Below are 72089 nucleotides of genomic sequence, written 5' to 3'. Positions count from 1 at the left end.
TTACCAGAAACTATCCTCAAAGCTTGTCTTAGTCAAGATAAGATTAACGATATGTATTATAAAGTTAATGGCTCAGACCTCTATTTTGGAACAATTAAAATATTTTCTGGAAACAAATTTTAATATAACTTCCAAGGAAATACAAAAAAATTAAAAATGAAAAAGTAAAATAAAATGTACAAGATTGGCACAGAAGAAGAAAGCAATGTAACTAATGAAGCAAAATGCTATGCTGCCAGATTTGAGGGTGGAGGAAGGGGCCACAAACCAAGGTACAGAAGGAATAAAAAGAATACAGCTCTAGAAGCCAGAAACGGTCCTGAGTATGCCGGTGAGGAGTGTGTGTCTGTTGCTGACTTGTCACTCGGGGCCCCAGGCTCGGATGTTCTGTCCACTTGGCTGACCCCACATTCCTCTAGTTTCATGACCCATTTTACGAGAGCCATTTGGACGTTTCTGCGTCAATGGCAGAGAGACCACACTGCTGTTTGAAATGGAATTAATGAGTAAGTGGTAGTGGGGTTTCTGAAAAGATCTAGGCTTGGGTAAATTAAGATTTAATAATTGCTGAAGAAGAATGAATTACTCGTGCATGGTACAGTCTCTCCTCAGAAGCAGACACTGTATTATTTTTTGGGAATCTGGAGGGACTATCAGGATTCACACAGAGCCTTGAAGAACTATTTCTTTTACTAAATGATCCACTATTGTATGCAGAGTCATCAACAAAAATGATATTGGAATACTGTTAGAAATGTCTGATACATTGAAACCTTTTACGGTGGACTCAGAATGAAGGCAAACTGGCACATATTGCACCTGTAGCACTTCCACAGTTTGGCTTTTATATCAAAGGATGCTCAGCTTAAATAATAAAATGTAAGTTGTAATTTGGAAAAAAATGTGCAAGATTTATGCATTAAAGGAAAGCATGTTGAAGGAGAAAGTACAGAGTTTTAAAATCCATAAATTCAACCAATAATATATGTACCTGATTTCTGCAAATCTCTCCCGAATGTGTCATAAGGACAGCAGTATTGATTTATTTGAAACATGCACAACTGGATGACTTGGGGATTTTTATGTTTTGTTTTGCATGTGAAAAATCAAAGCAGTTTATATTTTTAAAATATTTGAAAACCTACACTATTTGCTTTCACATAAGGACATCAAATTCCAAAGAGTTACAGAGGAATATAAGGGAATCAAGGTCCAAGTAGAAAATATAAAACCATGAGGCCATGTGCTTTCTTTCCTGACCCCAATTTTCACATAATATAATAAGAATAAAAATCGAAATGAGATTTGATGTTCCACATTCCTTCAGCTTTTGATGATGTCTTCCATTGCTTCAATAACCAATCATATAGTCTCAGAAATAAATTCCCTAATGAAAATAACTCCTACCTCACCAGCCTCCCCCTTATACACTATCCAAGCATCTTTCTTTTTCTCTTTACAGCACTAATCATAAACTCTACTCATTTTATTTTTGATTTTTTAAAAATATTTTCTTTACTAAAATGTAGCTCCAGGATGTCAGAACCCATGTGTCTCTTCTTTACTCCTATACGTCTAATACCTGACACAGAAAGCAAACACTTTTGGAAAAGGAAGGAAGGATGGAAGAAAATGAAGAAGAGGGGGAGGAAGAAAGGAAGGAAGGAAGGAAAGAAAAGGAAAAAGAGGGGGGAACAAAGAGAGAGGGGAGAAGAAAAGGGAAAGAAAAGAGAGAAGGAAAAAGGGAAATAGTTCAAGCCCTATCCATGTACTGGAAGACTTACTCTCCCTTTACCAGTCCCTATTACCCCCTGCTTGATCATTTTTTAACACGTCTTTCTTCGTCCTGTCATCCTATCTCAACCGTCATTCCAGCTACATTGTGGAAACCATCCTTTCATTCAGGTACTATAGATCCCAGACTATTGTTGCAGCAGAATTTGCTAAAGGTTTGTTGTGGCAGAGGGTAGTTCCTTTCTAAGGCAAAAAACCCTTGAATACAAAATTCCACTGTTCCTACAAATCATGGGCATTTCCAAACCAGAAAATTTCTCCCGTGGTGACTGTGATTTTCTTCTATCTATCCCATCTCCTTACATCTCTTTTCTCTCCATGTTCTCCCCAAAATGCCACCTCATTCCCAATCTAGTTTTCATGCAGAGTAATTTAGATCTCCTTCCTCCCAGTCTTGCTATGATATTCATTTTTCTTTCTGCTGCAAAGGCACTGTTTATTACTCATGATTTATTTATACCTTACTTCATTCCAGAAAGGATTTAAGTTGTACTACAGAAACGCGTGCAATTAAAAAAAAAAAAAAAGGAAAGAAAATGTAAGTACAATATGAACAAAGGATTATAATTAATCCAGTTCTGTTCAACTGGGGTCAAAAATGGGGACAGGGCAAGTGAGTTAAAATAAAATGTTAGGGCCAGGAAAGCTGTATGTTAGAATGTGAGACCTAGACCTGAGCTCAGGAAGGAATAAAATACCAAGAAACAGTAATTAGAGTAAGTTTTTAGACTCTTGAATAACCTGGACATTTGTCTGAGCTCCCAGGCAGCCAAAATTAAAAAGAAAACATGGCCAGCTTTATAATCCTTATTATCCACAGTAAGTAAAGATGACAACTCTTCCCGGGAAACAAAGCTTGCCTTAGCACTCAATTCTAAAATAAGATTTTACGTGCACAGATATTGAGTAAAAAATAAACTGAAGGCAGGGAAATTAGCTGAGAGGCAAGATTCCAGGTCTGAATTGATAAACTGATGAACAAGGGTGACTGGAGAACTAACGGAAAGGAGAAAACACTGGTTGGTATTAGAATGGGAGAAGCAGCAGTAAGTGGGTGTCTGGAGGATAGAGGTCCTTGGAGAAGAGGGAGGTTGCATGGTAAGAAGACAGTGTTTTCCTTCGGCCTCTTTTGGATCAGTCCTGATCCCCACCTTCCTCATGCTTCAGTTTTATGGCTACATTGCCTTGTATTTACATCCGGGAGATGGTGTGAATGGAGCCTCTTCACTGAGCCAGGATCACACGTACTGGAGCCAGGGGCAGATGGAGCTCTGGGCTACAATGTTAATATGCCACTCACTGAAATAGCTATTTCCCTTAACGGTCGCTATCCAAAGAATAGCCCAGTGAAGGTGACATTGGCTATTACCCTATTCTGAGAGTGGGAGGCCCACGCAAATGATGCCTGAATTGTTCCTCAAGAACAATTTGGGTGTGAAAGGAAGCTGCAAAATAGACTCTGTCACCCATGAATAAAAGATCCTATCATATATGCAGAAGTTATTCTTCAAGATTCTCTAGTTAAGTAAGCAGGCTTACAACCACGAGTAGATATATATGAGGATTATTTTTCAAACCAGTAAAACAAAAGTAACAGGCTTTACCACTGATTGTGTTTATTAAATTGCTCAGCATGACATCGTTAATAGTCTCAAAAAACAATTTGAGTGGGCAAAGTGACCCAGAATAGAACCTATTATGATGCCTAAACTGTTTTAAATATCCACTGAGTGTTTTTTATGAGTTACCCTTCAAGGAAGGAGATTTTAAAGGCACAGGAGGTAGCATTTCTCCTACAACCATCACAGGCTAAACACAGGCGAATCTTTAAGACAGTCATGGTTTTCCAGGGAAGATAGGGCAGGAAGACTTGCCACAGTCTTGTCTTTGGTCTATATTTTAGACTGGAAAATAATGTGTGTGTGTTCACGCATATACATTATACTGCGTATATAACATTTATATATAAGTGTGTCTATACTATGCTATATACACACGTGTGTATATGTACATATATGTATGTCTTGTGTGAGCATGTATGTGTGTGTTTCTGCACCCAAACCACCTTCACCTGATTCTGCAATGATTATTGACCCAGTTAAAGGAAGAAAATGATGGCAGCCTATAAAATTAAAACATGTTGTTCAGGAATTTTCCTAGTGAATTAGACTCAAACCTAAGTCTAAGTGCCAGAAGCAGGAGCTGTAAGTCACCAGCTTTAAGGAGCCACATGTCAGGAAGTAGGACATTTATAGAAAAGGGGAAGTAGGAGAGGAGATAATGGAAAAAAGATGAGAACGCATAAGAAATGTCAAGAAGCTCACAGAGTAAACACTGTGTTGAAATTCAATGCTTTGTGTGAACTTACCCTGAAAAACACAGCTTTTCTTTAGAGGAGAATCACAGATTGAATCCCGCGGCACTGGGGAAGGCTAGAAATGATCCAAATTTTAGAATGAAGAAAAGAACAAAGAGCCAGAAAGGCTGACCATTTTATACTCATCTGGCCATGTTTGCTATGAATTTAGCATATACTATCTACTATGATACATATGCTAAACTTCAACTCTGAAATCTCAAATATCTAATAATATATTTTTGTAAATTATTCCTGCAAAATCTGGCCCCACCTAAACTAATTTTGTGGCAGAACCTGACCTGAAAAAATGTAAGTTAATTGTAGTATTTTAAAAATTTCTTAATATTAAAAAATTACTGAATTATTGACATGCCAGTGCTAGGTAATGTGGAATATATGCTTTATCATACTTTTAAAATCTAGAAAAAGTTCTTAATTTTGAAACATTTGACCATAAGGATTTTAGACCAGAGATTGTGGTATATGTGATATTTATTTTTATGTGCCAATCATTGTGCTAACCCCTCTTTGAGTCTTTATTCATTTAATTCTCATTACAGATCTTTGAGGTAGATATGATGAACCCTGCCAAGAGATAAGGGTATATAGGCTTATTGGGGATTATTTACTTGCTCAAGTTTACACAGTTCATATGTATCGAGAATAGCTTTCTGATTTTAAATGCCTTTCTAAATCCAGTAACTCTTACCAGAAAAGTATCCATAGAAGCAAAAATGCAGGAGAAAATACCAAGACTGAAGTGAAAAAGTAGTCTGTTCCTGAATAAGTTTTGCAAAGAGAGCAGCTTCTTTGCTTTTTAACCCAGAGTTCTCAACAAGTTCTCAATACTTAATTACACCAAATCAGTGATGAATGGAGTTCACATGTCCCTCCTTTGCCATAATTCGACAAATATTAACATTATCAGATCTCTGGCTAAATCTCCTCTTCACATCAAAGGTAGTCAATAAATATATACTGAATGCAACTTTGGCTTGGCTATATATTTTCAAGTATAGCATTAAGCTTCAAAACTTTATTTACAGTCATCAATTGCAGAACTCACAAAATGTTTGAAAAATGTCACTGCACATTGTTACTTTGAGATGTGCTGCTCCAAGGACTGAAAAAGGGCTTGCTTGGGTAGCACCCCCAAAGTAGTATCTTACTAAGAGTCTTGGGAAGTAGGGAATGACTCACTCTATATACAAAACTGCAACATACACTTGTACACATGCATACACACATATACAGAAAGAAGTGGAAAAATCCTGTTTCTATTTTAAAATATAAAATAAATAAAATGGGACTGACTTTTCAAAAACAAATGAAATGCTTAACAAGTTGATATTTAGCAGAACACAAAGCTTTTGGCAGTCATCAATTGTGCTAAATACATGGCATTAAGTTAATTGCAAGTTACGTGGCATTTCCACAGGATATATCTTCAAATGGTAGAGTCTATGTTCAAATGGTTTGGTTGGCCGTATAAATCCATTAAACACAGAATATTTAGCCCTCTCTGCCTAGAAAAGCATCCACATTTAGCAATCTGAAATCAAATGGCTGTGGTGATCGCTCTGCCACATAGAGTGAGATGTGGCAATTTAGAAAGACAATGGTTATGCAAATCTATTCAATGGAGTTTCAAAGTTAGTAGCATTGAAAAAAATAAATAAAAACATAAGCTCTACAGCTGTTTAGACAGATGAGAAAACAAGGGAACCTGTATTTTGCCAGCGGGTTAGAGCCTCCTTTTTGTCTTGTTTATTTTGCCTTGCAGTTTTGTCATTATTTTTTCAGTAAATAATATAGATCATACATTAAGGGACAACTCTAATAAGTTTTATGTTTTTGGGATTTGTTACTCTGCCAAGGAAAATTTGTGCAGGACTTAAAAAGTCTGTTTAAGTTGCTTTTAGTTTCAGAATTCTCTGAGCAGGAGCTTTCTCTGCTGCTTGAAGGCATTCCCACATGCCGTGAAGTGCACATTTCTTTTGCTTTCTCATTGGAAATGTGAGTTGAAAGTTGTAGGTCACCAAAAGTTTATATAAAATGGTGGTGCTTCCACAGATACCTTTCAAGGAGATATTTCCCCCCGAGATCTGCAGTGGTAATCCTGTTTTTCCATGTCCCCAAATTGTATAATGCATTAATGTCAAGCCAACACCAATGAAAATAAATAAAAGAATCACAATTTTTAAAAATCATAATCATATTTTTGAACTCAAGTAATTTCATTTTCATTCATTTTTATTCCTTGTTTATGTATCTCCTGTAATTAAAATATCTAGAAATATGTCTATGTTTCCCAATCAGCTATTAGATTTCTTTATTAATGCCACTTACTTTATATTTTCAAAATATTTGCACTTGCTTTTGAATTTATTTCATTTCTTTTTTTCCCCACCATTATCTTTGTTCTTCAGTTTTAGCTGAATATTTGATTCTTTTATTTGATCATTTATTTTATCTAAGAAAACAAAATAATTTGAAGACATGGCTTTTTAATTTATTCTCTAAATAGTACATTATTGAATTCTTATTTATTCCTTAGCCCAAATGCTCTTCCAAAGAATTATTTTTAACAGTTAAATGAAAACATGCCAACCTATTGGATATAAATATCAACTAACAGTTTTAGTGTATTTTAATCAAATAATATATTAAATACATTATATCTGATTTTTTATTTGTATTGATGTTTGCTCTGTAACTGTCAGTCAGAAGAGACACATAAAGAGATGTCAACCCACTCCAAGACAGGTGACAGGGTCATCAGAGAAAGCAGGATTTACACAGGCTCTGATGGAAAGGCAATTTAATCACATGGAGAAGAGACAGCACAAAATCAGCTTTGCTAGTGGGCAACCACTCCCCATAGCTAGGGGGTTCTCAATCTGTGGTTGGCCAAAGCAGGGAGAAGTTTTACTCCACAGCCCCCCTCCTATGTTTGCGTGCTGCTATAGTGGATGAGCCCCACTGCCTCCCCACCAGGAACAGATATACCATGGGGATGTGAGCTGGATGTCATAAAACATGCCCACCAGAGTCATACTGCCTCCAGTGAATATTTACATATGCTTGGGACAATACAGGAAGGAATGTGCAAGCAGTCCCCTTAACTCCTAGGGTTTGCATTTCATCCTTCCAGGCTGACCCACCTGGTCTGAAGCACAGGATGAATTTGTGGGTCCCTGGGAAAGGCGGCAGGCTGCACTAGGATTGCCCCCTGCCACAGTAACCTAAAGTACTGTCACATATTTCAGTGTTCAATATATGAGCGCTTTCTGACAATCACTGTGCTAAGCAATTATGTACATTACTGAGTTCTCAGAAAAATCTAATCGTGGGGTACCACTATTATCCCTCACCAGTTTAGAAATCAGAAGTTAAAGTATAGAACAATTAAATATTTTGCCCTGGGCTACACATTTATAAGGGTCTGATTAAATACAGGATGCCCAGCTACATCTGAATTTCAAATAAACAACAAATAAATGTTTAGTATTAGTATGTACCAAATATTTCAAGGGACATACTTTTTTTAACATTTTTTATTGCGAAATATAACGTTATGTTATATTTCGCAATAAAAAGCGATAACTTTCAAAGTACAGTTTGACAAGTAGTTATAGAACAAATTTCAAAGAATGATACAGGTTACAGTTCCACAATTTCAGTTATTTCCTTATTGTGAAAAATATATACAGAAAAGTGATAATTTTCAAAGTACAGTTTAACAAGTAGTTATAGAGCAAATTTCAAATAATGTTATGAGTTATAGTTCCACTGTTTCATTATTTCCTTCTGGCTGCTCTAATACCCTAGAGGCTATATATACACACACACACACACACACACATATATATATATATATATATTTTTTTTTTTTTTCAGTATTCATAAACCTTTGTTAAATTCTATCTTGTCTGTTGCTACCCTTCCCTCTCATTTAATTGCTGTCTCAATCTTCAGGGATATCTGGGCAGTGACCACACTAACTTGTTCATATTGAAACGGGGTGTCGACATTATGGGGAAGGGGAATGCATTTGGTTGATGCCCTTGAAGAGGCTCTTGCCCCTGGGTTTGGAGACTTATCTGGCATAGGAACACTCTGGAGGATTTAAGTTTCTGAGACATAAACTTAAAGTGCGTGAAACTTTTATAAAGTCTCTGATAGGGACCTGGGTATTCTTTAGGATTTTCAGAACTACTGTTGATTTGGGTTTGGCATACTGTGGCCATTTGGAATATTTAGCTGAAGCCTGCATAAGAGTAACTTCCAGGATAGCCTCTCGACTCTATTTGAAATCTCTTAGCCACTGAACTTTATTTCATTCCTTTCTTTTCACCCTTTTGGTCATGAAGGCACCCTCAATTCCTCAATGCCCATACCAGGCTCATTCCTGGTAGTCATGTCCCATGTCACCAGGGAGACTCATTCCCCTGGGAGTCATGTCCCACATAGGGGTAGGGTAATGAATTTATTTGCAGTTTGGGCTTAGAGAGAAAGAGGCCACATCTGAGAAACAAAAGAGGTTCTCTGGAAGTGACTCACAGGCATAATTATAGGTAGGCTTAGCATCCCCTTTACAGCCCTAAGTTTCACAAGAGCAAGCCTCAAGATCGAGGGCCTGACGTTAAATAGAGGTTCCTAATTTCACATAACATATATTCTGCCCAAGATAAACAAATCAGTGTCTCCCACCATGTTCACTTAGATGTGCCATCATCATCATTCTCAATTAAAAATAATCATCATAACCCAAAACACCCCAAAGCTTTTATCACTCTCCAATAATTTATCCCTCATGTAAGTGTGGTACTAGCAAGGTATTCCTATTAAATATAGTGCACAGTATGCAATAGGTAGTTTTTCCATATACCACTCTGTTATTAACTCTCTGTACCAGTGCCATACCTTAGAAGTAGATTCTGCAAGCACTTATTTTATATTTGTAGTGCTAATCTGTGGGATACATGCCTTTAAACAACCCCTTTCAAGCATGTTTGCCTTCAAAATGGCACTGATACTCATAATCCCATTAACAAACCATCATCACCCCTGTCCATTCCCATACCCTTAAATTCAACCTTGTTAGCAGGTCTGTACATATTAGATAATTCTTCCCCATTCTCTAGCTTCTGTCTATCTCTAGGTCCCCTATATTCTACATTTTAAGACACTGATTTTACCTTATCAGGAAGTTCATATTAGTGATAACATACAATATCTCTCCTTTTGTGTCTGACTTATTTCACTTAGCATTATGTCCTCAAGGTTCATCCATGTTGTCACATGTTTCAGAACCTCATTCCCTCTTACTGCTGCATAGTATTCCATTGTATGTATATACCGTATTTTGTTTATCCACTTGTCTGTTGAAGGCTGCTGGGATTGTTTCCATCTTTTGGCAATTATGAATAATGCCACTATGAACATTGGTGTGCAAATGTCTATTTGTGTCACTGCTTTCTAGTCTTCTGGGTATATGCCAAGTAGTGGAATTAGCAGATCATAGGGTAATTCGATATTTAGTTTTCTGAGGAAACACCAAACTGTCTTCCACAGCAGCTATGCCATTATACATTCCCACCAGCAGTGAATAAGAGTTCCAATTTCTCCACATCTTCTCCAGCATTTGTAGTTTCCTGTTTATTTAATGGCAGCCATTCCTATTGGTGTGAGATGATCTTTCATTGTAGTTTTGATTTGCATTTCCCTACTAGCCAGTGAAGATGAACATTTTTCATATGTTTTTTAGCCATTTGTATTTCCTCTTCAGAAAAATGTCTTTTCATATTTCCTGCCCATTTTATATTTGGGCTGTTTGTACTATTGTCATTGAGTTGTAGGGTTTCTTTACATATGCTGGATATCAGTCTCTTATCAAAAATATTGTTTCTAAATATTTTCTCCCTGCTTCTTCACCTTTTTGACAAAGTCCTGTGAGGCACAGAAGCTTTTGATTTTGAGGAATTCCCATTTATCTATTTTTTCTTTTGTTGCTTGAGCTTTAGAGGTAAGGTCTAAGAAGCTACTTCCTACTACCAGGTCTTGAAGACATTTCCCTATTATTATCTTTTAAGAGTTTTATGGTACTGGCTCTTACATTTAGGTCTCAGATCCATTTTGAGTTAATTATTGTATGGGATGTAACGTAGGGGTCCTCTTTCATTCTTTTGGATATGAATATCCAGTTCTCCCAGCCCCATTTGTTGAAGAAACTATTCTATTCAAGTTCAGTGGATTTGGGGGACTTGTCAAAAATCAGTTGACCATAGATCATGGGGTCTATTTCCGAACTCTTGATTCAATTTCATTGATCCATATGTCCATCTTTGTGCTAGTACCATGCTGTTTCGACTACTGTGGCTTTATAGTAGTCTTTAAAGTCAAGTAGTATAAGACTTCCCACTTAGTTCTTCTTTTAGAGAATGTTTTTGTCAATTCAAGGCCCCTTTCCTCAAGGGACATACTTATATTTTAAAAAATAATGATTTTTGTTTATTTGAAATTCAAATGTAACTGGGCATCCATATTTTCATTTGCTAAAAGGCAACCTTCCTAAGGACAGGAATTTAACCATAGATCAATCTCAGCCTAAAGCCAGTCATTTCTACCCCTTCTTTTCAGAAGACATCTGGTATCCACCTATCAATTCAAACTTCAAATATATGTATATTCTTATTAATACTATTTTCTTTGCTTATTCTAACACAGAGTGAAACAGTGAGGAAATACATAGTTTTAATACAAATTATTCCATCTTCTAGCTGAAAAGGGAAGTGAGAACTCAGCAGTGTAATGATGATGGTTGAACAGAAAAGATGGAGAATGAAAACAAAAGGACTTTAGCAGTTACTTTAGTGTTTCACAAAGAAATGTCATTCAAACTATTTTTTTCTACTTTAGTGGCAAATATTATTTATTAAGAACTGTTTTAATTCTAGCCTTTACTCTCTCACCATTCAAAACTGAACACATACATGCAGAACACTGGAGTATACAAACAGAAGAAAGCCACGACTCCAATTTGAAGCATGCCTAGTCTACCTAGGGAACAAAACAAGAGAAAAGAGAAAAGTCCTTAATGTAGCACCACTGCTTTCCTGGCACGTCTCAGGACTCCCAACAAACCTAAAATTCTGAAGTCATAGTCTCCATTTTAAAAATGAGATTATTGAAGCTGGGGAAGTGGGTTGAATAATTTGCCCCAAATTTCAAAATTATTTAGTGTTAGAATTCAAACCTATGGTTATTTAACTCCAGTGGTTATGCTTATTTCTATTATTCATTCATTCAGTGAATGTTTATTGAATGACTATTATGTTCCGGGCTCAACTCTAAGCCCTGAAAATACCAGGCTGAGCAAGAAAGACAACATCACTGCTTCAGGGGCTGTGTTAATCTCTTATCACGGAAGTAACAAAATACCATAAACTGAGCCACTTAAAACCACACAGATTTATCAACTTATAGTTCGGGAGGTCAGAAGTCCGAAACTAGTCTAACATGGATAAAATCAAGGTACTGCCAGGGTTTAGATCCTTCCAGAGGATCTCAGGGAGAATCCATTGTTTGCCTTTTCCAGCTCCTAGAGGCTTTCCCTACTCTTTGATTTGAGCCCCTCTTCCACAATCACAGCCATCAATGGCAAGTATGATTTTTCTCACATCGTGTCACTCTTCTGCCTTCCTCTCATACTTATAAGGACCCTTGTGATTACATTGGGCCACCTGATAATCCAGTATAATGCCCCCATCTCAAGGTCGACTGATTAGCAGCCTCCATTCCACTTGCAATCTTAGCTCTTTGCTATGTAACATAATATATCCACAGGTACCTGGGATTAGGACATGGTTATCTTTGAGGGGCTATTAATCTGCCTACTACAGAGGCTTTCATCATGAAGTGTGGCAATAGAGACATAATTCTCATTACAATCTAAAATTATATTTTAGATAATATTCTCCATTAAGATAACAAAATGAGATAAATTTAAAATATAGACAAATAAAAATAAAGAAGGTGAATTGAAGGTGAGAAGGCATGGAGGAGAGTGCAATTGCAAAGCAGAGAAGGAAGGTATCGAGAATTTATAGACAAGAAGATGTTAACTAAGCAGCTGCCTAGGGAGAGTCACTTCCAGAAGAGGAATCAGAAAGTGCCAAAGCCATAAACCAAAGAGAGTTTGGAATATTCTTAAAACAGAAAGAAGATAACAGGAAGATAATGAGCCAAGGGGAAATAAGAGAATGGAAATAATATCCAAACTCCTTAACATCACCTATTTCTCTACCTCTCCCTGTGTGGGAAAGTATGCCCATCGGATATGTGTAAGCAGTGTTTTAAACCAGTTTTATATTGTTGAAGTTCATTTGGGCTGTTATAAGGAGAATGGCTTATAGGGGATAAGAGAGGAATCAGTAGAACCAACTGTTCCAGTTTGCTAATGCTGCTGTTATGTAAAACTACCAGAAATGCATTGGCTTTTATAAACAGGGTTTATTTAGTTACAAATTTACAGTGTTAAGGCCATAAAAGTGTCCAAACTAAGGCATCAACAAGAGGATATCTTTACTGAAGTAATGCAAACCAGGATGTCAGTCATTTAGAAGTCATTAAGAGATGTTGGGGTTGAGGAGAACTCGTGAGCTCAAACTCTTAAAACATTCAATATCAGTTTACTTGGGTTGCCAAAAATACATATTTGAAGGCTGGATACAGCCTGTGATCTCCCTGGTTTCCAACCTCTGGTCCTGACATAAAAGTAAGCAATTTTAGTATCATGTGAAAAGTTCTATGGAGGAGGGGAGCTGTAGAGTTCCCTTAATTCACTTTTGAATGGCATTCTGGAAGAAGTGACATCTAGAGCTAAAGAATGAGCAGGTAGTGCCCAGGTAAATGGAGAAGAGCATCTCGGGCAGGAGGAATGATGCTCTAAGGCCTGGAGGTTAGGAGGGCTCTCGGGACCATGGAAAAATGGAGGCAATGGTCTCTGGGGATAATGAGAAATGAGGCTGCAGATGTCAGCCTATTGGCAAGTTGTGTCCAGGCCCACAGGCAACTTGTTTGAACAGTGTAATCTCAAATCTAATATATTTAAACAATAAACAAAAAACATAGAAAACCAAGAAACAGCCTCATAATGCAGAGTTCAGACTTGCAACACCCTGCTGTCTCAAGAGATTTTCTTCTGCTGGCTAAGCCTCTTATGTTTGGCACCAAACAATATTGTCAAATGTAAACTTGACCCCAGCAGGAGAAATTAAGATACTCTAGTCCCGGTTATTTACTACAACTAAGCTGAAATCCAGATATCCACTGACCTGACAACACATGCAGGGAATGCCCTTAGGCTTTTCTATAAAACTCTTGCTATTTGGGTTAAGCCCATTTACAAAGCTGACAGGTATCAGAAAGACAAGAGGAAAAAAAAAGGTGGGATATTCTTCTGATTAGATTTCTTCTTTTTGCTTTCTGTTTATCTAAATCCTAATTTACATCCAAAAGATCAGAAGCTCTTGGAGGGCAGAAATAATTACCCATTCTTTGTCTACCTTCAATATATTGAACATGTACTTCTTACATGTGTTTAACCAATATTTAGTAAGCCAAATTGAACATTGTGTTAAAATAAACAATTTATCACACATAAATTAAAGTGTTAAAAGGGTTTATTGAAAGAGTAAAACTGTTTCTGAGCAGGGAGATCTCAAACCAAAAATGGAGTGAGAATCTCAATAGCCATCTGGTCTCAGCTGCTTATAAAGGCATTTAGGGAATTTCCAAGTGGTGGTTGTGGGGACGGAGGAGAGGATACAATGACTGGCTGACACTGAAGTTCCTTATTATATAAAAGGGTCTTTCAAAGAGGGGAATAGATATACATTGATTAGTATGGTATGCTTGTCCATTCTGATAAGCTATCTCTGCTGGACCCAAACTGGCTATCACAAGGTGTTGCTTAACTGCAGTTTTGTAGGGTGTGTTCCATTTTCTCTGAAAGCCCCTGTGGTCAATTGTTTTCATCTCCTGCAAAATCCTTTCTGGGAAAGGGGTTTTTCAGGCAATACCCAATGCAGATGTCCATTTTATTTTGCTTAACAATTGCATTAGTTATCTACTGCTGCATAACAAATTTGCCCCCAACACAGCACCTTCAAACAACAAACATTTATTATCTCACAATTTCTATATCTCGGGAATCTGGGAGGGGCTTAGCTGGTGGGTGTGGCTCAGGGTCTCTCATGAAGCTGCAATCAAATTGGGGCTTGGGCTGTAACCTCAAGGCTCAGCTGGGGGAGGAGCCACATCCACGCTCACTGTGAGGTCCTCTCCCCGGGGCTGTCTCACAATCTGGAAGCCGGCTTCCCTGGAGCAAGCAATGTAAGAGAGAATGAGAAAGAACGCCAAACATGGAAGCCTCAGTGTTTTACAACCTAATCTTAGCAGTGACTTCCCATCACCTCTGCCATATTCTATTCATTGGAAGTTAATCCATAACTCCAGCCCACATCCAGAGGGAAGAGATTACACAAAGGCATGAATACCAGGAATTGGGGTTCATTGTGGGCTAATTTAGAGGCTGCCTACCACAGTCATCATCACCGGAGGCTGGGAAATATAGCACATTGCTACTCTGAATACAATCAGAATATTCTTATGAAGGAAAATGCCGATAATGGATATGGAAAAGTAAATGAATGTAGATTCATCAAGTTTACTCTATGGGATGCAATTTCACCACAGCACCCTTAAAATCATCAGTATATTCAACCCCCAAATGTCTAGGGTGCTAATGGATTTTTTTAGTGGAAATCAATGAAATAACTGACCTTTTTCAGTTATGAAAAAAATAACTGTTTTTTTTCAGAGAATGAAAGCAAGTCAGACAAGAGAACATAGAAGTACAGAGGAAGAGGAGGGAATGAGGCAGCATATCCCAGAAACTCAAAGAAATTTGGGAAGATACAGGGAATCATACAAGCTGTGGAAGTAGAGTTGAAGTCTGTTATAACTGGACCTGGGGAGCATAGATATTGCAAGTGATTTCTCAGTTGTATACTTATATGTGAAATTATATTTCAATGTTCATTTCTCCTTCTAGACATAAAGGAGGTTCTCTGGTGAAATGGGCTATGTTTTATTAACCAATGCATTTCCAGTTCTTAGAACAGCACTTCGTAGAGAACAGCTGCTTGATTTTACTGAAAGAAAGAATGAAAGACTGTTTATACAGCCTGTCTCTGCACTGTAGAGCTCTATCATTTTATGACTACTTTCTCTTCTGAAGGAATTAGCTGCAGGCTATTGCATTAGATACCGCATATTTTATCACCTACCTTGCCACAACACACATTGCTTCCTGACAAATGGCACAGAAGACTACAAGGGACTTGGCGTAAAAGCTTTGCTCAAAAGGATGATTTGCAGCCCAATCATCCTTTCACAATAAGCGTTCTACAGAGAAGTAATTAGTTGGACACAACAAAGAGTAGAAGCAGAAGAGACCGTAACAAAGCTGCTTTAATGATAAAACACTAGGGTAAGCCCTGCTAAAGAAGATCACTAGATCCTCAATTTTGTGTGTCATAAGACTCTAACTTGGGGAAAGAGATTCTGATTCTCTGAGAATTGACTCTGGCTACCATGGCTGTTTCCTTTGTTTCCTTCCTTCTTTTGTTTCCCCCTTGTATGCCTATAGATATTAAATTTCCATTATGTATGCTAAAGTATATGTCTCCTGCCCTTGGCATTTTGTATATAAAGGAATATTATTAAAGCTACATGTGCTTTAAGAGCAAAGATCATACGATAGCCTTTTGAGAGAACTTTTACTCACCCTCTTGTCTCCCAGAAGACTGTTCATATGGCAATTTTTTTGTACCCCACTCTAGATAGCAAACTCCAAGAGGGAAGGACAAGGCAAGGAAGTATATTTGTCTAATTCACTAATGTATCCCACATAGCATAGTTCCTAGAATATAGTAGGCTCTTAATAAATATTCATTAAATGACTGTTTAATGAATTGGCTTCATTTTCAAAACCTCATTATAAACAGGATATGAATTTTCATCCTCTCTTGCCCTGATTTAATAGGCTCAAATTCTTTTAATAAATCATGCATTGCATAAAACCCTGTCACTGAAGACAAAGACACATCATATTCTGTTTGATTTTTTTTTTCTTTCTAGTCATTGATGCTTCTGTGTTTCAACAAGTGTACTGTCCAAAATGGACTTTTTCCTTAAAATTTCAATGAAACAAAGACTAAGATTTTTGGAGAGGAAAAGGAAAGCTGAAATAAGCAAAGGAATTCTTGATATCTTTACTTTATATAGGAAGAGGAGAGGGCTAATGTGACTTGCTTAACCTCTCTATATAACTTCTCTCCTTAAGTAAATGTGTCAAACACCTCTAATGTCCTTTCACATCCTCTCTGCCTACCTTCTAATCCTGCTGTTGTTGCAGTAAACCAGCTTCCCACAGATGTAATCTGAAGGCAAATTCTCCTGAGCAGCATCACTTAATTCTCCATTTCTTCCTTGGGTCTTTTCTAAAAGGCTTGCCAAGGATTCAGACAACTCCCAGCCTCAATGGGAGTTGACATTCCATGGGGGAACGTTTTGAAAGTAGAGGAGAGTGTATAAATGCTCCCTCTTCCATCCTTTAGGAGAACAATTGAGGCACATGTGGTGTGAGGTCCCTGCACGAATAAGTCCAGTGACCAACTCAAGAATTCAAGAACTCATGCGTTGCTTTCCCTCCATATCTATTTCACCCTCCGCCACATGCCCCTTCACTTTCCAAAATAAATCAACTGCACTTAATACATTGTCTCAGCCTCCACTTTCCTTGGCGATAGGGACAGGCTAATATAATATAATCAGAGCATTCTTTCAGATGTGTCCTGTTGACACTGGAAAGCTATATTTGATATATAAAACACTTTGATTTCCAAAATGCTCACTACACAACCAGCTTGTTTTGGTCTCATTTTCAAATATCTGCAAAGAAATGGATTCTCTAGCTCTTCAATAGACCAGAAGATTTCTCAAATTAGCATGAATTCCTAAATGTCAGACATATTGAATGGAAGGTCACAAAGCTAGGAAAGTACTGGAATACAATACTGGAAATCAGAATTTTCTGATTGCTAAAGCCCAAGTTCTTACCCTTTTGGCCCCCTGTATTGCTTCTGATGTGTTCTTCAGGAAACTTTTCTTTGGCTTGTTTTGATTATACCTTAAGGTTTAGTCCCTCATCTTACAGGTCACAAACATACAATTAATATGCCAATGAATATATTCATTCATTTATCAAAATTTAAATTTTGATCATTTAAAATTAATCAAACATATAAAACTGACCCTAAAGTATAAAATGGAAAACAAAAATATTCCTCCATGCTCTAAAGTTGTCAAGAATTCATGACATCCTATATTAATTCACACTTACACTCACAATGATGATAAACAATGGTGCTTAATTAGCATAGAAACACTTCAGTTCTATCCTGTATTTTTAGTTGTTTGATATTGGTTATAGCCCTGGAAGCAGGATTTTGCTTATCAGTCCACAAATTGACCTGGTTCAATCACCTCCCAAAAGTTTCCATGATGTTAACAAAAGCCAATCAAAGCCTGTGAGCAGGATACAATAACCAGTGTTGTGACACCAAATTAATGTGAACTTAACTCCAAAGTAAAGAAACTTAAGACTTCAGAGGCTTGTTGACAAACGTGGTTAGGTATTTTGAAATATTGAAAAACAATGAATATTAATTATAAATTTATGAATGCTAAAAGACGGAGTGGGGGGACTCATGTTTGGAATAGTTGACTGTAGAGGCATTCTTCTTAACAGAGAATGTGCTGAAAGAAAAGGATCATTCTGACATTATAATTACATACAAATGTGGATCCATCATCTCTATTTCTGCCCATCCCACTTTTCAAGGCTCATGGTTGTAGAACATCAAATAGGCTACATCGATGTACATAATATATTAATATTGAGATTTTGGAGTATGTCTGTGGGTTTGAATATTGATTTCCATTCTTATTAGCTGTGTGGCCATGACGAAGATATCTCAGATTCCTCATCTGTAAAATGGGGGTGATAACAGTGTATATTTAGCTTATGGTATTATTGTAAGAATTAAATAAGGTAAGTGAAAACAGTGCTTGATATTAAGAAATCAAATATAAATTTTTACTGTTTCTTATTAATGGATTTGAAGTTAATCTCAGTGGCTTTGAAATTAAGTTGGATTTAATCAGTTTTAAAAGGAATTCAATTTCAGAATTGGTGTATTTCAAAAACTCCTGTTTTTTTCTTGCAGAAGAGATGTGATCAATGGCTGCATGTTTTTCAGATTCTGAAGAATTTGAGAATCTGACATCTATAAATAAAATCCCTCAAGTTAAGGTTGCATATATGACTTCTAACTGGATTTCCCTATTTACTGTGTTCCAGCAGATGAAACACATAATATCAGAAAAAATATTCCAATAACATTGAGGAGATGCAGTTAAATGGAGCAGATTGAATACAATTTTTCTTGGCATTGCGTAGATTTCAAGATGAAAAATTAGAAATGCAGTACGCTTACCCCAAGCAGGAAGACACACAGGGAGCTTATATGGTGTGAGCCAACTTATTCCGGAACATCAAATCTGAAACTCCTGACAAAATGGCATCGGGCATTAAGTTATATTCTGGAGAGGGGTTGACACTGAATATACCTTGACAGTCCATCTGGTAAATGTGAATGTCATTTATCGGTCTATTTCCCAATGAGTGGCATGCTAACATCTCAATAAAATAAAAATGCAGGCTAGATGTCAATCATCTTGTGCCTTCTCAGTTTCCAAGGGACTTATCTCATCTGTAATAGCATGGAAAAAAACTGCTCTCCTTCTTAATAGATGAAAATATTAGAGTATCAAGTAGCGCAATGTAGTATATATATATAGGTTCCCAGGGGATGTGGTGGAGGTGGAATAGGAAGTTATGCTTAAAATATACAAAGTTTCTACTGGGAATTATGGGAACATATTGGTAATTGATGGTGGTAATGATAGCACAACATTGTGAATATATATTTGAATGTGGTTGAGAGAGGAAATTTTAGGGTATATATGTTACTAGAACAAATTAAAAAAAAAAACCCATAGAATTGTACAACAGAATCAGTGAACCCCAATGTAAACTATGGACTATAGTTAATAGTATAATCATAATATTGTTTTCTGAATTGTAACAAAGATAACCACATTGTAAATAGAGAAATCTGTGTGTGTGAAGGCAGGAATATGGGAACTCTGTATTTTCTGCTTGATTTTTCTATAAATATACAACTTCTCTAATAAATTAATTAATTAAAAAATCAAAAAAATTAAAAATATAAACTGGGGTCTCAGGTAGTTGAGTGTCCCTTTCAATGGAGTTCTTCAAACTCATGTAAATGATGGTTTGCCAGGTAAATTGAGGAGGGTTCTTATGCACGTACCTAGAGGTCTTTCTCAACCATCAACTTATGATTCTACAAACTCAGCCAAGGAAGATAAACTCCCTGTGCCTAGACCAGTCATCCCAGGACACCAAGGAAAGGAGAAATAGCCACAGGACACAGTCAAAACTCCTTGCTGGCCACCTCTGGACATACCTCTTGATGCAATACTAACCTATCTTCTCTCCAATAGAGGTCACTGAAGGTGAACTGCAGCCCTCCCTCACCTCCTCATCAGTAACTGCCTGTTCACAGACTAGGACATGCCCAATTTGTAATCTCCTAATTCCAGTTCTGTCCTAAGATATAACACATCATTTAGCCACATCTAGTGAACATGTAAAAAAAATAGGGATTTATAACTTACTATATGACAGGCACTGAAATGGTACTTTTATCTTGCCATATGTATGCCAGGAACAATTTGTATTAAGCCATCCAACTGTCCTTTTCCTTTGCTATGTTGGCCATGTCCCCCGACTTTGTCAAACAGATTAAGATTTCCTACAACTTTTTAGGGCAAGGGTAAAAATATTTCCTTTGCCCAGATCATTGTACTACTCTTCATTTTTCCAGCACACAAGACCAGCACTTAAATCACAGACACGTCTGGTCTGTGATCTAATTCTGAAGTTAGATGGCAGGGGTTGGGGGATAATTTGTTTGTGGGATGTATCAAAAAATTCTCCTCCCACCAGCTTGACCCCTGCCACCCCCACTCCTATTCAAAATGTTTTTGACATGGTTTCTTTCCCAGCAGAACTTTTCTATAAATATAGAACATCTGGCAATCATATTTTGTTAAATATGAAGACACTGAATAGATATTGTAAGAAAATAGAGTTAAAATATTATAAAGCACCTAACTGCACCTTGCTTTTTAGACACAATTGTATGTTTGTGTGTAAGGCGTGGGCAGGGGGAAGGAGGTAGTGTCTGGGTGGTAGTCATTTCTGCTACTTGAATATTTCTCCCAAGGCCAATAAGAAATAGGAAATTTGTTCCAAGCGTTTGGTTCTTTGTAGTTAGGCATGAGGATTTGCTAATCAGATTGGTTAAATATAATTGATTGAAAAACCAATGGGAGGGATCACTGTGTCATAAAAAGGCAGATAATAAGGCCTTGTTTGTTCCTTCCCTTCTTGAACTGTTGCACTGAAAATACTTTTTAAGCTTCCGGAAACGACTTGGTAAACTAACCTGGCTATTCCTGTCTTAACAAGCCCAGCCATCACCCTCAAATTTCCAGTTCCTCCACAGTGATGAGATTAATGAATCAGACATTATGATAATGAATCCTGCAAACTGAAGGAGTAGGGGGTTGAAAGTCCTGTTACCCTTCTAGTTGCAAGTCAGATTCTCTAATTCAGTTTCATCCTAGAAGGCCTGCACCTGAAGAAGAGCTGAGGCAGGGGGTGGAGGAGTCAGTAAGAGGTGCTGGCCCAACCATTAAGAAGGAATAGCTTCTGTACTGTTTGAATCAGGGATTTGGAGCATGAACCCTACCATTTCATCTCTTCTGGATTTTCTACTTAGAGCGCTCTACACCTGAAAACAGAAGCCAAATCCCTATTAATATTGGCTGTTATATTCCCATCATATGCAAGTGCTTTATTTTCCCTTCCCTAACTGTACCCAAAGTCAACCACTTTAAGTCCATTGTGTATCCTATTGAGGCTAAATATTCTTTTTTGGCCCTCTTCATTAATTCCACCTTTTTGTATCAAGCATATACTTTTTTTAAAAACCTATACTTCTTATACCTAGTATTTGTACTGTTTTTTTGTGTGTCCCTATCCAAAGCCTAAAGGAAAGAAATATTTGCATGCATGTGTATATAAAAATATATACTGTTCTAGTGATGGCAATTGATAAACAAAGCTGAAAATTACCTGTGCCTGGCAGTCAGCACCACCATAAGTTAACATAAAATGTTTATTCATCAGCAAATAAATTGGGTGTGCAAAAGGCAATAGTAAAATATGAAAGTATGAAAAATGAGCACTTGTTTTGCTTTGAAGTCAAATGGCAGAAAAATCAATGACCTATAATGCAAAAATTCCATCCCTACTCTCTGTGGACCTCAGTATTGTTACAGTGGATTCATGAACCATAAGCACATATATATATTTCCTCAATCAACAAATGCTAATATTACAATGTTTAGTCTTAAATGGTTTAATAAATGGTTTATATTTTCCAGTATTGGGCAATATATGTCACAGTGTTTCTCAAAGTGTGCCTGGACCAGTAGCACCAGGGAACTTGTTAGAAATACAAATTCTCATGCCCCAATACAGATCTACTGTATCAGAAACTCAGAGACTATGGGTGGGGCCCAGCAGTCTGGGTTTTAACAAGGCCACCAGATGATTCTAATGGACACTAACGTTTAAGAACCATGGATGTATTGAATATTTTAATGAAGCATTTGTTTTCCATCAAGGCTAATTTTGGAAATTTATTCTAATGGCACAATTATGGATTATAGAAATGTCTGAAGATTTACACAATAGGATGTTCATTGCAGAAGTGTTAATAATGTCATTAAATTAGAAAACAATGAATGTTCTATATAAAGAATCATGACATGGGGAATATTAATGATTTGTTATTTTTAAAAAGGAGATTTTAAATAGCAGTCTAAGTTTATCCTAGTTTTTTCAAAACCATGAACATGAGTGCCTGCAAAGGTCAAGGCTGGTAATCAAAATAAACTATATTGAGAGCTTAACTATTCATGGGATTATGAATGTCCATAATTTTCTTCTTTATAAGAATTTTCATTGAGTTCTACAAATTACTTTTATATACATATATATAAGTGCATGTGGTATGTGTGTGGTGTGTATACACACATATATATATATTTATGTATATGTACACAGGCATAAACACACACACAGATATGTGTGCATATGTGTTTTCAGTTGCAAAGGTTTGGGAAAACCCTGTTTTGATAATTTTCCATGGTTTGACCGTCTGAATACGCACCTTCTATAGCCATTTTCCTAACTTTACAACAGTGAAAAATATTTTCAGTTAATATGAACATAAAATTAAAGTGCACTACTTATTTGTGTACTACAAGTACCTTTATTTTATATTTGACCCCAAATTTACGAAAGAATTTTAGTAACATACTTACAATCAAGTAAATATAGAACATAGGAATTCTGTCAGTATTGCTCCTGTGAAACATAAAGTAATGCTTTATAAATAACATGCGTACCCAAGGGAGCAGATGCCATACAGAGTAATTACCTGAGATGGTGATCTATTTTGTTTTTTTTTTTTGTCTTGTAAACCTACATTTTCATGAAAATAATGCTAATTTGATTTGACTGAAATTCCTGCAGTCCCTTCCTGCCAAGTTTTTTTGCTTTCCTTTAATTTATGCACTCTACGAGAAAAAAAAGATTTGTCAGTATATGGTAATCGGGTTTTGAGGTTTTATATTTACGAAAATACTTTAATCATCATCATATTTTTGGATACTTTCAACTATCAATCTGCTTTTAATACAATGGAAGAATTCTTTGCAATGTGGAATGCCCTTTTGAATGCCAGTTCTATTTTACGAAAAAGTACAGCTCAAGATTTTGGGTTTTCCTAATGTTGAACGCATTATAAGACAGGAAAAAGTGGCCCACGCATGTGAATTCAAATGAATGGCTGTCTTTGAGGTTCTCCATAGTAGCAAGTTTTGTTTCTACATGCTGTATATACGGATAAGTGTTCTTTTGCAACAAATAAAAGGAAGTCTCTGTTGCCATAATGTTAAGTAAAACTGGCTTCCCAGGGGGTAAAAATGCTTACTGCTTCCAAAACAAAGAAAATAATTAAAATTCAGGTTAATTATTTGAAATTTTTCACCTCTGTACAAGATCATCAGGCATTCACATTTGCCAAGCCATTTTTCTTTACTATTATGAGAACAGAGCCCAGTGTTCTTTAGATATCCAAAATTGCTTGACAGATTTCATACACAATCATTGGAAAACCAATCATTAGTTCTTGGCATTTTGGTTTAAAATCCATAATTAAAAGACAGAAGAAAAATATGGCTTGTTATAATCATTTCGTTGATCACTAACATTCTAAGAAGACTAAAACTACCAAAGTGGAATTATATATAGCAGAGCAATTATGTCATTTTACAACAAATTACGATTTGAGAGAGATCATTTGGAGTAATCCCGTTACCCATGTATATAGGATACTAGAAATTGTTTGGGGGTGATCAACCTTCTTGCTTTTCCTGGAAATAAGGATTTCCCCGGACGTGGAACTTTCAATGCTAAAACCCTTCTAGTTCTGTGAAAGGCAGGACTATTGATCACCTTACTAGCAATGGAGATGGGGCTTGGGGGTTGGGATTATTCCACAAATTCCTATCCTCAGGAACATGGCCACCCCAGAACTCAAGGAGAACTAGAAATCAGGTTTTAGGGGTGCAGGCCAGAAATACGAAGAAGAGTTTGTAGAATTAGCAAATCTGATGAGTGGAAGGGCAGGCTCTGATGTCCTTCACTGAATGGTGTTAAGAGTTCAGGCAAGATGCAGCTGGGAGGAGAGTGCAATAAGGTTAGGAATAAGCACTGGGAGATCCTGAGCCAAAGCAGCCCTCGATAACTTCCCTTTATGTTCTTACTGGTGGGAAGAAATAGCAGGTCTTCCCAGAGGGCTTCAGGGAGGAAGTTTTTTATTTAATTTTATAATATAAAGGATATGAGTCCTTTTTCCATACCTTAACTTTGAGGTCTTAAATCTCCCTATCCCTGAAAACATGATTGTTACTTTCTGTAACACGCTGATAAGTAGAACTTACTTCAAGGAGAAAAAATAATTCCAAGTATTATGATATTTAGAGCATTTTAACCTATTTCCAAAGGTTTACTTGCTGCAAATATGAGACCAATTTTAATTCCCCTCTTTATTATAGTCTGGTGTTCATATACTAATTCTTATTATATTGCCATGAAATTACAAAAAGAATATCATAACAATTTTGTGTTTATTCTAAATATGCTAGATAAGCCGTTAGCATTAATGCAGCTGAAGTTTTATTATTTTTTTCCCAGAAAGAATGGAAATGAGTTTACTTAATGCAAGATGATGGTTTCATATAAGTGCTAGAATTAGGCAATGTTGAAAATAAGAAATCTTAATGGAAAAAAAAATATTGCTAAATTTTTATTCCAATGAACTATGCAGACTTCAATAAGAAGATTGGAACAGCTGGTCTGATTTAGTCTTTTGTGACAATTAATTGATAGAATGCTACATTCTGTAATCATCCTCTCCAGACCCCACTCGAATTTGTAACATTTGTGGTCTTCTGACTGCTCCATCTGGAATCTCACACAGAGACTTTCTGTAATTAAACTTGTTTAGCCTTTTCATTGGAGAATCTTAAAGCATATTATGAGTAATTTGCCTACAAATATCTACTTAGCCACTCAAATATACAAGTAGACAAGTAGAAACTCACCACATTCTATCACACCTCAGAAAATAACTTCTCTTTATTCATTGATAGAATAGAAAAGACCACTTGACTTGAAGTGATTCATGGACTTTGAAATCAGAAACATCTGGGTTTGAATTCTGGCTCCACTCTTTAACTGTGGGACTTTAGATGGCTCTCTGATTCTTCCTCTGGAAAACTGGGATATTTATCATGTGCCTGGGCATTTGGCAAAATCTTTTCCGTTCCAAAGACCAAGACCCTTCCATCATGTACACTCTTTCCAAACTGAATTGTGTAAAGATGTAGAATAGCATTTTCAAAACTGACAAAAATACCAACTTGCAGTTCTACCCCGTGGTCTTTCTAACACACAGAAAAACAACTCCAGCTAAGGTAGTCTTATAGTACATGATGATGAGATGGGGCAGGGTTATTAAATATCTTATATTTCAATATTGAAATTGACATTTAGAATGAGGTGGGCTATAAGTTCAATTTGAATATAGCCCTTTGGAAAAATATTCAATAAAATACATTTTTTTTCAAAGTCAATGTTTTCCATGTCCACTATAGAATTCCCCTAGATTTTCTCAAATCTAGGTCCTATGTATAAAGCTATATACCTTCAATACTTTTTATTTGAAAAAAAATTGCATAGTACTCTTAACCACCTTATTAATCATTACTGTGCTGGTGGCAAAGCTGAAACAAAAGAAAAAACAGTTGTCAAGGTTGTTCAAGAGATGGGGCCTTCATAAAATAGCAGAAAGAAACCTAAAGTGAGTTTAGCAAACTAAGGAATGCTATGCTGCTTTTTTAGGTACAGAAGGCTGATGCTCCCAGGTTCACTGTGACTGATGGAATGTTCTAGCCTAGCCACATGATATAGCCCATGTTAACCCAGTCACGGATAATCCTGAAACCTACATATGAGACTTTTTGAGTAATAGGCAAATTTGTGAATCAGATGAGACCCCTTTCTTCAAAAAATTGCACAGCTCACAGAAAATATTTCCAATAATTTTAGGCAATTCAAACACATCCATTAGCTTCAAGGCATTTTAATCACAAAGAGGAGGCTCTAATCTACTAGATCTATTTGTTGTCCTGCTGTCAGATTTGTCTTTCAAAATTAATAATCTGATCATGCCACTAATCTGATCATTAAACCCTACATTGTCCATGTCTGCATATCCTAAGTCCAGACATGTCTGTGCCATCTTCAATGCTCTGGCTCCCTACCATCCTTGCATCATCCCACTTTTCCCTCTAAGACAAGGGCTGCTATGTGTTCATCAAGCCCCATTCTCTCCTCTTCCTGGGCCCACAGTTGACCGTATTATCCAGTCTCCCATGCAGTAGGGAGGGGCCTTGTCACTAGGTTCTGACCAGTGGAATGTGGACAGGAGTGATGTATGTCACTTCCAGCCCAACTCCTTAAAATCTCCTCTGCAGTCCCCCAAATGTCCTCCTTTTTCCCCTTTCCATGTGGCTGTTAAAAAGGACTCCAGGCTCTAGGGGATAGTGGAGCCACACAATGTTAAGCTCCTGGATCCCAGAAACATCAATTGATGGAGAGCCACACAGAAGTCTGCTGACAAGGCAGGCTCTCATTGGATCATAAAATGAACAATAATTACATTTTATTGTGTCAAGTCACTGGGATTTTGGTTTGCTTAGACATTAGCTTTCTCTAACACACTCTCTCTAGCATCAAACCATTGTACATTCCCTGAAGTCTTAGGAGGTTTCATATCTTCATGCTGTTCCTTCTCCTGGAATGTCTTTCATACCTTAATCAACTTTTAGTCTCTTATTTATCCTATCCTTCATGATCTAGATTAAGCATTTCCTCCTGTATAAAGATATCCATTATCACTAGCATCCTCATCCCCGATTTTCCTGTACCAGAAACTACAGGTGGCTGTGGCTGTTAACTTTTAAATCTGGAGTCTGGTAAACAAAAGGAAGGAAGGAAGGAAGGAAGGAGGGAGGGAGGAAGGGAAAAAAGGTGAGAAAGAAAGGTGAGAAAGACAAAGGCTAGTAACACAGCCAGAGATCATTATCAAGCAAGGCTGGGGGTAGGAGGTGATGTGCCTTACAGGTAAAATGTGTATTTCTCTATGTGTATTGTCTATAGGTGTATACTCATGCTCATATAAAGAGCAAAATTATGCAAATGAATGTATATATAATAACAACATTTAAATGAAAAAAACACGCACTCAGCATCTTCTAGTTACCAGGCACCTTTTGGGGCATTAGAGGTAAACATTCCATGATGCAATCCTTGCCCTCAATTTGTTATTTCAAATTATTTATTATTGAATTAAAATGTACAAACTATTACAAAGTTGATGAGTTTAATAAATGTGACTACTTAAGTAACCAGCATTGTAATCAATTTATGAAACCATTCCATTACACCAGTGCGTTCCTTTTTGTCCACCTTCAGTCAATACCCATGTCCCCCTCTCCTACACATATAAAAGAAAACACTGTTTTGACTTCAGTTACCGTAGACTAGTTTTGCCTGTTCTTGAACTTCATATATAAAAGAATAATGTAGTGTATAATTTTTTGTATCTGGCTTCTTCAGATTAAAATAATGTTTTAGAGATTCATCCACATTGCTGCCCGTATCCATATTCATTCTTTTTTCAATGCTGAGTAGTATTCCACTATATGGATAAAGTACAGTTTGTTTATCCATTCACCAGTTGACAAAGAGTTATGCACAACACCTCCAGTTTTTCATTTTACATTCTTTGTTCCATAAGCATTTTTATGAACATACATTTTCATTTCTTTTAGGTAAATACTGAGGTGTGGAAGTGGGTCATAGGGTAGATGTATGTTTAACTTTATAAGAAACTGCCAACAAGTTTGAAGAAGAGAGAACTAATATTTTCTCAGCACTTAATAAGTGCCAGGCACTAAGCTAGGCATTTTATATAGATTATATCATATAATACTTTTTTAACACTGTGTATTTTTATCCCTGATTTACAGAAGTGTAAACTAAAGTTTAGAGAGGTTAAGATGCATGTTCAATATTACACTGTTAATGCTTGCTGTAGGTATTCGAAACCAGATTGTCTTCTATAGGGGTTAGAGCATGGGCTTTGGAAAAACAAAACAAAAACAGACCCAGTTCTTGCCCCAGAAACGTTCATGAAGCTCAAGAATTTCAATTAGGACTGATTTGTCCTAATTGTACTAAGTTGTGCTTAGTAAAGTACCTTTTTGGGTCAGAGCAAAGTTTATTTTTATATCTAGAGGAACATTTCCATTTCTTCTGAATTATACTTGACTAGTAGCACACCAAAGCCAAAGGAAGTGGATGCCACCACGTTATTTTATTCTAAAGTCAATATGTGCAGTTTGTCAGGCTCTCCTCTGCTATTTTCCACAGCCCAGCACACACAGCCACTACCCCACAATTAACCTATCTGGATTGGGCTTCCATTTAGGATCTACAGAAGCTGAAGGTAGCCTTTGGGTATTATCCATCCGGGGCTGAGTTAAGCACACATTTACATGTAAATGGTCTACTTTTCTTCTTTTCAGCTTGCTAATGAAATATTCTGCACCACATTGCTGTGTTACATACATATTTTGAATGGGAAACTGCCTGTGATTTATAGGAAAAACTAAAGCAAATCTGCACTTAAAAAAAAAAATAGCCCTTGGATGAAGTTCTGATACATATGATCACATGGATGAACCTTGAAGACACCATGTTGAGTGAAATAAACCAGAAACAAAAGGACAAATACTGTATGACTTCACTGAATAATCAGAATAAGCAAATTCATAGAGTCAGAAACTAGACTACAGGTTACTAGGAACTGGGATGGGGGTGCAAAATGGGGAGTTAATGCTTGACTGGTACAGAGTTTCTGTTTGGGCTGATAGAAGAGTTTTGGTAATGGATGGTGGTGACGGTAGCACAACATTGTGAATGTGATTAACACCACTGAATTATATATTTATATGTGTCTAAAAGGGGAAGTATTAGGTTGTATAAATGTTAATAGAATAAAACTTTAAAAAGAATAAAAATAAATCATAGGGCCATACAACACAAACAATGAATCCTATTGTAAACTATGGGCTATAATTAACAGTAAAGTTATAATACTGTTTCATCAATTGTAACAAAGGTATCACACTAATTCAAAGTGTTAATAACAGGGAAAACTGAAAGTATGAGGGGGGATTATATAGTAACTCTGTTTCCTGCATGAATTTTCTGTAAACGTACAATTATACTAATTTAAAAAAAGGGAGGGGGTACTTGGGGATAGCTATTCACCTTTGTCTTTCCATTTTATTCCATTTTATTCCCATTTTATCCAAGTGTTGAAGCACTGGGGTGGCACTGCTGTCAATCACAAACATAGACATGCCCTCCAGGGGCTCGTAGCATCCAGGGAAGCCAGTCATTAAACAAATGCTCATGTAAATGATTTTTGGAATTACAAGTATGTGGGTACTGGGAAAGGTTAAACACAGGTAGCTGTGAGAACATGCAACAGGGAAATCTGACTTAGTTTGAAGGTAAGAGATTTCCCTGAAGATACAGCAAGGCAGGTAATACTTAAGTTGTCAGAATAATAATATCAATCAGTGGTAGCTAATATTGAGGATTCATCCTGTGCCAGGTGTTGTGGTTTGAAACTGTATGTACCCTGGAAAAGCATGCTCTTAAAGTTAATCCATTCCTGTGGGTGTGGACACCTTGCAAGTAAGATCTTTGGATGAGGCTACTTCAGTTAAGGTGTGACCCATCTTATTCAGGATGGGCCTTAATTCTCTTAGTAGAGTCCTTTATAAATGGGATGAATATATATAGAGAAAGCCATGGAAGCAAGAAGCTGAAAACAATGAAATCCAGAAGAGAAGGGAGAGACCAGCAGGCATTGCCATGTGGCAGAAGACACAAGGATTGCCAGAAGCTAGTCTTTGGCAAGAAAGCATCACTTTGATGATGCCTTGATTTGGACATTTTTCTCAGCCTTATAATTGTAAGCTAATAAATTCCCAATGTTAAGTCAATCCATTTCACAGCATCTGCTTTCAACAGCCCAGGAAACTAAAACACCAGGCATAGCTCCAAAGAGTTCACGTGCATTATCTCTACAACTCGATGAGGTTGATGCTAATATTACCCCCATTTACAGGATATAAACCTATGATGTCTGATTCTGGATTACACTGTTTGCTTTTACTTTATTTTTTTAATGACTGCTTATTGTAATGTATACTTTACAATTTTTAAGTTGGCCTAATTACTGTTTTATTAAAACACTTGATTTGTTCCTAGATCCAAACCTTTGTTAAAATATTCTCTGTGTGCATGTTCTAGTTTGCTAAGGCTGCCATTATGCAAAATACCATAAATGGATTGGCTTTTATAAAGGGGGTGTATTTGGTTACAAATTTACAGTTCTAAGGCCATAAAAGTGTCCAAAGTAAGGCATCAACATGAGTATACCTTCATGGAATGAAAGCCAATGGCGTCCAGAACACCTCTGCTAGCTGGGAAGGCACGTGGCTGACATCTGCTGGTCCTTTGCTCCCAGGTTGTATCTCAAAATGGCTTTCTCCAAAATGTCTCTGGGCATCTGTCTTCGTTCCTCTCTCTCAGTTCCTGTGCATCCTTGTTTCTTTCTCCCAGAATGTTCCTCTCTAAGCATCTGGGGATCCTCTATTAGCTTCTCTGGGGCAAACTCTGGACTTTCTCTCTTACGGTACTTTCTTTTATATTGAGATCTTTGGTCCATTTTGAGTTAATTTTTGTGTAGGGTGTGAGGTAGGGGTCCTCTTTCATTCTTTTGGATATGGATATCCAACTCTCCCAGCCCCATTTGTTGAAAAGACCATTATGACTCAGTTCAGTGACTTTGGGGGCCTTATCAAAGATCAGTCGGCCATAGATCTGAGGGTCTATCTCTCAATTCTCAATTCGATTCCATTTATCTATATGTCTATCTTTGTGCCAGTACCATGCTGTTTTGACAACCGTGGCTTTATAATAAGCTTCAAAGTCAGGGAGTGTAAGTCCTCCCACTTCGTTTTTCTTTTTTAGAGTGTCTTTAGCAATTCGAGGCATCTTCCCTTTCCAAATAAATTTGATAACTAGCTTTTCCAAGTCTGCAAAGTAGGTTGTTGGAATTTTGATTGGGATTGCATTGAATCTGTAGATGAGTTTGGGTAGAATTGACATCTTAACGACATTTAGCCTTCCTATCCATGAACATGGAATATTTTTCCATCTTTTAAGGTCCCCTTCTACTACTTTTAGTAAAGTTATGTAGTTTTCTTTGTATAGGTCTTTTACATCTTTGGTTAAGTTTATTCCTAGGTACTTGATATTTTTAGTTGCTATTGAAAATGGTATCTTTTTCTTGAGTGTCTCTTCAGTTCGTTCATTTCTAGCATATAGAAACATTACTGACTTATGTGCATTAGTCTTGTATCCTGCTACTTTGCTAAATTTGTTTATTAGCTCTAGTAGCTGTATCGTTGATTTCTCAGGGTTTTCTAGATATAAGATCATATCATCTGCAAACAATGACAGTTTTACTTCTTCTTTTCCAATTTGGATGCCTTTTATTTCTTTGTCTTGCCGGATTGCCCTGGCTAGCACTTCCAGCACAATGTTGAATAACAGTGGTGACAACGGGCATCCTTGTCTTGTTCCTGATCTTAGAGGGAAGGCTTTCAGTCTCTCACCATTGAGTACTATGCTGGCTGTGGGTTTTTTCATATATGCTCTTTATCATGTTGAGGAAGTTTCCTTCAATTCCTACCTTTTGAAGTGTTTTTATCAAAAACGGATGTTGGATTTTGTCAAATGCTTTTTCAGCATCTATTGAGATGATCATTTGATTTTTCCCTTTCGAATTTTTAATGTGTTGTAATACATTGATTGATTTTCTTATGTTGAACCATCCTTGCATGCCTGGAATGAACCCCACTTGGTCATGGTGTATGATTTTTTTAATGTGTCTTTGGATTCGATTTGCAAGTATTTTGTTGAGGATTTTTGCATCTATATTCATTAGGGAGATTGGCCGGTAGTTTTCCTTTTTTGTAGCATCTTTGCCTGGTTTTGGTATTAGACTGATGTTAGCTTCATAAAATGAGTTAGGTAGTGTTCCATTTTCTTCAATGTTTTGAAAGAGTTTGAGTAAGATTGGTGTCAGTTCTTTCTGGAAAGTTTGGTAGAATTCCCCTGTGAAGCCATCTGGCCCTGGGCATTTATTTGTGGGAAGATTTTTGATGACTGATTGGATCTCTTTGCTTGTGAAGGGTTGATTGAGGTCTTATATTTCTTCTCTGGTCAGTCTAGGTTGTTCATATGTTTCCAGGAAATTGTCCATTTCCTCTACATTATCCAGTTTGTTGCCATACAGTTGTTCATAGTATCCTCTTATAATTTTTTTAATTTCTTCAGGATCTGCAGTTATGTCACCTTTTTCATTCATTATTTTGTTTATATGGGTCTTCTCTCTTTTTGATTTTGTCAGTCTAGCTAGGGGCTCGTCAATCTTGTTGATCTTCTCAAAGAACCAACTTTTGGTGATATTTATCCTATTGTTTTTTTTGTTCTCTACGTGATTTATTTCTGCTTTAGTCCATGTTATTTCTTTTCTTCTACTTGGTTTAGGATTGGTTTGCTGTTCATTTTCTAGCTTCTGCAGTTGATCCATTAGTTCTTTGATTTTGGCGCTTTCTTCCTTTTTAATATATGCGTTTAGTGCTATAAATTTTCCCCTTAGCGCTGCTTTTGCTGCATCCCATAGGTTTTGTTATGTTGTGTTCTCATTTTCTTTCATCTCTATATATTTAGCAATTTCTCTTGCTATTTCTTCTTTAACCCACTGAATGTTTAGGAGTGTGTTGTTTAACCTCCAGGTATTTGTGAATTTTCTAAGTCTCTGATGGTTATTGACTTCTAATTGTATTCCACTGTGGTCAGAGAATGTGCTTTGAATAATTTCAATCTTTTTAAATTTATTGAGGCTTGTCTTATGTCCCAGCATATGATCTATTCTGGAGAAAGTTCCGTGAGCACTAGAAAAGTATGTGTATCCTGGTGATTTGGGATGTAATGTCCTGTATATGTCTGTTAAATCTAATTCATTTATCAGATTGTTTAGGTTTTCAATTTCCTTATTGGTTTTCTGTCTGGTTGATCTATCTATAGGGGAGAATGATGTGTTGAAGTCGCCCACAATTATTGTGGAAACGTCAATTGCTTCCTTTAGTTTTGTCAGTGTTTCTCTCATGTATTTTGTGGCACCTTGATTGGGTGCATAGACATTTATGATTGTTATTTCTTCTTGTTGAATTGCCCCTTTTATTAGTATGTAGTGGCCTTCTTTGTCTCTCAAAACATCCCTGCATTTAAAGTCTCTTTTATCTGAGATTAATATTGCTACACCTGCTTTCTTTTGGCTGTGGCTTGCATGAAATATTTTTTTCCATCCTTTCGCTTTCAATTTCTTTGTGTCCCTGTGTCTAAGATGAGTCTCTTGTATGGAAGATATTGGTGGTTCATTTTTTTTGATCCATTCTGCGAATCTATATCTTTTAATTGGGGAGTTTAATCCATTTATATTCAATGTTATAACCGTGAAGGCATTTCTTGAATCAGCCATCTTATCCTTTGGTTTATGTTTGTCATCTTTTTCCCCTCTCTCTATTAATATCCTTTATTGTACCCATACCGAGTCTCTTGAGTACTGAACCTTTCTCCAAGTCTCTCTGTCCTTTCTTTCTTTCTCTGTCTGTAGGGCTCCCTTTAGTATCTCCAGTAGGGCAGGTCTCTTGTTAGCAAATTCTCTCAGCATTTGTTTGTCTGTGAAAAATTTAAGCTCTCCCTCAAATTTGAAGGAGACCTTTGCTGGATAAAGTATTCTTGGCTGGAAATTTTTCTCACTCAGAATTTTAAATATATCGTGCCACTGCCTTCTCGCCTCCATGGTGGCTGCTGAGTAGTCACTACTTAGTCTTATGCTGTTTCCTTTGTATGTGGTGAATTGCTTTTCTCTTGCTGCTTTCAGAACTTGCTCCTTCTCTTCTGTGTTTGACAGTGTGATCAGAATATGTCTCATAGTGGGTTTATTTGGATTTATTCTATTTGGAGTTCGCTGAGCATTTATGATTTGTGTATTTATGTTGTTTAGAAGATTTGGGAAGTTTTCCCCAACAATTTCTTTGAATACTCTTCCTAGACCTTTACCCTTTTCTTCCCCTTCTGGAACACCAATGAGTCTTATATTCGGTCGTTTTATATTATCTATCATATCCCTGAGGTCCATTTCGATTTTTTCAATTTTTTCCCCATTCTTTCTTTTATACTTTCATTTCCCATTCTGTCATCTTCCAGGTCACTGATTCGTTGTTCAACTTCCTCTATTCTTGTGCTATGAGTGTCCAGACTCTTTTTAATTTGGTCAACAGTTTCTTTAATTTCCATAAATCATCTATTTTTTTATTTAGTCTTGCAATGTCTTCTTTATGGTCTTCTAGGGTCTTCTTGATATCCTTTGTATCCCGTACTATGGTCTCATTGTTCACCTTTAGTTCTTTGAGTAGCTGCTCTAGGTGCTGTGTCTCTTCTGATCTTATGATTTGGGTGCTTGGGCTTGGGTTAACCATATCGTCTGGTTTTTTCATATGCTTTATAATTTTCTGTTGTTTTTGGCCTCTTGGCATTTGCTGAACTTGATAGGGTTCTTTTAGGATTTGTAGACCAACTGAAGTCCTTATCTCTAATTTATCAGATCTACAGCTTCATGGAGTACACTCTCTCTAACTAACCAGCAGGTGGTGTCCACAAGCCACCTGTTCTCCACAAGCCAGTTCTCCCCTGCTGTGCCTTTGTGGTGAGTGGGGGAGTGAGTCTTGTGGGGTCCAATTGGTGTACCAAGCTTGCGTGTGTAGTTGGTGTTGCCCGCCCTATATATGGGGCGTGTTTCTGGGCAGTCAGGGAGGGCGGGTGGCTCTAACAATCAAATCTCCCTGGTGATCCTGGAGTTTTAAAGCTGCTGCAATAGTCTAATCCTTCAGTTCAGTCCTGCCACAGTTTGTCTCTGCCACTGACCCACAAGTCCTTGGTATTGGCGTATGGCTCCTGAGACTTGCAAGTGGGCCCCTCTTCCAGGCTGTGCACCCCCTGGTCCTCTGTTGAGGGATGACTGTGCTATGTCACAGGTGAGCGCTGTCCCCCCAGGGCAGTTCTGGGCTGCTGGGCTGTGTAGGGAGGCTCCCAGTCTGCTGAAATGATGTCTGAATGGGGCTTTGTTATTCACACTGTTCCACCTTCCCAACTCTGAGACAATCAGCTGAGGTTGCAGGGAAGGCTAATGTCCATGCCCAGTTTTGTGGTGTGTGCCTGTTATTTGAAGCACTTCCGTCACACTGGGTTGTCTGGGGCAGCTCTGGGCTATGGGGCTGGTGATGGGCAGGAGTGTTTCCTGTCCACCAGGATGATGGCTGTGAGCGGACACCCCCCTTTTCTTGGGAAGTTGTGGTGTTTAGTGAATTTTCTCAGCCACTGGATTATTGCCTTTTGTCTCAGAGCTCTCTTAGTTCTGCTCTTGTCTTGACCTGCACAAATTGCAAGTCTTTGAAGCTTTCTGTATTGGGCTTCTTAGAGTAATTGTTTTAGATAAAGAAAAAAGGATTAAAAAAAAAAAAAAAGAAAGGGTCCTCTTCACAGATCTAATGGGTTATTGAAATGCTAAGAGACAAAGCAATTAGGGCCATTAAGGAAAGGTCCACAGGGCAGAGAGATCAGCTTTTCTTCTGGATTTGCTTATGAGCCTCAGGGCCTGAGCTCTGCCCTTCCCCTTTCTATGTTCACCATAACTCCAAAAATCCTCCGCTTTTATTTTGGAGTTTTTCGTGTTGTTTTTTTCTATGCCTGTCTCCTCTCTGCTGGGCTGGCTGCTCTCAGATTCTCTGGTGTCTGGTCTCAGTCTATCTATGATTGGAGTTTGGATCAGTAGAATGAGTTTCCGATAAGAGCTGCCACTGCAGTTCTCCCTTCTCCTTCCCAACGCTGACGGCCCCTCCTCCCACGGGACTGAGCCTGGCAGGGAGGGGTGCGGGTCCCCTGGCCACAAAAACTTACAGATTTCGCTGATCTCAGCAGTTCCACGTTTTCATGAGTGTTGTGTGAAGTATGCCCAAAGTCAGATTGCTCTGTGGTGTCCAGTCCATGCAGTTCCTGGCTTTCTACCTACTTTCCTGGAGGAGTAACTAAAACATACAGCTCACCAGTCCACCATCTTGCCCCGCCTCCCTGGACTTTCTCTCTTAACTTAGTATCTCCAAACATCCTTCTGTCCATTATCTCCAAGTGTCAGGGTCAGCATCAGCACCTGTGTTGGCTCCTGGCTCTCTTAAATACTCAAGTGAACTAATCAAGCCCCACTCTAAATGGGCAGGGTCAAACCTCCATGGAAATATTCAATCAGGAGGTCACAACCTAATCAAAAAGATTAATAAGTCTGCCCCCACAAGATTGCATCAAAGAATATGGCTTTTTCTGGGGGATATAATATATACAAACAGGCACAGTGCACAATTGTTACTTTATTAACAAACTAAGGTGACATGTATATGCATATATATACATATATATATATATTTAAACCCATCACTCCCTAATATGCACAAGGAACAATGTTAGGTGTTTTCTCCCAGCATTTCTTTGAGCAGCACTGAGATGGGAAACCAAGGTAAAGAGAAATTTAGTGGCTTGCTCACTATCACACACGTAAAAAGCAAGAAGGAGCTAAAAGTTGAAGCCAGTTTTGCCTAATCTTGTTACAACACTGGACTGCCTCCCTGACTTTATAATTAGTGTACACTGGTCTCAAAATAAGGCTGTACAGACTTGGAATTCAGAGATGATGGCAGAGTGGCCAGCTCCAGGAATCAGTCCCTCTACCAGAACAACCATTAAACATTCTACCAGGCAGCAACTGTCTGAATCAATAATTTCAAAACTCTGAAGTCCAGTAGAACATTGCACAGCATCCAGGGAAGGGCAGGAGGAAGAGGCTGGTCAATTACGGTAAGTACCAATAAATGTCTCTCTCGACTCAGCAGTTACCAGCTCCCATCCCCCACTCTCAGTACAGGCAGCAGTTGGGTCCAGCCCTTGGTGTATCTTGCTGGTGCCAGGAAGGGACCTAAAATTCCACTTCCCCAAGATCATGTTTGAGTGAAATAAACCAAGCACAAAAGGACAAATATTGTATGATCTCTCTGTTATGAAATTACTAGAATAAGTAAACTCATAGAGTCATGCTCTAGCCTGACTCAAACCCACGACCAAAGACGTGCCAGGCAAAAAGTTCCCTGTGAATTTTAATTAGAGACTTACTTACAAATGGATTTTTCCCAATTGCGGCTGGTTGGGAAATGGAAGTCAATGATCTGCGCAAACAAGAGGAAGAGGAATGCCTTATATAGCTCAGCAAAACCTTGCTAGATTTGGTTACAAAGAAGCCTCAGCTGAGTCTCCTGAAAGCAAATTACCAACAGTGTTTAGGCTTAACGACCTACAAAGTCTGTGCTTTGGTCACGCCGGCACTTCGTGCTCAAGGCTCCACCCTTTTCCGTAAGGGAGGTAAGGTTCCCGCCCCAGGACTGCCATAAGTCAGAATCTAGAATATAGGTTCTCGGGGGATGGGGTAGGGGTAGGGGTAGGGAATAGGGACTTAAGGCTTAAAATGTACCGTTTCTTATTTGGGATGACGGAAAAGTTTTGGTAATGGATGGTGGCAATGGTAGCACAACCTTGTGAAAGTAATTAACAGCACTGAGTTATATATTCAAATGTGGTTAAAAGGGGAAATTTTAGGTTATCATTTTTTACTAGAATAAAATTTTTTAAAAATCCATGGAACTGCACAATTCAAACAGTGAACCCTAAGTTAGGGCATGGACTCTAGTTAATAGTACAGTTCTAAAAACAGGCTGTTGTAAATTGTAACAAATATATCACACCAATGCAAGGTGTTAATAATAGGGTGGTATAGGGGAACCCACAACTTCTCTAATTATAAAAAACAGAGATGTAAGAGACATTTTAAAAATGAAAAATAAGGCTGTGAATATATTGGGAAACAATTACATTTCACTTCTCAGGGAACCTAAACCATGCCTAGCACAATCTTATGCTTGTATAGAATAAATAAATTCTGATTAAATGAATGAAATGATCCAAAAGCCCATCCAGTTTGTTTCCCCTTGATCATCCATTCACCAACCAATATTTTAATGACTAATTTTCTTTTCTTGTTACTTTGATATTGGAAACAAGTTGTCCTGAGTGTCTGAAACATATATTTAGTTGGCTTGGCTGCAAAGCATTACAAATTCACATAATTACTTTCTTATCCAGATCAGTTTCTTGAGAATTTGAATAGGGTGAGATTTCCAGGGACTTGACATAAAGGTCACTGTGCTCCTTAGTTTTTCTGCTTTTTTGTTTATTTGTTTGTTTTTATTTGACATATTTTAAAGCCGCTCTTTAATTCCCCTGGGTGCTTGCATTTCTTTCTCTCCACACCTTACATTTCCCTGTTCATTGCTTTCTCAGATTACCTTTTGATCTCCAGGTATTGTATGGCAACACAATATTACATGACAATTCCTACTTCGAATGCTCAGAGCCATTGTCCATAGAAATACCCTCACACATGTCAGACTACAAATCTTGATGTTGGATGTTGAGAATCGGTCTATAGCAGCTCACGCTGACATCTCTTTGGAAGCAGTCGGCTTTCACAGCCAGTCTCTAGGGAGGTTTTAAAAAATGCAGATAACACTGCTGGGGCTTTGGTATTGTGCCTCCAGATCCTCACACATCTTTCCTGTTCTTCTACAAAGTGTAATTTCAATGCCACGGGCTTCTCTTAAGTTTCTCTTTTTGCTCGGCTTCACATCAGATCACCATCTAATCTAACCCAGAGATTTTTCATTAAGTTTCATTATAGGACATTACAGCCCTGGTAGCATTACTGTGCTCTCCACTGAGACTTTTCCCTGACACGGTTTTCAAGAAATTAAATGATCTGAAGTGCAGCAGTGGTGACACCCATTACAATGTCTGAATTTTAAGCCAAATAAAACTGAAGAAGTCATGTTGGAAAATCTGAGTATGTTGACAGGTCCAAAGACATTTTAACTATTAACATAACAAAAATGAAAATAATTACAATAATATTAACAAGAGCAAAATGTACAATCTGTGAAAAAATGCATTTCAGTATCCATTCTTTCAACAAATATTTTTTAAATACCTGCCATATGCCAGACCCTGTGCAAAACACCAAAACAAAAGGAAAATAAAATAAATTATTTGTACATCTTTGATCATTAGATACATCACAGTGAAGAGATAATTGATATTTGGGTAAACTCTATATCAAAAATTTATATATTTTTCTTCAGAAAGAAAGGTACATGTTTTTGTCTCTGGAGTGGCACATTATCAACTTGAATTTTAGTAATTGGACCCCTTGGCCAAGCCCAGCTCTTCCCTGTGCTTCCTTTCAGACAAGTCTGAGAATATTTTCGTATCCAAAAACCACAAATCCAACTCCAAAAGGAATGCTGACTAATGTAAAATCGTAGTAAATTTTTCCTAATTAAAAAACGGGTGATATTACACATCATACAAAAACAAATTCCTTAAATAATATACCATTTTATTATCTGTCTTTTCCCCTTTGTTTCCTCTTCTTAGCTGTCTATGCTTTGCTCTCTCCTGCTTTCTCTCTCTCCCCAATCTCCAACTCCCTGCCCCTAAGTCCTCCTTTCCCTGCCTCCTCTTCTCCTGCCTCATCCAGACTTCTTGGAGATCAGCCACTGGCTCATGGGAATTCCCTTCCTTCCTACAAAAGGCAGTGTGTTCTCATTTCACTCCTATTTAACACCCAGGCCCCATATGCCCCCCAACCCCCAACTCAGCACAACAAAGTCTTTTCCAGGTGCCCCAACATCGTCAGAAGTTATTCAAACAGAAAGGCTTCTCATGGGAGTGGATATTATTCTTTTATCTGTTTATTTCTTTTCTTGTCATAGTTCCTTTCATAACCTCCATTATGTTTAATGAAATTCTATCTGTAAGGCCACAAAATCCTCTGAATAACTATTTTTAAGGTGACAGCATATTTTAAAAATCATAGTAAATTGGAAAGCTATGGTGCCCATTTGCCCAGTTTTAGTTATTTCCTAGTGAGACTATCACTTTTGGAATATGATATAGATATACAAAAATTTCTAGATTGGAATTATTTATTGTTTTCAGTCAAGAATGCAAGTGGATTCTTAAAAAATGCTTTCCTGGTAAATGAGAAATTTATATTTTTGTTAATAAAATATCACCCCAGGAAGTGAGCGCTGATGCAAAAATATATTTTTGTGAAATTCAATGTTTGAAAACACCTTTTTTCCCATTATTTCAAAGGCAAGAGTCCAGACTTTTCCATTTGTTCTAAAGTAATCTTCACAATTTCTGAAATAGTTCAAAAACTATAACATATTCAGCTGCTAAGTTAGCTTGTACTAAATTGAACACTGTAATCTAATACAACAAAGACATTTTTATTTCCCTAAAGACATGCCTTTCTCATTTCCTAAAACATGTTTGGGAATTTAACAAACTTCTGCTGTGGATATAAACAAGATGGTTTCATTGTACTGTAAAGTAAAAAATTAAAAAAAAAAAAAATGTAAAAATAAAAACCTGTAAATAACTCTAAACCAAGCTGTGTGGTATTTTTTTTTCCACAGCTGGAATACTAGTTTTTATTATAGCTCAACTGGCATTGCAAATTAAAATTCATCTCTGTTTGTTAAACTGCTACTTAAAATGGCTTCCACCAACTGTTACAATTGAATATTATGTTGTCATTTATGCATTTAGTGGGAATGGTTCAATAGCATGAATATTTAAAAACAAGTGCACAGAAAGTACTTTTTCCCCCATTGGTTTTCAATAGTTTACTAACTGAATTATGTTTTGAGTTCTTGGTCAAACTTGGCGTAATTTTCTCTGGTGATAAGGCAGCTGTTGCCTGAATTAATTAAATGGTGTTTATAGGTACATTATAGCTGTAGCTCCTGATTATAGCCAAACAGCTCTGCTCTGTTATTACTTCACTATTACATTACCCTGCAGATTTGCCTCTTGCAGAACCAAGGGGTTCTTCAAGTGACAATTCGACCTCCCCCCCAACAATAATGAGACAAAATTACCCTTAAAAATGGACCCTTTCCTTTTTCTTTGTGTGTTTTAACATTATCTTTGTTGAGCACAAAGCCTGTAGATTACTTTGAATGAATTACATGCCTGGCATTCGATAGTTTACTGGGCTAAGGTCATGTGAATCTACAACCATCTTTATTTTATGTATTAATGGAATAAAATAAACTCACTCTCAGTGTCATACTATGCCTGCATAGAAAATCAGCATATCATTCCTTCTTTTAATACTAATAATCCTAATCACCTCCTTTGGGAAACCTTTACTGACACCCCAGATAGAATTAACCATACCCTCATCTGATACCGTCTCTGTATTTCCTGAGGAGTTCTATTACTCTTACTACAGTGGTTTTTAAACATTTTTGTTTAAATGTCTGTCACAGGGGTAAGATCATGGAAAGTATCCTACTCTTCATTACACCCAAAATGTCTGACAGAGCTTCCCCTACTCAACAAGAACCCATCGCATGTGGATTGGATTGATAGTTGAAATGTCTTAGTAGAATTTTTATGGCTTGTATAAACCACAAGAAAAAAACAGTAAAAATGCCATTGAATTCCTCTAAAATTCCCTGTTCTAACCCAATCTTGAAGTCATATTTTAAGTTTGTTTATTTTATCATATTTCCTTCTTTTTTTTTTTTTTTTCAACTAGTATAACACAATTATGCTATTATTTTATTACTTCAAAAGCACTTTACAAGAAAATATTAAGTATGGCTTCCAACAGGAATGTTATACCTGGACTTGGTACCAAGCTCACAGATTTGCAAGGAAAAACAGGCTTTCAGGCTTTCAAGTTAAACAACAATTTGTAACCAAAACTTTAATCCCAAGGATTCTCATAAAACATATTACAAATGACAGCATGAAAAAAATCTTGCACAGTAACTCAAAGTTTAGCTCTACAATGTACCCTTAAACTGGCAGGACACAGATATCTTTAACAGTCTCAAATTCCACCCCACCCCCCGCAAAAGGATGTTATTAAACAGCTATGTATTCAATACACAGCAATCACATAAGGAACTTGACCTAAAAGCAAAGGTAACTTTCTTGAAACATCAGATTCTACACCAACTGGGCAATCGTGCCCAGTGAAGACTGTAATTTTTTTAAAACCTCTGATCTAATTTAAATTTTTTTTTTTTTTACCAGCTGGCTTGTATTCACAGCACTTTTAAAAGACTGCTTTTTCAACTACAATTGCATACTACTTCCCAGCTATGGACAAAAATTAAAGACCTTAATTTTTGCCAGTTTTATTTCCATACTATTAAAACAGCACACTCTGGCTGGACAGGATTTAGAGGTTTATTATCCGTCTAAAGCAAGACTAAAAATTCAAAACAAATTCAATTTTGCTTAAGGGAACATTGTAAAGTAACAAATTCTTGATATTACAACATGCCTCATATGATCAATTTTAAACCATAGAGTTACATCCTCATGTGTGTCACCATTGAGACAAAAAACAAATTTGAACAGCTAAAACATCTTAAAAATGCACCAAGCTTATGAAGTCTCAAACAAAACTTGAATTTTCTGTACATACTCCCGTCAAATGAAGTTATTTCCTGTACACCACTCCTCTTGCAAACTGATCTTCTATTTTCTTTCATTAGACCTAGAACGGCTACGAGACCTAGAGAAGGATCGGGAAGGCTTGTGATTTCTTTCCCGAGACAGTGATCTTTCTCTTCTCCTGTCTCTACAAAGGGACCTGCTTCGGCTGCGGGAGAAGCTTCTCCTTCTTGGCGATCTGCGGCGAGGAGGAGGACTCCTTCTACGATAATCATCTCGAGGGCGACGACCCCAAGGAGGAGGGCCTCGGTTACGACTTCTTTTTTCACCATTCGACAGCTCCACTCTTACACGACAGCCACATAGTGTTCTTCCATCTAGTTCTCGGACAGCATCAGCGGCATCCCGGGGATCTTCAAATTCAACAAAAGCAAAGCCGGGAGGGTTTCTAGCAACCCATACACTTCGGAGTGGTCCATAATATCCAAAAGCTCGTTCCAATTCAGTCTTGTTGCCATTGTTTCCAAGATTACCTACATAAACTTTACAGTCCAATGGACAGGAATCACGATGCATTTCGAGATCTTGGGCTGAAACGCGGAGGATCAAACCCACACGCTCGAACGATCTTCCCGCTCCCCTGCCGTATGGTTGTAACAGACGTACTCGTTCACCCGGCGTCCACGAAATGGCGCCATGTTTCCTTCTTAAATTCCTTCTCTTTTTCCTAAGAGAATAGAATTCTCTATAATTTATTAAAAACAAAGGTAACTTCATGCTCATTTTTTCTTGTGAGTTTTCTAGATTAACATCAAATTAAAAACAATAGCCTATTATTAGCCCTAGATTGAGAAAAAGGACTTTAGGTTCAAAGACGTAAGGTCATACTTTGCTTCAGAAAATAAAACTGTGGTTACAATTAACCATTATTTCTGCAGGGTCATCAAAATTACAACTCATCCGCTATTTTACAGACCAAAGAAAGTCTGCCTCATTATGTAAATTGTTTCTTAAAGGATAGGATTCTTCATAAACACTTAACACTGAGAAAGATACAATACATGTCTGATTGATAACTCATTCATTTTCAAGCGTTTTATCCTGGGATACACCAAAAAAAAGACGACAAGAAAGGAGAAGAAACATTTGTGATACTTTCATAGCCACTGGTAAGAAAAAATGTTAACCTTTTTTCCTTTAATATGCCACTAGAACAACTTTTTTACCTGGCATTTATTCATTCAGCTATCTTAATCATATCATATATCGTGAAATCCAAGTAAAATGTGCATTTCATGTCCTTAACAAAGTGTCATCTGTCTGACAACTTGCTTGACACCACCAAGACACTGAATAAATTCTGATGTATTTTATTTGTCATACTGCTTAATCTTAGGGAAAATGGGAACAAGTGTGTTGTGACAAACAGAAGTTTATGAGACAATAGCTGCAATGAAAAATTTTTGATAACTTGGGAACTATGATATTTGATACATCCTATAAGTGGGCTTTGCAATAATTGCCAACGGGTGCTTATTAACTAGAAAAGAACAGTTAGCATTGAGTAAAACAGTTACTCATTGTTAAAAGAGTAGTAGATATTTTTCTTAGCTTTAGACAAATGAATTTTTCAGCATTAATACTTTTCTACCAGTAAGTAAATACTTTCCCATCCATCATAGTTCATTAAACAAAAACAACAAAAGAAGTGACAGTTTTCCTACTTACTAAATGGAAAATAATGCATCCAATATGGAGGATTTCTTCCCTTTTTTAAAAAGACTGAAATAAAACATTATGAGGAGTGTAGTTTGAATTCTAGGTGGAATTTTTATACAATTATCTTTGGGGTATATTAGATAAGCATCTTCAAGTATGTCTACTGAAGTATCATCTCTAATCTTGGCATGAGTTCCTAACAAGATTTTCACATTTTTTAAAATGCTACTACAGAAAACTGTGCGTCTACATAGAGATATTTGTGTTTGACACAAAAATATCTTTCTGCAGAAAACTGTCAAGTATGATGTCAAAATGGCATGATTCTAGAATGGGCATGCCATGGTGATTAGTTATGGGGTCAAGGGCAATAAGTGTCAACTTAATTTGAAGAATAAATAGTTTTACTTTACGACAAAAGTGCGAAGCCTCATCCCTGTTTAAAATTCTTCTATGATGCCCTCACCTCTTCTAATACTTTGTGAATTTTTCTCCAGCCATATCACCTACTATCTCAGCTATTCACTCATTCAAAAAAATATTTATTGAGTCTATTTGCTGTGGTAGTACTATCCCTAGTGGAGTTTAGAGCAGTGATTTGGTTACTAATACAAATCAATGTATCTGTTAAAATTGTGGTAAGATTTTGAAGGAAAGTAAGACAGACCTGCTAAAAGTGGAGAATAGGAGATGTAGCCCAGTCTGAAAGAAGTGCAGGAGTACATCAGGTTTGATTCATCTAAGGAAGTGAAATTAAAATTGGTTTCTACAGCTTATGCTCTGTACAAATGATGCCACTATCCACATGTAACTAGCATAATTGAGCAATGGATTTGTAATTTTATTTAAATTTAATTAATTTGAACAGCCATATGTGGACAGTGCAATTTTAGAAACACTGACTACTCATTTGCCCCCCTACTTGTGGTGCTCTCCCACTTCTTGGCATTGCACATACCATCCCTCTTCCCCCAAAAACAAATTTGTTTGGTTAAAAATATCTAGGAAACTGTTGATGCAAAGGAAGTAAGTCACAAATCCTGGTTTAAGACCGTGTAAGACTTCCCATCTTGCCACTTCAGTAGATATCTTAACCGGAATCTTAAAACAGAGACAGGAAGGAAGAAGGCAGGAAGGCAGGAAGGCAGGACGGAGTTAAAAAGAAAACTCAACTTTTAAATTATCTCCTGATAGTTTATAAAACTTTGCTTCCCACTCTGGGTAAGAGAACAGGGATATAGACCATTTATCTAATTTATCTCTTCCCTACAAGTAAAAATTTAACTTAGAAATGAAGTCAGAGGTACAAAGGCAATGGCACTCTGATAAATGATGAATTTCAAGCATATCTCCAGTAAAAGCTTTGCTGATACAGAGTTCTTCTAATGCCACCTTGAACTGAGGGGTCTCCCTGCAAATGTTTGGGGTTACAATAACTCTTATCTAAATGCACAATGATTTTAAGAGCCTACCTCTTTAGACTCTAAGGTGTGACACTGTCTAAATCAAAGCCTTAGTGATGGCAGAACCACAACAGCAACAAAGTCTTTCTACAAACTATAAAAATTTAGGAAAAAAACAGTTCTTTTTACTTAGCAATAAGACAATCAAGGATAAAGATAAAAGTTAGCTCAGAGATAATCTTTAATGCAAATGAAGTTGGTTGTAACATCACCATCAGCTCTTTCAGGTTTGCATATCAGCAAATTTCATCAGCCCAGGGGTTATTTTACAATGTGCTAAATAAGTGGTATAAGGGACCAGTAACATTTTTGTTTGTTTGTTTGTTTGCAGAAGAGTTAGAATTATAGTTCTTTAGAGAACCCAACAGTAAAGTCTTAATCCAGTAAAACAATTTCCACTGGAAATGCAATTCTGTACTCAATTGTTTGGGGACCTCACCTCCCCAATGGTTTCAGTAACTCCTTGATGGGGAACCCATCTCCGGCCTACCTCAGGAATTTTAGAACCAAATCCCCAAACGGCCGAAGCCATCAATGGAGGACAGGGACAGAGAAGCTGGGAATAGCTTTCCAGGGAGAGCAGAATGAAGCTGAATGACCACCCCTGAGTCTAAAGGGCTGCGTGAATGCAGCCTGGACGGAGGCTGCCATTAGTTTCCCGGGGGGTTGCACCATGTGGACTGGGCAGGGCTTTCCCCCAGCGCCAGAGTTCAAAGCCCCAATGAGCCCAGGTCCTGAGTGGTCCATCAGATTAAAATAGGCTATCTGTCTGCGAGGATGCTTGGGCTGGGGAAGGCCCATGAAGCTGTCCTGTTTCCTGGGATGGGAAGTTGAACTCAGGGTCTGGACCACAGGACAAGCAGGATCTGGAGCAGTCCGGGGGGTGGGGGGGAGCACCTGGGTCCCAGGTCCCAATCCAAAAACATGTTATCCACTCCCTGTTGTATGGGCAGAAATCCTTAACTCCCATTTATTGCATACGTGGGGTTTCTTTCTTTGAAAAGGAATGAACACAGAATCTCCTCAAAGTCATCTTTGAAGGAAGCATCCAAAGCATCAAATAGATGCTCCTTGTCTTCTGGGCTCAGGCCTGGCCCTTTGCTATGCTTTCTGGCCAAAGTGGACCTTTTGTTTGGCTTTTTCTTTTCTGACACTTTTTCTTCTTGGAGCATGTCATTCTGCACACCTCCTTCTTCCTTTGGAAACTATGTCTTCTTTTTCTTGTCCCAAGGCTTTTCCATCTTGCTCTGCTCCCAAGAAGGAGGAAAGGTCACGTAAGGCCTGAGAGTCTACAGCCTCTCCCTGCAGGGGAAAGCCAGGGACAAAGCTCTCAAATCTTAGGAACATCTGTCCTTATTACTCCATTTGTTCAGAAATGTCTTGCTTTTGACACAGTTCTTCATTTTTAGAGTTTCTAATGGCAGTTCTGGAACTGAAAATCTGCAAGAGAAAGAAAGCACCACCCATCTTCTTGCTGCTGGCTGGGAGAAGCAAAAGGACCTTGGGCCTGGAGGGGCCAAGCAGGAGGGCGAGGAGGGGTGGGCACTCCCCTCCAGTTGCCCCTGAAGCACGCCGGCCTTACCTGCATGGTGCTGCCTGGGCAGGAGGGGACCCCGGCCATGGGGTTCCCACAGCTGCCCCGGAAGAAGGCTCAGCGCTCAGGAGGGACATTCGGGGCCCTCCACACTGTGTAGAAGCGGCCGCCCAAATAATGTTGTTTTGTATGTGAAAGGAGGGAAGGATAATGAGGCTAATAAAGTCTCATTCCAGCCTTGCCTGGAAAGACCAGTAATGCTAATGAGTTTATACACTTATTTATTAAGTATCAATTATATTAACTAATATCAATTATTTAATTAATTCACTATTAATTAATTTATCAAGGTCTGTGGTGAACACAACGTGTAGGGCTGAATATGACATTCCTTTCCCTTGATGAAACCCAGGATCTGGCATGGAAGAAAGAAACATCCATGTGAAGAGTGAAAAGTCAGGCTTAGACATGGGAGCATTTGGAGGCCCAGAGAATAGACTCTTGGAACAGACCATGAAGCAGTGAGGCCATTCACAGGGGGTGTACTTGCAGAGGGGTAAGTTATCCCATAATTACGCAAAAGCAGAGGAAATAGATGCAGTACTTGATTTAGATCCCAGCAAGCTGTTTATTATGGCTGGAGTACGGGAAATGGGAAAAGGGGGAGAAGGAAGAAGTTGGAGATCTAGGCAAAAAGGAGATACAAAAATCCTGCTAAGTGACACTAAGGAGTTTGATGATTTTCCTGAAGGCATTGTGTAGTGGAAGTATTTATTTTTGCCAGCTTAGTGGCATTTCTCTTGGGAACCTCTTTGTCATCCATTCCAAGGGATGCTGGTAATACCACAACAGTCATAAGCCATTAGAATTTTAGACATTTGCATTTTGTGATAGTCTAGAACCTGCCAATGAAAGCCTCTTGCAGTTAGCTTGATGTGTGACCTTGATTTAAATATTCAGCTACTACCAAGATGTTCAATAACTCTGAGAAATATAACTGTCAAATTTGCAAAGGGTATGCAAATAGAAACAATGGAACACAACCTGGTAATGCTATAGGAGCTATAAAGAGAGCACTTCTTAAAATTGCTGGGTATGAAGCAAATAGTTTTGCTTCAGAGGGAGTCCCAGCTTCACTGACAAGGTGAAATTTACTGTGATCTTGATGGAGGGATGAGACTATATACATAAATATGTATTTTGTTTTTCAAAGTTGAGGGGAAGATATTCCAAAGAAGCATCACACACAAAGGCATCCAACTCATGATAGAGACTGGCATTTAGAGAACAATTCATTCTACCAGAAATTTGATTATGTAAAGAACACTTGAGGAAGAGAAAGATGCAACTTGGCTGTGCAGAACTTTGTGTTTCCATCACAACAGCCCATATATTATTCTACAGGAAGTGGGGAGCTTGTGGAAATGTTTATAAAAAGGAATGACATACGTGAATTTGTGTTTTGCAAAAGAACTCTTGTGGAATTACGGGAATTGATAGTAGTAAAAAGAAACTGTCAATGGGGATATAATTTTGATATTAAAAATGAAGTGTAATGAGGGAATAATCTACTGGTTATTTAAACTTTTGTTTTCTTAGTCTCATAAAAATAATTTGGGCTAATATTTAGCAACACAAATATTTAGAACTCACACAGAAATTCTAATTAAGTTTAATGCCATAGATTAATTCTGTCACTGAACAACTCCTTGGTTTCTATAAGCATTAAATCTACAGCATAATCTAACAGAGAAGTAATAATAGAGCATAGTTGCTTGATTATAATCATGAAAATTTTTAAATTTTAGAAAAGGAAAAATAAATAAAACCCATAAACTAAGGAAAACTCATACTGCAAAGCAGAGAAAGGAAGGTAATCATGGGCAAGGAAAAGAAGCAGAGAAGGCATTTTTTAAATTATATAACTGAAGATTTGAGGAGCTGGTCTGTCCTGAGCCCTGGTCAGATTAAGGGGCTCTGATGCTGGCATCAGGAAGGGTTTCTCCATTTCCTGTTCTCTCCACTTTTCTGGCTTCATTGTCTACCATGTTTTCTTCTGCAGGTCCCATTAGACCTCCAGCACCTCCACACCTCACACACTCTCAGAACCATGGTCCCTATTAGAGAGAAGAGTTACTCTCTTCCAGGAATTAAATCTAGTTCTGGCCCTTTCCCATACTGTTCCAATTGTCTCGTGTCCACACATCAACAATCACTAGGAGCAGGAAGGTGCAATGTGATTAACTCAAGTCACTCAGAGCTCACTGCAGGAGCAGAGGGTGGGCTTAACCCCCACCATGACCACTACTGCCATCACTACCAACAACAGCAGCTTTCAGTCTGCTATGGCGAATAGCACAATGAGTTGGCTTAATAACATGAATTTATCGGCCCACAGTTTGGAAGGCTAGAGAGCTTGCTTCCTTCCTGGGTCAGTAGCCTTTGAGTCAGCTGGCCGTCCTTGGATTCCGTGGCTTTCCCCTACATGTGGCAAAGTCCTCTCCTTTCTCTTCCAGGTTCCTGCTTACTTGGTCCTACCAGATCCTCCCTGTGGCTATCACTATGCTTGAATTTCTTCTGCTTATAAAGGACATCAGTAATCAGATTAAGGCCTGCCCTCATTCAGTTGGGCCACGTCCTAACTAAATTCAATAGAACCTACTTACAATTGGCTCATACCCACAGAAACCCAGAGTAAAACTAAGAACATGTGTTTTTTAGGGTACATAATTCAACCTACCACAACCACTAAATCACATAACCTCGGATTCAACAAGAGGATAGGCCTCAAAGAAATTTTGTAATAGCATTAGGAAGAGGGACTGGAAATTAAGCAGCCAGATACAACAAAAATGGCAACTTCTTTGGGTATTACTATCTTGCTCACAGCACATTGTTTAGAGACTATAACCTCCCTGTCTTTTTGAAAATCAGGATATTGTTTTCCAGTCTCCAATTTCCCTGTTCAGCTCCCACTCCCTATTATTCTTCAAAGATCAGTGGCTTAGCAATATAATCTCCTACTTATTTCAGTACCCTGGGAAGTCATAAATCTTGACTGGGGTCCTTGAACTCATTTAAGACCTCTATTTTGGTGTCATTATAATGTATACACACATCTGACTGTGAGATGCATTAAATATAACTACTCATTTCCATAATCATTCAAAGTTTTCCACTCTAGTAAAAAAGACTCTGATTTTTTTTTTTTTTCAACTTCTCTCAATGCTTTGTTCATGGAAGAATGGTGTTTAAAGGGCAGCTTTAGATAATTCACGCAGCTAAAGGTCATTAAGTAGGAAAGAAAGAATAATCAAGTTACTCATAAAAGAAGGCAAATGAAGCTTCAGTGGCAGAGAGATTCCAAAAGGAGCCGAGAGGTCACTCTGGTGGGCACTCTTATGCACACTTTAGACAACCCTTTTTAGGTTCTAAAGAATTGGGGTAGCTGGTGGTGGATACCTGAAACTATCAAACTACAACCCAGAACCCATGAATCTCGAAGACAATTGTATAAAAATGTAGCTTATGAGGGGTGACAATGGGATTGGGAAAGCCATAAGGACCAAACACCACTTTGTCTAGTTTATGGATGGATGTGTAGAAAAGTAGGGGAAGGAAACAAACAGACAAAGGTACCCAGTGTTCTTTTTTACTTCAATTGCTCTTTTTCACTCTAATTATTATTCTTGTTATTTTTCTGTGTGTGCTAATGAAGGTGTCAGGGATTGATTTAGGTGATGAATGTACAACTATGTAATGGTACTGTAAACAATCGAAAGTACAATTTGTTTTGTATGACTGCGTGGTATGTGAATATATCTCAATAAAATGATGATTTAAAAAAAAAAAAAAAAAAAAAAAAAAAAAAAAAAAAAAAAAAGAAGGCAAATGATATTAAGTTAAGGCTATTTTACTTTAAAGAAATTGAATAATGAATAGGAAGAGAGAAGATGTGATTAAAAAAAGTACATATGGACTGTAAATATTGGGATTTGTAGTTATTAAAAAGTAAAATGTTATAAAAGAAATATGTATATTTATAGTCATGGAAAAATTGTGAATAGCAATGTCCTATAATTGCAATGAAATTAATGGCATATGTATTTTATTCTCTATCCTTTCCTTTATTTTCCAAATGTCCAAATTTTCTATGCTAGGCAGATATTACCTCAAGATCAAAATATCCTGGTTCTTTACTCTCCTCTACCCTTCCCACCAAAAATTTTTAACATTTTATTGCTTACCTATAGGATGTTCTTTTTAAAAATGCACAAAATCTTAAAGGTATATCTGAACTCAGAAAAAAAGCAAGCGTGTACAACAGTCTCCTTCGTTTTACAGAGTCCAGTTACTCAGAAACCTCAGCTATCCAGAATGGATCTGTGAAGCTAGGGCTAATTACAAGGCAAAACCATGGAGAAATACAAGGAATGGTGTTACACATAAGCAATGCGTTTCAAAAGTTTATTGGCTTTGGAAAAACTTTTCATATAAATTTGATTTATTTCCCTTTCAATATCCATAATAACTTGATGCCTTATTTTTAAGTTACCAACAAAAAAATAATAATCCCAAAATAGCCGACAAACCAATTATAAACAAGAAGAAACAGTCTTTTCATTTAATTCTATAATAAGCCTGATCTTCTGAGTGGATGACTTTGTCTGTCTCATTTTTTTTTTAATCAGAAAGCTGGAAATGATCTCGATCTCTCTCTCTCTCTCTCTCTCTCTCTCTCCCCCCCCTCCCTCCACCACCCCCCTCTCTCTTCCCTCCCCCTCCCTTCCTCCCTTTCTTAATTGCTTCCCCAATTTGCTTACTGGTTATTTGAGCTCAACTGAAATAACCTTTTCATTGATCTTTTGTCTTTACTTGCCCAGTCCTTCCTCGTATGCAGTTCAACACATTCACCACTCTTCCATTTACCAGTGTTTCTCAACATTTTCTTCCCATTATCTACCCCTAACAAGATGTTCTACAGAGTTTTTCCTAATTTCTCCCTAGGAAATTTTAGTTCCACAGTGTCTTAGTTTGCTAATGCTGCAGAATGCAAAACACCAGAGATGGACAGGCTTTTATAAAATGGGGGTTTATTTCACTACACAGTTACAGTCTTAAGGCCACAAAACGTCCAAGGTAACACATCAGTAATCGGGTACCTTCACTGGAGATGGCCAATGGCATCCGGAAAACCTCTGTTAGCTGGGAAGGCACGTGGCTGGCGTCTGCTCCAAAGTTCTGGTTTCAAAATGGCTTTCTCCCAGGACATTCCTCTCTGGCAAGCTTGCTCTTCTTCAAAACGTCACTCACAGCTGCACTCCGTTTCAGTCTCTTTGAGTCAGCATGTTTTATATGGCTCCACTGATCAAGGCCCACCCTGAATGGGTGGGGTCACACCTCCATAGGAGTATCCCACCCAAGTCACCACCCACAGCTGGGTGGGGCACATTCCAAGCAAATCTAACCAGCACCAAAATGTCTGTCCCACAAGACCACAATGATAATGGCATTTGGGGGACACAATACATTCAAACCGGCACATTCCACCCCCTGGACCCCAAAATGACATTATCTTTCCAAATACAAAATACATTCATTTCATCACATTATCATAAAAACTTAAATCATTTCAGTAACAAAAGTTAAGTACAAAATCCCATCAAAATCAATTTAGGTGTGGTGGGTCCTAAGGCACAATTCTCCTTTAGCCTTGGATCTGTGGACTTAGAACAAGTTATATGCTTCCAATATACAAAGGAGGGACATTCATAGGATAAACATTTCCATTGCCATAAGGAGAAACAGTAAGGAAAACAGGGTTAACAGGAGCAAAACAGTTCCTAAAACCCGCAGGACAAACTCCATTAGATTTCAAAGTCTGAGAGTCACTAACAAAACAACGTTGCATCCTTGGGGCTTGAGAAAGCGGGAGCCTAACCCTTCCCAAGGGCCTTTTTGGCAGCTGTTTCTTCTCCAAATGCTTGGGTGAGTGCTCCAACATATCCACACATTGGGGAGACCACCTTCTCGGCTCCACCCTCCTCAAACCTCGGGGCAGCTCCCGGATTCCCTTCCATCTCCGGGGCACACGCTCAACCCCTTCAGAACAGTGTGGTGGCAGCCAGGCTCTCCTCAATTCCCTGGAAATGTGCTCCACCCTCTTTGGGACCTGAGGTGGCAAAACTCTTCCAGAGCATCGAGGCGGAAAGCCCGCCCTCGACCTCCAGGGCAGACTCACCCTTTCCATGCATGTGGGCTGCTCCGCTCTCCCAGCCCGAGACCTCCTGACTCCAGACCTCAACCTCCATGGCTCTGTCTTTGAAGAAATTTTTCCTTTAATTTTTTCCTTGCCTGTCTCCTCCAGTCCAGACCGGCAATGGCTCTGTCTATAAAGATCTAGCAAAAATTCTGTTGGCTTTGCATGAAGCACACAGGGGTCAAAGCCATCAGACAATAGGACTTTCCACAAATCCTTTCTGGATAATTCCATCTCCAATCTTGGCTTGTACTGAAATGGCAGCTGGGTTCTGTGTTTGGTTACATCCTCACGTTGGGCTGTAGCTTCTGGGATTCCACCCCCTGGAAGCTTGTAACTTTCCAAGCCATCAGCTTCTGGTTTCTTTGAACCCAAGAGTTCAGTTCTAAGTTTATCTCTCTCCGCTCGCATTTTACTATAAGCTGCAAGGAGAAGCCAGGATATGTCCTCCACACGTAGTCTGGAGATCTTCTCAGCTAAGTATTCCAGGTTGTCACTTTTAAATTCTTCCTTCCATCTGACACCAGGACTCAATTTTGCCAAATTCTCTGCCACTTTAAAACAAGGATCACCTTTCTTCCAGTTTGCAACAACACATTCATCATTTCTGCTCAAGTCCTCATCAGAAGTATCTTTAGAGTCCATATTTCCACAAACAGTCTCTTTAAAGCAGTTTTGGCCTTTTCTATCAAGCTCCTCACAATTCTTCCAGAATCTTCCCCTTATCCATTTAAAAAGCCGTTCCAACATGCTTGGTATTTGCAAACTCAGCAGCAAAAGCACCCCACTTCTCTGGTACCAAAATCTGTCTTAGTTTGCTAATGCTGCAGAATGCAAAACACCAGAGATGGACAGGCTTTTATAAAATGGGGGTTTATTTCACTACACAGTTACAGTCTTAAGGCCACAAAACGTCCAAGGTAACACATCAGTAATCGGGTACCTTCACTGGAGATGGCCAATGGCATCCGGAAAACCTCTGTTAGCTGGGAAGGCACGTGGCTGGCGTCTGCTCCAAAGTTCTGGTTTCAAAATGGCTTTCTCCCAGGACATTCCTCTCTGGCAAGCTTGCTCTTCTTCAAAACGTCACTCACAGCTGCACTCCGTTTCAGTCTCTTTGAGTCAGCATGTTTTATATGGCTCCACTGATCAAGGCCCACCCTGAATGGGTGGGGTCACACCTCCATAGGAGTATCCCACCCAAGTCACCACCCACAGCTGGGTGGGGCACATTCCAAGCAAATCTAACCAGCACCAAAATGTCTGTCCCACAAGACCACAATGATAATGGCATTTGGGGGACACAATACATTCAAACCGGCACACACAGGTACACTATTTTATTACTCTGTCTCTGTGTGTGGGTGTGTGTGTGTGTGCATCTTTGCTTTATAAATAGCAAGAGTAAAATTCTCCCTCTCCCAAGTGGCGACTTTTACACCTGTGGAAGCACTATCTCCTCCGTTGGGAAGGCATGTACTAGACTGCTTCTCAAAGGAAGCTACTGGTCTTTGGCAACAAACAGTTCTTCATTCTGCAAGAGTAGCTTACAAATTGAAGGACTTTTAGCTTCCTTGGCTTCCATCCACTAATATTACTATCATTTCCAGTCATTGGTATAACAAAAAAATGCTTCCTAAGAGAAGATACAACATTTCCTTAGAGCATAATTCCAAATAATATATGTAGAAATCCGCCATGCAGGAGGTGGGGTTTAATCATCACCCTCCGCCCCCTACCCCCCCCCCCCACATTGACGGTGGACTGGACTTATTACTGGCTTCCAAAGAATAGTGTAAGGAAAAGGAAAAATTGTGGAGAAACAATAGAGAATACAATAGAGAAACCTGGTAAATACCACCTTACCCACATGATGAAGTTTAACATTGCCACTGATGCCATATTGGTGTCATGTACTCCCTGACGTGTGATGAGAAGGGCACTTCTACTCTGTGGTCTTCTTTCCAAAAATCTATAAGTCCAGTCTCATCATAAGAAAAATATTAGACAAGCTCAAATTGAGAGACATTCTATGAAACACCTAATCTGTAGTCTCCAAACTGTCAAAGATTTTTTTTTAATGGGAAAACTAGTAACTTCACAGACCAGAGAACACAAAAGATGCATGGCAATTTAATGCAAATGATATTGTAATTTAGACCCTGGAACAGAAAGAAGACATTGATGGGAAGCCTGACAACATCCAAATAAAGTCTGGACTTTCACTAATAGTAGTGTACCAATATTAATATTGACAAAGATAATTAACGTAAGGTGCCAACAGTAAAAAAAATTCTGTGAGGAGTAAACGTAACTCTCTGTACTAACTTTGCAAATTTTTTGTAAATCTGAAATCATTCTAAAATTTTAAAAAGTTTATTTAAAAATGCCCCCCAAACACACACACCATTTCAAGCCTTCTCTCTGAGCAATAGTGCCCTGGACTGAGAAGATGGTTTCACTAAACTAAAAAAAATACACACCCAATCATGTCCCTACCCTGCCCAAAACCCTTACGTGACTATCTTCCCAGAATATTTATCACATAAGACCTTCATCACATGGCTTTTGAGGACCTTTTCAAACTCATCTCCCTCCACTTCACCTCCAGTGCCCTTCACTTCCTTCACCGCCCTTGCATTTCCCCAAGTGCATCTGTTGTTTCATGCTTCTGTACCTTCACACTACCTAATATCATGATAGTAGACATGATTTAGAAATAGATTACAATGAAGATTTGTCTGAGTTTAAGGAAGATTAAATGGACCAAGGAGAATGGCTGTTTGTGCTCATTTTTTGTTCTCTTCTATCGACAACAGTCATCCTGTCCGACAGAATCTTTTGATCAAAGATCTAGTCACGTATATTATTGCTTGCTTGAAAAATGGTCTGTGGTGCCCCCGGAATGAACTAGAGATGAAGAGGCACATAGTGCATGCAGTATCAGACCCTGCAATTCTATAGCTCACTATATTCATAGCAAAACTTTGACAGATGGCTCTCAAAAGCAACACATTTATTTTAAGCATTTGATTGTTGCAATAATGATAGCATGATAATGATGAGTATGGGTTTAACCTCTGAGTAGATTGGGGCTAAAATATAACTTGCATGAGAAAAAGCAGAAGGGATTTGTTTTGCTTGTTTTATGGCTGTTATTTACTAAAATGTATAGGTTTATTTTCATTGCATTTTCCTTGATCCATAAAGAATTTCAGTCTTCATAGTTGATGAAAGACTCACAATGAACAAAAGAGGATTAACTGGTTGGCCATAATTTATTGAAGTGGAATTTCTATATAGGTCCTATAGCTTTAATAAATAATTCTCTTATACTTTCACCCTATGATTTCCCCCAAATAACCCCATTTAAATAAATACCTAGTTGTAGAATAATAAATGTTCAAAGACTGGAGGATTATTTGTTGTTTGCAAGAGCTATAATAAATTTCTATGAAGTATTAAAACAATTTATGAAATATCTATATACATATCCTTCTCAGAGTATCAAATTTGTAAAATTATTGACTATAGAGAGTTAGCTATGGAGAACTCCTTTTCCAGAATGCTAAAAAAACAGAAGGTAGGGAAGACAATGAAGGATGAGTGTGAGCTGACTGTAGGTGAAGATGTGGTATCATCAAGTAATGAGTTTGGTTTCAGAGGCATGGCAGTCCAACAACTTTAACTATTAGTACAATATTAAGATTGCCTATAACTATTCTTTCTGGGTGGTTATTAAAAACAAAACAAACTTGTTGCCGGGGGCGACACAGAAATTAAGATTAGAGACAAAATATCTCTTGGAGACTGGGAGCAGGGGACACAACGCCGGTCGGTATAATTCTACTTTGGCCTTCTTACTATTTACTGCTATGTTTGGGACATGATAGACATTATACATATCTACAAACTAGAAACAGTTAAGGGGCAAGGTTCAGATGTCTACAGAAGCAGTAAAATTCGTATCTCCCAGTATAGGTAGACTCATACCTCCTGTTATAGATAAGAATCAACTCTGCACAGCCAATGTCACCAAAATCTAAGAACCCATTAGAGACCAATGACCTAGAAAAGCCATTAAAAATACACTATACCTGCTGTTTCTCTATGTGTCCAATTTGCATCTATTAAGATTCTGTACCATTGGCTAAAGTAGTCAGGAACCTCCAGTTCTGCCTGTCTGTAACCAGAAAGGATGTAAGAGACTTAAGGCATTATGTTTCTAGCAGTACTTTGGGGGAACTAGCTCAATGTTGTGTTTAGTCAGTGCATTAGAGTGGGGCTGATGCTGGCTCACCTCCAACTCTAGGAATGAACACAGTTCCTAATTTGATCAGCGCTGCAGGTTGGGTTCTCCAGAAATAGACTGTAAGTCAGAATTTGGAATGCAAGATGGCAAAAGCAAGGGAGAGGAAGCAGATGCAGGATTGGGCGGTGGGAGAAGTTGAACTGTAATTCAGGCCTCACAATGCCCCAGGCAACCCACTGATCAGCTACGGATTGAATATTGCCTGTCGGGGTTGTCCCACGTTGGGACAAAATGCCCAGGCCTTTGTACCCCACTTCCCTCACTCATTGAATATGCTACAGCAGGAAGGCCAGACCAAGGGCGAGGCGTCTGCAGCTGAGGCAGACCCTGAAGGAGCTAACAGATGGAGACTGTCTGCTGATGCTTCCTAAAGCTGCACAGCAAGTCCTTGAAGGGGGACCAAGGCAATGTTTACTACAGTTAGAATCCCCTCTGGAGGCTTATTTTATTTATTATTATTGTTGTTATTAATTTTCTTTTGGAACTAGGAAGAAAAAAAATTTGCTCTGTCTTTTGAGACACAGTGCTAAGGATGTTGCTGGCTAAAGGTTACCAGAAGCTGCCATGCGCACACACACACACACACACACACACACACACACACATACACACACACACGTATATTCCCTGAGAATAAAGCTAAGCACCCAAGATCCAGAGGCCAAATTCCATTTGTACTTAGCTAGTTTTAGTTGTGCTTTTGGCTTTCATCCCTGATTAATTAAGGTAACTGTATAATTCATTGTTCAAACCAAGATACTTTTGAAAGTGAAAAAAGATAGAAGTTACAATGTGGGATAACTGAAACATATTGTCCTTCTATGACTAATCTATTTCCTGGTAAGAATGGAGAGAATTACTAATAAAGGAAACAAAAGGAGCAGAATTTTAATAAATCCAAAGACAAAATATTCTCACCTAAGAGTACGAAGCTTGGTGGAATGTTCTGAAAGATAGTTAGAAGAGGAGAAAGGGTAATAAATGGTGCACTTTTGAAAATACCCTAGGGTGCTCTCAGTTAATAAAAACACAGACAAAACTATTACTATTATTATTAAAAAAAATCGGATATATAATCAGTGATAATGTTACTATGCACCAAATAAAGTGATAAGTTCTTAGATATCCTTATTAAAATGAGAGGAAAAAAAAAACAAAAAAAAAATGAGGAAGTGAAGGAAGAATGTGATGGAGAAGAGCAAAAGATACGGAGGAGACTGAGCCTCCGATAGGCCCATCAGTATGAGGTCCATCCCACACGAGACTTCCAAAGATGGTTCATGAAAAAAAGTAAGAGAAACCCCTTTGTTAAGGTGATTGGAGAATCTGAGAAAGACCTAAAACAGTCAAGAGAATGCTGCTCTCTTTCTGAATCACATACTCAGGATTTTATGGAAAGTCCACCAACATTAATTGCATCTGAAGATTCCCACAGTGGTTAATAAAGCCCAACAAGAGAGAACATAATGCCATTATTTATGCCATGGGAAGGAAATCAATGAGATAAAGAATATCATTTCTTTCTGTCTATGGATAGTGTGCCGGTTTGGATATATTATGGCACCCCAAAAGCCATATTCTTTAATGCAATCTTGTGGGTGCAGATTTATTAATCTTTCTGATTAGGGTGTGACCTCTTGTTTGAACGTTTTCAAGGAGATTTGGCCCTGCCCATTCAGGGTGGTCCTTGGTTTACCGGAGTCCCTTAAAAGGAGCCACACAGGCCCAGACACTTGCTGACACTGACGCTTAAAGATACTTGGAGATGCAGACAGAAGGACGTTTAGCCACTAGATGAAGCCCCGAGTTTGCCCCGGGATATGCTAAGACAGGATCCCCAGGCACTTAGAGAGAAATGTCATGGGAGAAAGAACGAAGAACACACAGGAGTTGAGAGAGGAGCTGAAACATAAACCGGGAGCAAGGAGACACCAGCCACACGCTTCCCAGCTGACAGAGGTGTTCCAGATGCCATCAGCCGTCCTTCAGTGAATGTATCATCATGTGGATGCCTTAGTTTGAACACTTTTATGGCCGCAGATTTGTAAATTTGTAGCTTAATAAATCCTCTTTATAAAAGCCAATCCATTTCTGGTATTTTACATAATGGCAGCTCTAGCAAACCAGAACAGATGGGAATTTAGAAGAAAAAAATTCCTGGGGAAATAAAAGGGTAGTCAGGCAAAGGGCAATCAGTATGATTCAAATGTTTGGGCATGGCCCCAGATTCTTGACAAAATGACTTTGGGAAAGTGTGTGGTAAATCTTATTCCAGAATAGAGAAAATGTGTCTGAGCACAGCCTCGCTGGTATGCTGTGAGGTTTATAAAAGAAATATAAAGCTACATACCATGAAATGACATGAGTAAAATTGTAGTGCAGAATATAAATGGTGATTTACATAATAAAACACAGAGGGGAAAAACATTAGGGCAACAGGCAAAAACAAGTCATAATCTCAAAAGTAAATACCAATATCAAATATTCAATAAAATACACCTGATAATTTTAATATAAACTAATAATTGAATATATCTCCCTTTCTCTCTCTCTCTCTCTCTCTCTCTCTCTCTCTCTCTCTCTCTCTCTCTTCCCTAGCTGTGACTCTGAAGAAGTAACTTGCCCTGTGGCTTCAATTTACTTATCAATTTATGCTAAGGGTTATTTTGAGTATTTAACAGAGAAATCATGTTAAACAACTTAGCACAGGGCACGGAATATCACATTAACTAATTAAAGAATTGCTGTTGGTAATGTTATTTTTGTGTTGCTAGCACCATCATCATCTTCTTCATCCTCACAGTCAACAACAGCAGCAGCAACAGCATGATTTATAAAGGAGAGGACATGCCCAACTAGCTAACTGTAAAAATAAGAGTGTCTTTATTTATCAGCAACATTTACTAAAGGCCTACTATACACAAGGCCCTTCCTGTGTGAAAAATTGGGGGAAAGCATGGTTGGAGGAAAGAAGATGATCAATGTTTTAGTTTCCTAGCTGCTAAAACAAAACCATACAATGGGTTGGTTGGACAACAGGAATTTATTGGCTCACCATTTCAGAGGCTAGAAGGCTTGGTTCCTCTTGGGGTCAATATCCACTGGCTGGTCAGCAATCTTTGGGGGGGTCCTTGGTTTTTCCATCACATGGCAATGTACAGACCATATCTTCTTCTTCTCCATGTCTTCCAGGTTTCATTGACTTCCAGCTTCTTGCTTCTCCAGTGGCTGCTTTCTCCATACGACTGTCACTCCACTTACAAAGGACTTCAGAAATCTGTATTAAAGCCCAACCTGATTCAGTTGGGCCGTGCCTTAACTGAAGTGACCTCTTGAACAGCTCTTATTTACGATGGGTAAACCCACGAAAATGGAGACTAAGACCAAGAACATGTCCAAGCTGGGGTACACAATTCAACCCACCACAATCAGTTACACTTGACAAATGAAAGATAACAAGGACCCAGACAGAGAGGGTCTCTTAAATAGAGTTGCTGAAGTTCTCACCAATTCTTTTAAGAAATACAGTAACATACAAGATCGCATTTGGACTTTATGCTTTCCATATAATGTGGCCAAATCTATGTAGAGGTTTCTGCCATTCTTAATTAGTCAGCAGATTACTCTTCTTTCCAAATTCTGGGTGTCTGCCTAAACCCTAGTTCTTTCTCTGAAAGACACCTAGGAGTCACTCAAAAATATTTTTGAACATTCAACCTTATTTAGAATTGAATGAGTTTGAGGTAAAGAATAGGAGTTATAATTACTGATGTACTAATAAGTTCCAGGAATATATAATATGGTTAGTATTTATCATCTTATACAATCAACACAGTACTTGGAGGTAGAAATGAGTATTCCTATTTTACAGATGAGGAAACCAGAAATTAGAGAGGTTCAAGAAGTTGTCCAAGGACATAACTTTTAGGCAAAAGAATGAGAGGTAAACCCTGGTCTGTAGCACTCATAGTCTGTCTCTTTTTCCCTCTAGCACCAGACCTCCCTAACCTTTAAGGGATGCCATGATTTTGAGCCATTATGCAGAATTATTGAGTCATGTTGGTGGCAAGTATTTAAACCCTTATAGTAAAGTTTACTTGATGTGTCATAATTAGCAACAGAGATCAACTAATCAAAATACTAATGATAACCTAATTTGTGCAGTATTTTATTGCTTACAAAGCACTTTCAGATAATTATGCAATTTAATTCTTACAGCAATTTGATTCTTACTTTACAGGTGAAGAAATTGTGGCTCAATGGAATTGATTGACTTGCTCCCAAATCATAAAACCTCTAAAGAGGTAAAATAGGGAAGTGAATGAATTCTGCCTCAATATTTTATATTCTCCAAATATAATATGCCACATTCCAACAAGGGAAGGTGATCAAGGGCAGAGTTCTCAGAAGCCCTTCCCCTTTTCAGACACAACATGTGGTGCATTGCTTTAGTGGATAATTACTCTTTCATCTGCAATCTTAGATCCTAGTTGTGATTCTGGTATCTTCTCCATGGAAAACATTTCTAAAATGCCATTGTATTGCCCTGGGGATAGAGATTTGGGACTGACTTGTTTCATGCCTTATACATCTGGGAAAACATTTGTGATATTAAAGGAAATACTGAAAGCATTTTCTGCCCTCACCATTTTCTGCTCTCAAGTCCCGTCCATATGTCTTAAAATATGGCATTAAAAAACTTTTTGTTTTTATTAAAATGACTATGCATTTAGCTTATCAAGGAATTGTTCTCTATATATTCTCCACACTTTATAGCAGCTTCTTCAGTTCATAATACAGCACACACAAAACATGCAAAAAACTAAGTGTTTTAATCTTAGTCTGATTTCCAAGACTTGTTTAAAATATTTGAAATTATATTAGAGTAATAATTAGGAAATGCTAGGATAGTCTGTGAGAGAATTAAATAAAAAAAAATAAAGCACCAGACGTAACTGGTACCACATCTGCTCAATACCTACTTCCATGCTTACTTACCCATCAAAACAAAATTTCCAATTTGTGAACTTGAAATTTGGTAGCAGATAAGTTACAGCTGAGCAAAATAAGATTACTTATCCTTGTTTCTAAATAACAACAACAAGAACAGATAAACCACAAAACTATCATTTATATCTTGGAATTTTATTTTACAGCTTTACTACATTTGTTACTAGTTTGTGATTCAAAGACCATTCATAAAAAGACATGGCCCAGTCATTACTCTCCCTGAGAGTAGCAGATGCTGGAATAGTTGAAAGAGGGTGACTTTAGATTTGGGTTTTAGAATCTTGTCTATCTAAAAAATTGGGGGCACTTGGACAAAGTCATGTAACTTTTCTTAATCTCAGTTGCTTACCTAAAAATGGAGATAATCCCACCATCATTGTACCATTGCTGTAAAGATTAAACGTAATAAGTCGTAGTTACTGTTATTCATTAGACTCTTTATATTTACTCAGTACCTTCTCTCATTAATTAAAGAGCATCTCTTTGGCAACATATATAATAACAAAGGATTAGTACTACAATATACAAAGAACAGCTACAGATATCTAAATAGGCGAACAATTGATTTTTAAAAATGTGCAAAATATATGACTAGGCATTTAACAGAATAGAAAAGATGTGTATACATATATCCACTCAGCCTTATTGATCATCAAGGAAATGTAAATTAAAGTCATGATGAGGGTATTTTTGTTTGAAGTTAGCCAATTCGACACATACATGAAGATTTTTCCTTCCTCAAAGACTTCTATAGTATAATAAAGGGACAACAACAAAAAAGGCATAAACTCACAAGGACAAAGAGAACAGATAAAGAGGCCAACTCATTTACTGAAAATGGAGGGGGAAAGGGTGATTGAGTAAAAGCTTGCTTACTGAATTTTAAGAGCTCTCCCCAGCCCTTTCTTCAATGGCTTTAAGGCCACAGGCAGTAAACTTTCATCACCAGGGTGGAGATTTGAAGTGTCTTCTCTCTGGAAACTACCCAGCCCAAGTGACAAAGCTAAAACTACTAATGTCAGGCATTTCCCTGTGAAATGGACCAACCTAAACACCCAAGGTGTGCTCTACATTAAATAAGCCACTCCCAGAGGATCCCATCAGCGTTTTAATGTCCTACTCATATGAAAAAAAGCCAATAATCACCAGACAATTGTGGAAATTCTCTAACCTGTGATACATAGACCACTATAAGTAAAACAGATAAAGATAGATATGATACAGTGTGAAACCCCAATATATCCCAAAGTAATTTGGGCAGAGAATAAAAATGTATTTGCAAAGCCCCCCTGAAGGACTGGGGGGAAATGCAGAAATATTAAACTTCCCTACCTGAGGAATTACTAATATTCTCACAAGCATTAGGGACTAGCAGTTTAGAAGACTAAGCCCAGGATCTTGGGGCTTGTCCTTATGAAGCTTGTTACTGCAAAGGAGAGGCTAAGCCTACTTAACAACTGTGCCTAAATGTCTCCCCCAGAGAATCTCTTTTGTTGTTCAGATGTGGCCTCACTCTCTAAGCCAATTTGGCAGGTAAACTCACTGCCCTTCCCCCTACATGGACATGACTCCCAGGGGTGTAAATCTCCCTGGCAACATGGGACATGGCTCCCAGGGATGAGCCTGGACCCAGCATCATGGGATTGAGAAAGGCTTCTTTACCAAAAGGGGAAAGAGAAATGGAACAAAATAAAGTTTCAGTGCCTGAGAGATTTCAAATAGAGTGAAGTCATTCTGAAGGTTATTCTTATGTGCTATATAGATATCTCTTTTTAGTTTTGTTTATTGGAATAGCTATAAGGAAATAACTGAAACCATTGAACTGCAACCCAGTAGCCTTGTTTTCTGAAGATGATTGTGTAACTATGTAGCTTACATGGTGTAACTGTGCAATTGTGAAAACCTTGTGGCTCACAATCCCTCTATCCAGTGTATGGACAGACGAGTAGAAAAATGGGAACAAAAATTAAATGAATGGGTGGGGGGTGTGTGTGAGATGTTTGGGCTGTTCTTCTTTCTTGTATACTTATTCTTGTTTTTATTTTTATTTATTTTTGGAATAATTAAAATATTCAAAAATTGATTTTGGTGATGAATGCACAACTATATGATGGTACTGTGAACAACTGATTATACCCTGGATGATTGTAAGGTATATGAATATATCTCAATAAAACTAAATTTTAAAAACAGATAGATATGATAGAGGGCAAAACAGAATAAAGCAACTTGAAAGAAACAGAATAGGAGAAGACAATTTGGAAATGATTATCATTCATGTTTTCATAGAGAAAGGGACTGAATTTCACATTTACTAAATTGACAAAATATGTAAAGTATGCAATGATACCAAGTGTTGAGGATTTAGGGAAAGAACAGCTCTCACACATTGCTGGGAGGAGTATAAATAAGTTAGTATAATTACATTGGAAAACAATTTAACATTACCTAGTAAAGGTGAATTTCACAGTCTACAGCCCAGCAATTCCACCTCTGTGTATATACACTAGAGAAACACTGGTACATATGCACAATGTGTGTAGACCAGTGTTCATGGTGGGTCTCTATGCAACAGTAAATGACTGAGAACCACCCAAATGTATGCTGACAATAAAACAGATAATTAAATATAATATATTTATACAATGGTACTGTACACTACAGCACAAATGAATACTCCTACATGTTTCAACATGAATGAATTTCAAAAGCATAATGTTAAGCAAACACACACACATAGAGAAAGATACGTGAAATTCAGTTTTTATATAATGGTCAAAATAGTCAAAACTAATCGACATAGAGTTTTGTGCTCTATGCATAAATGATAAAAGAACAACGGAAAGCAAGCAAATGACTAAAACACAAACTAAAGGATCCTGGTTCCCTCTGCTGTGGACGGAGGAAAATACCAAGACATCAAAGGAACTGAGTGTTCAATTTCTGAAGCTGGAGGTGACTCTTCCCACCATATTAGATTGAAAGCGCCCTGACAGCTCCCTACTTGACCAGCAGTGTGTCAATACTGGTAGAGACAAAAAATAAAGAACAATTTCAAAGTTATGCTAGAGCCAGACACGCACACACACACGCATGCACACACACACATTTTTCTAGAGTCTAAGTGAAGAGAAAATTTTAAATGAAGTGAAAGTAGAGGACAGTGAATATATTTCTTGTGTGCTATACCCACTTTTCTTTACGCTACTGGTAATAGGTGTGAAAGCTTTGAGGTCAGAAAGTTGTGGAATCAAACTCTGGCTCTGCCACTTGATATCTGTGTGAATTTGGGCAAAGTCAAATTTGCAAAATTCTCTAAATGTTAGTTTCTTTATGCATGGAATGGAATCATAAAATGCATTCTATGGGATTACTGTGAATTTCCAAGATAAAGGATACGCAAAAAGTTTGTGGCAAAGCACTTGGTCCAAAGTAGAACTTAAATCAAAATTGGTATTATTGTTAGAATAAAATGAATGGAGTTCCCATTCCACTATGACAGTTGAGTCATTCTCATGAAATATTTTTCTTGTCTTTATAACCTCTCCAGGTTATTCCTGCTGCATGGAACCCACCTTACTGTGGAAGTCAAGCTTCTGTTACCCATAAGGAAAATTAATGGGCAGAAACAGCACCCCATATAGAGTTCTGGCTTTATAAGTCTTGATTCTAATTCTGAGTATTAACATATTCCAGTGAGTTTAAAGGCTTCCCTTCACCCTAATATTTGCTAAATGGCTGTCAATTCTTTATATCTGTTTTAGGATGTTTAAGATGTTCAACGTGTGATTTGAAGGCCTAACAATTGATTATATGGGAAGGATTGTACAAACAAAAATTATCCGAGAACAAAGATTGCTCTGCTTGCCAATCAAAATATGTCTTGCAAGCGTTCACTTCTACTTGAAATTGCCAGGGAAAACATGCCTGAGTTTTATATCCTTTAAACTGTACCCAGATGACATTTTGAGAAATCAGAATGATCTGTGGTTACTTGTCATTTGATTTCTGGTGGATATTGCGTCTTCTTTTCTTCATTCAGCAGCCAGGTACCCGCAGCTGGTGGCAAAGTCATAAACCACAAAACAGAATGGAAAAGCATTTGGGCTATAATTCAATTCACATTTAATGGTGCCTGGAGCAATTAGGCCAGGTGACAACCAATTTATCAAAGGGTAAAATTTGGTTCCATTCTTTCTCATCCCAAGAACTCTAGACAAACTTGGATTTGAGCTTGAGAAAGAGCTCACCAAAGTCTCCCTTTAAGCATTAGACATCAAGAGCTTCTTTTTTTTTTTAATGGAAACTTTTCAAGGCATTGAATTCCTTTGAATCTTTGCTGATGAGAGCCCTGTATTCACCCACACAGCATTATCTGCCCTCACCAAAGGTGTTTCTGGCTTCTGTAGAAAGGATAATCTAAATAATGAGAGCAAGCATTTATTGAACACTTACATTTTGTGAGGAAAGTGTGAAAGCTTTATATTGATTAGTACATCCAATGTTCACAACCCCATAAGGAAAGTATTAAACTCTTCATTGTATGGATAGGAAAAGTGGGCCAGAAAGCAAAAACGAAATGACTCACTCAATTCCACAAAGCCAGTGTAACTAAGCATGCTTTGAGTTCATCAAAATCCAGTTTCCTTTTTCTGTTGTGTACTAGACTACAATTTTCAACTTTCCTGGCAATTAACTTCTGGCTGATGGAATGTGAGCAGAAAAGGTGTGAGATCTTCCTGTTCAATGAGAAAAGAAGTTGGTGCTTTTCCATATGGGCCCTTCCTTAACTAGTGGCTGAGTGGGGAACCCACCAAGACCACTGGAGGGGGGCGGACCCACAAAATGTGAGGAGCCTGGGTCATGGATTGATTGAAGAAGGCACCATTCCCACCCCATGAACTTCCCGAGCCACTCACCAAACTTTAAGTAGTTATTCAATTTCAAAATTGTCAATGGCTTAGCACAATCTCATTTATCAGCCACTAGCGATAACATTTATGTAAATGCCAGCTTCTGGCAGGGACATAACCAAGTGTTGAACTCAGATTCGATGATCGTAGAGACCAAGAGGTTGACCACTATACTGCACACTTCTATGCCTGATGAATAAATACCACCCCCCACCCCCTGAAAATCTGAATACCTGCTTCCATTCCACCCTGTTTGACAACTGTGTAGTTATTGTGGTGACTGGGGGGATCAATTAGTAATTTATCATGACTGTATATCCAGTAAAAATAGAAATATATGTTTACTATTTGAAAAAGCATAAATATAGTATTTTCAAGGCAAGAATAGCAAACATCTATTTGTGGAATTTGTTTTGAAACTTGGTACTTTGAGATGAATGGCTTAAACAATGTGACAAATCTGATAAGGTTTATGCACATTTCTCCTCAAAATGCACATAAATATAATATTTTGCATGAATTTCTGAGGTCCATAAAAACAGTCGGGATTCCTGACACAGGTATTTCATACAATTCACATAGAAGGTTTGCCTGGTAACTGTTTTATAATTCTCATTTTACAGATGATAAAACATAAGACACAAGTGTTAAGTGACTTGCCTAAGCTTAGACATTTGGTCAGTGGCAGATTCAGGATCTAAATTCAAGATAATATTACTCAACGGTTCGTGTCCTTTCAACCACTTTATGCTGCCTCAACCCTGTGATATACCGAAACATTGCCCAGTTTATCACAACTGTCTCAAAATCAGTCTTTTTCTTTTTAAACATAAAATTTTGGTAAATATGCCAGCCTTTACTATTCAAAATATCTATTATTCATGTACTTGTGCAAAGTTAGTGTGTGTGTGTACGAGAGACAGAGAGAGAAAGAGAGAGAGGGATAGATATATTTGAGAGATTGAGAAAGTTACTATCTTCATAAATTACTATGTATAGCATTAACTTTAAGTGACATTGACTTTTTATCCAAAAGTCTTACAGAAAACCACTGGAAAAGCTAATAGAAAATAGCCTCGTATGCATATTCTCAAAGTTCAGCCATCCTCCAGCATTTTGAAGTTACTGAAAGATGCCCTGTTCTCTGGTGCCACGTTGCATTTGCCAAGAAGAGTCTTTTGCCTAGAACTCTTTTCTCTCTTTGCCTTGCTATATCCCACCCATCTTACTTAATACTTTCTCTGGCTAATGACAAACTTCTCCCCCCAAAACAAAACAAAATGAATAAACAAACCAAAAGAACCCACATTTATCTCTGCTTGTGTGGGAATGAGGACAGTATGAGGGGATCAAAGCATAATGGTGATGGTTGTACAACCTTGGGAGTAATCTAAAAGATACTGAACTGCCTACTTTAAATGGGTAAATTATATCTCAATTAAAAAAAACATTAAAAAAAAGCAATTTAGTTCAGCATCAGACAGAATTGTGTTCCATTCCTTCTCTACCACATACCATAAACAAGTTACTTAAGCTTAGTAAACCTCAATTATGTAACCTGTGAAATGAAGATAATTATAATTGCCTTTTAAAGATTAAACAAGATGATCTGGGTAAGTGTTAATACAGTCTGTGCCCAGTAACGAGAGAAATAAGCATAGCCCCGTCGAAACAAAAATTTAGAAAACCCTTATGCATATATTCTAAAAGTTAATATCTTAACTTACAAAAAATATTCTTAATATGTATGCCCTCATGTCAAGTCCCTTTGATCTTCTGAAGAAATACTAAGTCTTCCTTTCTTTTCTAGTCTGTATCTGACACTATTTCCTAGATGTGCATTTGACCTCTGTTCGTTTACCCTCTCCTTGCTGTCTAAATGTTTATTTGGATCACTTTGCAAATAGATAGTATAAGTCGTTCACTTGTGAGTACAAATACTTTCCTCTCTTTTGAATTTTAAAAAGAATTTTGAAAATTTAGAGGAGAGGGTTTGGGGCTTGCATTCCTGTATAAAATAGAACTTACAAAATTAACGTGTTAAGAATTGAAGTCATAATGGATACCCCTCTCATTTCTTCTTGTTTGCAGACTTTTTAGTAAATGGCACAAGGCGTATTAAAAATATTTGTCTTATTGCAACTGGCCTACAGTAAAGGGTTCACACAATTAACATGCCTACCGTGGTCCACACGTCAGCCACTGTATGGCTTCCCAAATTGATCACCCACACTATGGAGGCTCCCCTTCATCGCTAACTGCACACCACTGAGTGGCATTTTCTCAGTTCCTGGAGATGCTATCTTCTCTCCTATCTTGGAGTTCTTCCCACTGCTTCCTTTTCTTTTGCCTGGAATGCTCTTCCCCAGTTCTTTACATGAATGGATTTTCTCATCTTTTGAAGATCTCAATTTAAATGCTGCGTTCCCAAAGAAGCTTTTCTTGTCCATCCTATCAAAATTGTGAAAGCTACATACTCCACCGTCTTATTCTCTATCACAGTATCTTGTTAATGATAAGTAATTGCATATCCTTTCATAGCAGTTATTTATTTTGGAATTATTTGTTTGATTGTCCCTTCTCTCCAATAGACTATTACCCCCAAGAAAGCAGTGATGATCTGTCATTCACACTTGAATCTCCACCCTGAGAACAGCTTCCAACAATGAATAGATGCACAATATTTGTTGAATGACTGTCAAGTGGTACCTCTTCCCCAATCCAGGGATTTGGGGAAATCTCTAATGATAATAGACAGAGCTAGTTCTCTTGTTTGCATCTTTCCTAAATGGCTTTGGCACACCTCATGTGGTTGTTTCTAAGAATCGGACTAATGAAATAAGCCTGGTGGGTCTCAGGCTAATGAGAACACTGCACCAGCTAGGAGGAATGGACCACACCAACATTCTAAACTGCTTTTCCTCCTTCCCCAGGAGCAGCTGAGCCGGGAACTGGCAGAAGGGCAGATGGCATGGCTCTGCCCGACTCTGGAGGTGCCAGACTCAGTTCTGCATGGAGAACATCTGCTTGTCTCCAATGCTCACCACAGCAATCCTACCCCCGCCGAGAGACGGGCACCAAAGGCCCTGAGCTCCACTGGAGCAGCAAGGTTCTTCCTGCTAATTCAGAGAGATGTCACGGAGAGCTGGCAGACAATTGATTAGCTAGAACCCAGTGGTACACACACCCTGTGGCAAGCACCAAAGGCAAGCTGTTGTTGGATCAGAAATGCATCTCTATTTCTATATCTAAAATAAATAAAAAAAAAAAAAAAAAAAAAAGAAAGAAAAAAGCTAAAAGAACAGGCTGGGTCTTTGTCTCAGTGTTTTAAATCCTGTATCAGAGACAAATAGTGGGGAGAGTGGAATCTTTGAGTTGTGAAGACCTGGCTTTGAATCCAGCCTTCTCCATTTATTGACACTCGGCTAAGATTTTCTCAATGTTCTCATGTCTCAAAGGCGGTTTCCTTGCCTATGGGAATAATTAGGTCCATATCATAGGTTGCTATGAGGAGTCATCTTTCTCTTTTGACCTCACTATTCCACCAGAAGCCTATTTATACTTGTTATACACCATGTCTCTCAAAATGCCCATAGACCATCTGTGTCAAAATCACTCGCTGCCCAAGTGATTCTAATGCTACTAAAGCTTGTTCTAAACTATTTGATTACATCCAAATCCAGATTGTGTTGACTTGGTTACACGTGAGAGGTATTTCTTTCCTAATCTTAAGAGTTACGTTCTTTAAATTCTCATGTAGATTAATTTATGGTCAAGAAATTCATGATGTCATATATTTTTAAAAAAATAAGCTTGGAGAAATGTATGTATGAGTAACCCCCCAAAAAGAATCTTTACAGACTTTTTGTAGGAACATAAAATTGTTTCATATGTAC

General features: G+C 37.9%; 1 protein-coding gene across 1 annotated transcript; it reads right to left on the bottom strand.

The window, feature by feature from the left end:
• Positions 1 to 42121: 42121 nt before the first annotated feature.
• LOC119518738 (serine/arginine-rich splicing factor 3-like) lies at positions 42122 to 43591 on the bottom strand. The gene has a single exon (XM_037816071.1). The coding sequence runs from the start codon at positions 43557 to 43559 to the stop codon at positions 43068 to 43070; it is 492 nt and encodes a 163-aa protein (XP_037671999.1). The 5' UTR covers positions 43560 to 43591; the 3' UTR covers positions 42122 to 43067.
• Between the last annotated feature and the right edge of the window lie 28498 nt (positions 43592 to 72089).

The sequence above is a fragment of the Choloepus didactylus genome, chromosome 22 (genome assembly GCF_015220235.1).
Source record: "Choloepus didactylus isolate mChoDid1 chromosome 22, mChoDid1.pri, whole genome shotgun sequence".
Classification (NCBI taxonomy): Eukaryota; Metazoa; Chordata; class Mammalia; order Pilosa; family Megalonychidae; genus Choloepus; species Choloepus didactylus.
This window is presented reverse-complemented; position numbering and strand designations above follow the sequence as displayed.

Coding starts and splice junctions, on each gene's coding strand:
- LOC119518738 (XM_037816071.1), bottom strand. CDS start 43,559: ATGCATCGTGATTCCTGTCCATTGGACTGTAAAGTTTATGTAGGTAAT.